The following is a 71,393-nucleotide window of genomic DNA, read 5'->3' on the forward strand; positions in this document are numbered from 1 at the left end:
GAGGGAAATCATGTTTTTATTCATAGTGCATTGACATGAAGCAGGGGACAATCTCTACAACAACTCCCTTTGCTTCAGCCACAGAAGGGACACACATCCTAAGACAACCACCCCAGGAACAGAGATATATTGAGATACTCTCCCATGTGAAACAGGTGCCTCCTTTAGTTTTGCTGGAGTAACACTAAAGCCTGATCTCAGTTGGAGCCTGTAGGATTTCTTTGAATAATAATGTAATAAGAACAATATAATAATGAACAATAATACTATGGGGGGGGGGGCTGGAAAATTTCATTGAAATCGGCTGGGAACTAAATTCTCCTCTTTCCAGCACTGAGATGAACATATTCAGAAATTGGTTAGCAGTTTATTCATGATTTTCCTCAGGGCGACCTTCACCTCCCTGTTTCTCAGAATATAGATGAGGGGGTTCAACATGGGGATCACCAACATATAGAACACGGAGGTTATTTTTTCCATGTCCGTGGAATAGGTGGACATAGGTTGGAAATATATAAAAAGGCCTGGGCCATATAACATGACCAATGCGGTTAAGTGGCAAGCACAGGTGGAGAAGGCTTTATGCCGGGCCTCGCAGAGCGGATCTGTAGGACGGTGGAGATGATATAGTCATAGGAAGGGAGGATGGTCATAAAGCTGTTCAGATTAAGGAAGCATGCAAGAGCAAACAGCACAATCTCAATGAGGCTGTAGTCAGAGCAGAAGAGCGCCAGCAGTGGGTCAGCATCACAGAAGTAATGATTGATGGAAGATGCCCAATAATGTCACTCATTGTGCTTGATGGAGACCACAGAATGTGACCCCAGACATCCGCTGTTAAAAGGGAATACAAGATAACCTGTAACTAATACCTAATTTAGGGAGCTAAAGGAATTAAAAGATTTCTCTCACCACCTACTGCAGCGGTGTTACTGGCTGGAAGTCTTTCAGCCAGAACCCCCCAGTCCAAGGCTCCTTTCATTTTACTACAGATAGTTTTTGATGTCAGACAAGAGAAAGGGAGGGATAGTAGCTTTCAGGTTTGTGTCTTTGCTTCTCATGGTTATTTCTTTTTTATAAGAATCATTTCCAGCTTTGGGGTTCTTGAGACAAATTCTGAGTGGAAGGAAACCCCAGAGGTTTGTCAACCCGTACATTTCTCGCTCACAACATTCTTCCTGCCCAAGAATGGTCTTTTCCCAAGGCAATGAAACTTGATTGTGTCATGGCTGAGGGCTCAATTTGCCTTTTGTTTCTAAGTAACTGCTTTGGCCCTGCTTTTGTGACCTCGGAACAACTCTGCACTTTACAGAGTACAATCTTTACAGTACTTTGCAGAGCAACAACTAATGTTGCTACCACAGACTTCTGCTCTCAATATTGAATTGAGCATTTATCTATAAAGCTGGAGATGACCCTTCAGAAAGGTTCTGTAGTGGCCTCTTCTCATGCCGTGTGCCTGCAGGCAACATTTTCCAAAGCATTCACTAGTTCAGTGAGCCTATGGACTCGTATGAAAATGTGGTTCTTACATGCTCTTTGCCTCTGTTTGCCCATCTCGGAATGGGAGTAACCCTACTCCCGTGTCTTTCAGTAGGGTTCATAAATGGTTGTAAGTCCTGCCATGGTCTTGTGGTGGGGCGCTGGAGCCACGAAGGGGAAGATTGGTTAAGTCAGCCTTGGAGAAATCCCAAGCAAATAGAAGAGGTTCCATATAAGAAGCGCTGCTCAGTCCATTCCAGCCCACTCCCTGGAATGATACCTGGATTTAGAAGCACAACATCGAAAGCGGGGTGGGTGGGATGAGGGGAGGGAAAGGGAGCTACCGACAGATTGACTGACAGACTGTAGCCCTGGCACAGGGTTAAAGAAGGGTCTGTGACTATGTGCAAGTAGCTGAGGGAAACAGGCAGATGGTGGAAAGCAGGCAATATGTAGTGGAATTTGATAGCGTCCCTTAATCTCAAAGTAGGGTATCAGGCAGGTCAGTGTCCCCCTCCTTTGCACCCCATTTGCAAATGAGGAGAGTGGCCGGTATCCAGACTGCATCACCTCCCTTAGATCAGGGAATGAACCTTCGGCTGCAGTTGGCCACTGAGGCAAGTCACAGAACTAATACCTGTCGGTCTGTCAGTGAAGCAGAGATCTCACAGGAGGGATATGGTGCCCAGAAGAGGTTGCTGCGGTGTGGGGCATAATGTGGGTTATGGTGCGATGGGTCCGGGGCAGAGGTGACAGTTACGAGGCATGGTCTGAGGAGGTGGAGAGTGAAATCCCAGAATGGTGCCAGGGAGCTCAGCCTCAGGTCGATTACAGGCCACCCTCAATGGAGCATCTCTGAACACCTACCGTGCAAGCTTTGTTCTAATTGTTTTCCCAACTTCCATCACACAGAGACCAAACTGCCAATATAAGCCTGCTGAAACTTATAATGACATAGATAGAATCTAACCCATAAAGAAATAATACATTTGTGTATCTACAGCTAGCAAGCAGATTAGCTGTATAGACAACACCACGCTCCTCCTTTGGTGGCATGAACTGTAAAGTGAACCCCTTATGGATGTACTTGCTGAGATGTTTGTAGAGATGGTTTCAGCGCTATTTTCCCCCACTTGGAGTGGAGGAGGATTATCAGACAGAAGATATTCTTGCTATATATTGCGGATGTTCCCCTTATGCATAAGTATATATATATATATATATATATATATACTGTCATGAGTGATTGGTACCTGTCTTTGTTGCATATACCTGTTAGATTTGTATTCTAGAATCATGAGAATAATTTCAGTAATCCCTGAAGCGTACCTATCTTCATAAACTATCATCTACATGAGGGACTGTGAAAGACTCATGACCTTCCTTTGTTAATTGGGGAATAGCTTGTTTTGCTTTATCCATATGGTTAGCAATTTCTATGAAGTGGGTCTCTTTATGAGTTAACCATGACTTTAACTGTAATCCTAGAGAAATACAGGAAATTATTTGGTTCCCTCTCAAAGTTTGTATACTTTGGAGACATACAGAAATTTGGATTTGTGAGAGGACACTCCAAGGTATACATTATTGGTATTGACTTTCATACCTCTTGAACGCCATGGCTCCAGCAGGAGATACTGAGGCCAGAGCTGCATCACTGGCTTCATCGACACTGCTGCCAAAAATGAAGCCAGGTTTGTTTGGCACATCTGGTGGAGACACATCAGATCAATGGGTGTGCAATTGCCCATCAATGTCTTAATCCCAGTACCTGCAAAGGATCAGTCCCAAGGCTGGTGAACAGTGATAACAGTGATACTGGCAAATAATCTAAGTTACATTGCGTCAATTCCAGAGCTCTCTCATTGACACAGCACAGTGAGCACAAGGTGCGGGCACTGCTGCACGTGAAACTAAGCTACATCAACTTGCGTTTCCATTACTTGAATCAATGTTCAGCGTGAGCATTGTCCGGCCCGAAGGGAGAGGCAGAACATACCATGGCCATTCACCAGGGTGCTCCCTAGCAGTGTGGGAAAACCTCTTTCAAGTTGCTTCAGCACACCAGACAGAGAGTGATTGACCCGTGTCTCTCCCATGTGAGTGCTCTGATCACTGGATTGAAGTCAACTTGGGACATAGCAGCATCACTGCCTCTTCCACTCCCATCCATTTTGCCAGGCTAGCCCTTCACTGGCTTTGCATTTACATTGGAGCAGAAGGATGCAGGAAAAGGCATGTGCCACTTCTGTTTGTGCCAAACCCTTCCTTCCTCCCTCCCCAAAGAACACTTTGGTCAAAGTTTTCAGTTTGTTAAATGTTTAGGGCATTTTCACATTTGGATCAGGTTGAGATGTTTTCTAAGCAGCTGTGAAGTAAAAAAAATCAGTTATGGGCACAGCTTTACCAATTTGGCACACGCAGTCTCTGGAGGCAAAAAATTGCCACACCTCTACCCTTGACAGTCTATCGTACATTCCAGCAGAGCTTGGTGCAAAAATGCAGAACAAACCTACTAAGGAGGTGTGAATGTTTACTGTCCAATTTTATTTCTCGGTTTAATTGACGTCTCAAAAGCTCACCCTTTCTGAGCTATTTTGTATTATGTTCTGTGCTGACTGTCACAGAGGATGCACACACACCATTTTCTCTTACAAATCATGCTCCTCTTTGTTTGTAGTTGAACTTCCTTACGATGAGTGAAGGATGTTCTGACTGAAATCATGTTTTTTTTTCATAGTACATGGACACAAACCAGAGGACAAATTCTGCAACAATTCTCTTTGCTTCAGCCATAGAAATCACACAGGTCATAATGAAACCACCCCAGAAACCAAGATATATTTATATACGCTCCCATGTGAAACAGGCGCCTCCTTCAATTTTTCTGCAGTAATACTAAAGCCTGACCTCATTTGGAGCCTGTAGGACTTTGAATAATAATGTAATAAGAATAACATAAGAATGAGCAATAATATTATGTGGTCCAGAAAAATGTCATTGCCATTGGCTGGGAATTAAATTCACCTGTTTCCACTGTCCATCACTCAACTTGCACCGGGATGAACAGATTCAGGAATTGGTTAGGAGTTTGTTCATGGCTTTCCTCAGAGCGTCCTTCACCTCCCTGTTCCTCAGGCTGTAGATGAGGGGGTTCAACATGGGGATCACCAGCGTGTAGAACACTGGGGCTACCTTGTCTGTGTCCATGGAATAGCTGGAATTGGGTCGGAAATATATAAAAAGGCCTGTGCCATATAATATGACCACTGCAGTCAAGTGGAAACTGCATGTAGAGAAGGCTTTGCGTCGGCCTTCGGCAGTGCGGATCCGCAGGATGGCCGAGCAGATATAGATATAAGAGAGAATTGTTACAGCGCTATTCAGATTAATGAAGCATGTAAGGGCAAACAGCACAATCTCATTGATGTGGGTGTCAGAGCAGGAGAGAGCCAATAGTGGAGGAATATCACAGAAGAAATGATTGATGATATTGGAGCTGCAGAAAGACAGCTGAAATGTCAGACACGTGTGTATCATTGCATCCACCAATCCCAGAACACACACCCCACCCAGCAGCTGGTTGCAGCGCTGCTTGGACATGGTGACCGTATAGAGCAGCGGGTTACAGATGGCTACATAACGGTCATAGGCCATCACAGCCAGCAAGAAACACTCACTATCTGCACAAAGAAGAAACAAATACATTTGCACAGCACAGGCACTGTGAGAAATACTTTTCCTCTTGGCTAAGAAATTCTGCAGCATTTTAGGGGCAATTGTCGAGGATAAGCAGAGATCACAGAAAGACAAATTGCGGAGGAAAAAGTACATGGGGGTGTAGAGTCGGGGGTCTGTCGTGATTAAGAAGATCATCCCCCCGTTGCACACCAGGGTGATAACATAAATCAGTAGGAACAACACAAACAGGGGAACCTGCAGCTCCGGACGATCTGTCAGTCCTGTGAGAATGAACTCAGTCACCACCGAGTGATTTCCCTCTGCCATCTCCTCTGAGCTGAGATCAGGCAGCTGCAATGTAGTGAAGAGGGTTGGGGATATTATCCCTTCTCTGTAACAAATTAAGAGAAAAAAATGGAGATCAGTTTGTTAATGGACACCAGTTCAGTATCAAGGAAGAACTTGGTCCACAGAATGAGATGCTCACAGCTGTCTATGTTTGGTGTCCCATACAATACACACACTGTACACATAAAAGGACACGCAGGTTAATCGTGCCCCACAGACAAACACTCTTCACTAATCTGAGCAGCGAACAGCGACTTGTGACTTGGTGAGAGTCAGCCCGAAAACCATTTTGGACTGAAAAGAACAGCTCGGGAAGGGGTGAGAATAAATGAGTTTCACTCTCTCTCACCTCCTTCGGCCAGGAGAGGTCTTTAGCTCGTTATGCCAGGTCGGGATAAAACTTGCTTGCTGTGTCTATGAAGCTTTCCTTTTGCATCAGAAATGGCTTTTCCGTTGATGTATATGAAAACCCTGAGAGATACTGGAAACCACCCGCCTTAGTGGCTATGTAATTGCTTAACTTGTTCTTTCTTTAACTCAAGGGGTAGCATCTGGATTGACATTTTGAGTGTTAGAGATCATGAATGAAATCATGGGATTTGAGTGTGATGGTGAGACAGGACAGCAGCACCTACCTGCTGAGAAGAAGGAAATGTGGTGAGGTTTCCACATCGACAGAAAGTGCCAATTTGGAGCGTTCCAGTTTTATACTGAGATCTGTGATCTCTGGGACATGGTCTCTGAAGTACGTGGGAACAACTGAGCTCAGACAGGCCCCGCACCTAATTAATGAGTTCAGTGAACCAAAGTCACCCTTGGTGCCACTCACACCCTGGGGATTAATTTGCTGCATTGTTTCCTCCTGTGCTATTAAATGGTGCACTTTCTATCTATTGCAGATTAATCACTGTGATAGTCTATGTCTTTCTCTGGCTATGACACTCCACGAAATAGGCCAGACTCGTTATGCTTGATGGAGACCACAGGATGTGACCATAGTTATCTGGGCATTTCTCTGTAAAGCTGGAAATGACCCTTCTGAAAGGGCCTCTTCCCATTCCATGTATCCGGAGGCAGCATTTTCCAAAGCATTCACTAATTCAGTAAACCTATAAGCTCATATGAAAATGTGGGTGTTAAATTCTTTCTGCCTCTGTTTGCCTATCTCTGAATGGGAGTAACACTACTCATGTGCCTTTTAGTCGGGTTTATACATGTTTGTAAATCTTGACATGGTAGAACACCTGAAGGGGAAGATTGGCTAAGGCAGCCTTGGAGAGGAGCCAGCCAATCAGAAGAGGGCTTATTGATCCAACCTGCAGGGAGAAGGCTTAGTGGAGCAGCCAATCAGGGCCAGGCTGGCCCATATAAGAGGGGCTGCTGAGCAGGAGGCTCCCTGGAATGCTGCCTGGATTGGTTGACAGGAGAGAAACACCACAGCCAAAGCAGGGGTGGGTGGGGAGAGGGGAGCAAAAGGGAGCTACAACCTGACTGACTGACAGACTGACACCCTGATACAGGGAGAAAGAAGGAGCTGAATCTATGGGGAAGTGGCTGAAGGAATCAGGGACATGTTGGAACAGGGGCAATAGGCAGCTGCCCATTAGAGGGTCCTTCAGTTCCAACCCATAGAAGGCAGGTTCAGATCTTTCCACCTTTACACCCCACTTGCAAATGTGGAGGGAGGCTGGTATCCAGACTGAGTTTTGCTCCTGAGGTCAGGGACAGAACCTTGGGCTGCAGTTGTGCCCTGAGGCAAGTGGCAGAACTAAGAACGCATGGTGCTGGCACTCCAGGCTGGCAGCTCTCCTGCCCAAGCCGGCCACTTTCCTGTGCCTAGTGCGGAGATCATGGACGAGGTCCACGATGTCCGCACTAGCCGTGGTGGGTGCCCGCCTCTTGTGGTCCCGGGCAAGCTCCCGGGAGCCGCCAGCCTGGTCCCGGGAAGAGGGGGAGGGCTGGGGGGCATTGGGTGGGTGGCTCGATCCGTGCCAGGTGCAGGGTCTGCTGGCTGGGTGCTGGCAGGCTTGCACCTGGCATGGGCACCGTAGCCAGCCCCGTGCCCCTTTAAGGGGTCCGGGGCCGGGAGGGGGGCAGTAGAGTTTCCCTGGTGTTGGCCAGAGTGGCCACCAGGGAAACCTGGGAAGGGCTATCCTCCCACTAGTTCGAATTAAGGGGCTACACACCCCTGAATTCAAACTAGCTAGTTTGAACTAGGCTTAATCCTCGTGGAATGAGGATTACCTAGTTCGAACTAAGCGCTCCGTTAGTTCGAATTAAATTCAAACTAGTGGAGCGCTAGTGTAGCGCCTATGAAAGTTAGTTCGAACTAACGTCCGTTAGTTTGAACTAACTTTGTATTGTAGACATACCCTTAGTTTTGTTGTTCCCTTGCCAGTCTATGGTACATACCAGCAGAGCTCAGAGTAAGAACGTAGAGCAAACCTGCCAAGGAGGTGTAAATATTACTGTCTGGTGTAATTGACATATGAAAAATTCACCCTTTCTGAGCTATATTGTGTTGTGTTCAGTGCAGACTGTCACAGAGGTGCGCACACACCATAGTCCCGCTTACAAATTATGCTCCTCTTTCTTTGTAGTTCCCTTAAGAGGAAGTGACAGATGTTGGGAGGGAAATCATGTTTTTCTTCATAGTGCATGGACACTAAGCGGGGGACAATATCTGCAACAACTCCTTTTACCTCAGCCACAGAAATGACACAAATCCTAAGAAACCACTCCAGGATCAAAGATATATTGAGATACTCTCCCATGTGAAACAGGTGCCTCCTTTAGTTTTGCTGGAGTAACACTAAAGCCTGATCTCAGTTGGAGCCTATAGAATTTCTTTGAATAATAATGTAATAAGAACAGTATAATAATGAACAATAATATTACGAGGGGTCTGGAAAATGTCATTGAAATGGGCTGGGAACTGAATTCTCCTCTTTCCAGCTCTGAGACGAACAGATTCAGCGATCTTCCCCTGTGTGGCTCTGGCCGCCCCACCATAAGGCCATTTCAGGAGTTACAACCATTTATGAAAGGCACATGAGTAGGGTTACTCGCATTCTGAGATGGGCAAGCAGAGGCGAAGAGAATGTAAGAACCATATTTTCATAAGAGTCCACAGACTCACTGAATTAGTGAATGCTTTGGACACGTGGCATGAGAAGATGCCACTTCATAACCTTTCAGAAGGCTCATTTCCAGCTTTACAGAGAAATGCCCAGTTCAAAACTGAGAGCAGAATTCCGTGGTAGTAACATTAGTTGTAAAATATAAGATTGTACCCTGTAAGGTTCTGAGTTGTTCCGAGGTCACAAAAGCAGGGCCAAAGCAGTTACTTAGAAACAAAAGGCAAATTGAGCCTTCGGCCAGGACTCAATCAAGTTTCATTGCCTGGGGAAAAGACCATTCTTGGATAGGAAGAATGTTGTGAGCGAGAAATGTACGTGTTGACAAACAAACCTCTGGGGTTTTCTGTCCACTCAGAATATGTCTCAAGAACCCCAAGCTGGAGATGATTCTTGTAAAAATGAAATGACCATGAGAAGCAAAGGCACAGACCTTAAAGCTACTGTCCCTCCTTTTCTCTTGTCTCACATCAAATACAATTTGTAGTAAAGTGAAAGTAGCCTTTGACTGGAGGGTTCTGGCTGAAAGGCTTCCAGCCAGTAACACCATATCAGTAGGTGGTGAGAGAAATCTTTGCTTTGAATTCCTTTAGCTCCTTAATTTAGGTATTAGTTACATGTTATCTTGTATTCCCTTTTAACCAATTCTCCGCCTTGTTATTTGTAATCACTTAAATATTTCTATAGTCAGCAAATGTGTTTTATTGTTTAATCGATGCCGGTGGATTTTTGTATTGAAACATTTTGGGAACCTCTACTTGAGATGAGGGTTTGCACAGGCCATTTTCTATTAATAAAAAGTCAAACTTTACATGAGCTGCTGTTGTCCGGGAGGCTGCTGGACAGTACCAGACACACATTCCATTCAGCATTGCTGGGCCCCGTGACCTAGAGGTTCGTGCTCTGTGCTGTTGGGTTGAAAAGCAGCAGGGGATTCTCTCATTCACGAAGCTGCCAGAGGCAGAGCCCAGAGATTTAGGTTTTCAGCCTCCTTCTTTACCCTCTTCTATCAGGGCTTTAGTCTGGCAGTCAGCCAGTACGTAGCTCCCATTCCCTCCCGACTTCACCCACCCCTGTGACCACAGGCAACATTCCAAGGGGGGCGTTCTGTTCAACGCCCTTTCTTATATCGGACAGCCTGGCCTTGATTGGCTGCTCCACTAAATCCTTCTTACTACAGAACGGCCCAATAAGCCCTTTTCTGATTGGCTGGGTCCTTTACAAGGTTGCCTTAACCAATCTTCACCTCATTGGCACAGGCGCCCCACCACAAAGCCATGTTGGACTTTACAACCATTTACTAACCCTATTGAAAGGCATGTGAGTAGGGTCACTCTCAGTTGCAGATGGCCAAACTGAGGCAGAATTTAAGACCCTAATTTTTCCACGAGTATTCAGCCTCACTGAACTGGTGAATGCTTTGGAAAAAGCTGCTTCCAAATGCATGGCATGGGAAGAGGCCACAACAAACCCTTTCAGAAGGGTCTTTTCCAGCTTTACAGGGAGATGCCAAATAAACAATGGAGAGCGGGTGTCTCCATCAAAGATTGAACCTATTGCGCATCTCCCATCTAACCTCCATGAATATATCTAGCTCTTTTTGGAAGCCTGTGAAAGCCCTAGACTCTACCACATCCCCTGGCAAGGAGTTCCACAGGTTGACTGTTTGCTGGGTAAAGAAAAACTTCCATTTTTTGTTTTGAACCTGCTGCCTATTCATTTCATTTGGTGACCCCTAGTTCTAATACTGTGAGAGAAGGTTATAAAATATCATAGTGATTTGTCTACAATATTGCAAAATTGCATCATTTAATAGCACAGAAGGAAAAAGTGCTGCAAATTAATCCCCAGGGCATGAGTGACACCAAGGGTGACTTGTTCACTGAGCTCATTAATTAGGTGTGGTGCCTCTCTCAGCAGTTATTCCTACTTCCTTCAGGGAGCATGTCCCATAGAACAGAGGTCCCCTGTAAGAATGGCTGCTGAGTCCATTGCATCACACTCCCTGGAATGATGCCTGGATTTAGGAGCACAACACCAAAGCAGGGTTAGGTAGCATGAAGGAGTGACAACCTGACTGACTGACTGACAGCCATGGCACAGGTCTACAGGAGGGGCTGTGGCTACATGGAAGTGGGTCAAGGAAACAGGGAAATGGTGGAAAAGGGGCAGTATGTAGCTGAATTCGATAGTGTCCCCTAATCTTAACCCAGGAGAGCAGGCAGGCCCATGTCCCCCTCCTTTGCACCCCAATTGCAAATGAGCAGGGTGGCTGGTAACCAGACTGCATCCTTACCCTGAGATCATGGACTCAATCTTGGGCTGCAGTTGGCCACTGAGACAAATTACGGGACTAATACCTCTTGGTCTGTCAGTAAAGAAGGGATATCAGAGAGGGTGCCCAGAAGAAGTCACTGTGGTCTGGGTCATAATGTGGGTTATAGTGCAATAGATCCAGGGCAGAAGTGACGGTGGCATGGCACGGTCTAAGGAGGGTGCGCTGGTGGAGAGAGAAATCCCAGAACAGTGCAGGGAGCTCAGCTTCAGGTCCATTACAGGTCATCCTCAATGTGGCATCTCTGAGCACCTTGCAAGCTTTGTTCTATTTGTTGTCCCAACTTCCATCAGAGAGAAACCAGACGTGGTGATTTCAGGTTGCACAGGAGGCCCATTGTTGAGCCTGGGACAAAGCCCTAAATTACAGATTTAGCGCTAGACACAGCTATAGCTCATAGGGAATGTTTCCTTGTTGTGGCAATACAAGAACAGTGGTGCACAACGTATGGGCGTAAGAGACTGGCACTACCACCCCTCATTTCATTTGGAACTAAAGGACACCAAATGAAATTAATGAGTAACGGGTTTAAAACTAATACAAGAAAGTTCTTCTTCACACAGCGCATACTCAACCTGTGGAACTCCTTGCCAAAGGAGGCTTTGAAGCCTAGGACTTTAACAGAGTTTAAAGAGAAGCTAGATAATTTCATGGAGTTTAGGTCCATAAAAGGGTATTAGCCAGGGGATAGAATTTGTGTCCCTGGCCTCTGTTTGTCAGAGGCTGGAGAAGGATGGCAGGAGACAAATCGCTTAATCATTGTCTTTGGTCCACCCTCTCTGGGGCACCTGGTGCTGGCCACTGTCAGCAGACAGGCTACTGGGCTAGATGGACCTTTGGTCTGACCCGATACGGCCATTCTTATGTTCTTATTCAATAGGACAATGCAACCTTGTTCAGATTCTCCATGTGTCTTTCGTAGTTTCCAGGACTCATGTCTGAAAAATTCCAGAGAACTTGGTGGATTATATCATTGATCTCAACTTATCGTCATATATGTTTTGTGATTATAGATCACATGTTATTTCTGTCCTACCTAGTTCTCTGGTCTGCTCTTAATTGGTTATTTTGGGTTTTTGTAAGTAATGATAGTTCTGCTAAATATGCGGGTATTCTTGGAAACCCCTATGCCATTGAAGGCTGCTTTCTCCAGATGAAAGGGCCCAAATAGATGTGCATTGACTTTGTTGTCTCAGTGAAAGGCCCCAGGCGGGTGTAGGCTAGTTTGGCTTTAGCTCAACATACAAGATGCGGCCTATAAGTCCCAACCTGCCAATATAAGCCTACTGAAACTTATTATAATATAGTTATAATCAAAACCATAAGGAAATAATACATTTGTGTTTCTACAGCGAGAAAGCTGGTTAGCCCTATAAGTAACACATCCCCCCACCTTTGATGGGGTGAACTATAAAGTAAACCCCATCTCTCTGGTACGGATTTAATTGCTCGGATATTTGTAAGGATGGTTTCAATGCCATTTTCCCCCAGTTGAAGTAGAGGAGGAATATCATACAGAAGATATTCTTGTTGTATGTCTCAGATGTGCCCTATATATATATATATATAGATACACACACACACACACACACACACACACACACACACACACACACACACACACACACACACACACACACACACACACACACACACACTATTTGCTACCTGTCCTTGTCTTTGCATATACCTGTTAGATTTATATTCTAAAATCATGAGAATATTCTCAATAATCCCTGATGCGTATCTATCTTCATAAACTTCCACATCAGGAACTTTGAAAGATTCATTACCTTCCTTTGTTAATTGGGGGAATAGCTTGTTTTGGTGTATCCATATCGTTAGAAATTTCTACCAAGTGGGTCTTTTCATGAGATAACCATGACTTTAAATGTAATCCTAGAGAAATGCAGGAAATTGTGTGGTTCCCTATCAAAGTTCAGATATTCTAGAGAAATACAGAATTTTCAATTTGTGACAGGTACCTATTTTGATATCTCTTTTGATTGGTTACCATACAAAATTGGCCATAGGTTACCGTAGGTAACCAGTCTTCCACTTGGTCAGCTTCACTATGCATGAGGATGATGATTACTGATTCCGTAACTTATCTTTCTGGAGTCCACATAGAACAGTGTTTGTATCAAATACAGATGTACTTAACCTCTATTTTCCGCTCTGCAATAACTTGGGGTTTTCCTTTGTCCTGTAAGTCTGAACACAGCTTATTTCCTTAGATCAGGGTGGCCAACCTAAACCTGAGAAGGATCCAGAATGTATCAACGCACACTGCAAAATAGCAACAGTTCTATGTCAACAGCCCTGATCATCTCCCCACTACCACTCAGTACATCCTGCCCACTGGCAGCCCCACTGCTCAGTGCCTCCTTCTCCTTTTCCTCCTGCCCACTGGGATCAGCTCTGTCTCAGTGGGAAACACTGGAGGGGGAGGCATATATGTAGCCGGCTCAGTGGAGAGGGTGGGAAGTGGCAGGATCCTAGGGGGAAAGGGCCTAGGGCAGAGCTAGAGGTTGAAAAGTGAGCACCCTATGGCCCAGTGGAAAGTTGGCACCTGAAGCTCCAGCCTTGGATTTAGTACCTATGCAAGGAGCTGCATATCAACTTCTGAAGAGCCACATGTGGCTTTAGAGCCACAGGTTGGCCATCCCTGGCTTAGGTATTATAGGCCTCCAGACTTACAAAACTTTGCTGAAGCTAATGTCTTACAGGATACAAGCCTGTAGCTTACTTGTATGACTGCTGCATGTAATGCAGAATAAAATGTAGGAGTGAACATAATGAAGCTGGAATACAAAAGCAGTAAATATAACAAAGGCAAATGAGCCCATTGGCTACAATATATAATGTTGCCACACACATTTTCCCAGAACAATGATGATCAGCAGATTATGAACTTAATGAAGTGAAAGAGGGACTGATTCACCAATCTTTTACACAAAGGTTTTACAGAATTCTTCCTCTATTGTCGTGCAAAGGAAACATTACAGTTTGAAGTATTTAGTATAACTTCTTCAATACCCTCTTTGAAGATACACTGCAAATTACATGCACAGCTATGAGATCATCCCCTATTTTAGTTACACCTAAAAAGGCCCGTCATGCCAATACAGTCTCACATGTCAGGCTCTTTCACAAGACTTCTTCCCTTTAAGCCGATTAGCTGCTTCATTAATTAAAAAGAACAGCCACAAACAAATAGGATGCAGAAGAAATTTTGTTTGTATAATGAATGGAACAATGAAAGAGCCTGGGTTTGAAGTAACTATCTTTCTGTGCTGTGAGCATCAACAAATGCTGCAATATCTTATCAATTCATTAATGTTGGCTATAGAAACTAAAATCACCCAGCCAAGGAATTGTGAGGCTCCACTCCCTTAGCCCTTTGGTACCAAACTTTAGATAGAGCTTTGACATCAGTGGCTCCAGAACCCATTGAATGTGCCACGAAAGGGCTGAATTTCTTTCAGACAAATAGTTTATTGTCTATTGCAATGAAGTTTTGGTTATCTTTGATAGAATGTCTTCGAAATTCTCCTGACAGCTTTATCCCAAAACTGTGTGTGTGTGTGTGTGTGTGTGTGTGTGTGTGTGTGTGTGTGTGTGTGTGTGTAAAAACTTTTTAGGTACTGGATTCAAAGTAGCCAAACTAAGGAGGCAGAGGTGCACTCGCTCTTTCTAATTTATTGGCCAATAGTCAGGGTGTTCCCCTGTGAGGTGGCACTTCCAGCTTCAGTCCCTCAGTCTGTCCAATGCTGGGCTCAGATATGAACGTGGGTTTCGTGCCTTTCCAGAAAGAATCCCAAACACGGAGCAAAATGAAATGCCTTTCTGGGTTGCTCTCAATACAGTTATGGGCACGGCTTTATCTCTTTTGCACTCACAGTCCCTGGAGGCAAAAAATTCCCACACCTCTACCCTTGCCAGTCTATTGTACATTCCAACAGAGCTCAGAGCAAGAACGCACAACAAAGCTGCCAAGAAGGTGTGAATGTACTGTCTGATTTTATCTCTCAGTTTGATTCACTCAGAAAAAGTTCTGAGCTATTTTGTGTTGTGTTCAGTGCAGGCTGTCACAGACGTGTGCAGACACCGTGCTCTGTTACAACTTATGCACCTCCTTGTTTGCAGTTCCCTTACAATGAAGTGAAGGATGTTCTGATGGAAATCATGTTTTTCTTCTTCATAGTGCATGGACACAAACCTGGGAACAATATCTCCAACAACTCCCTTTGCTTCAGCCATAGAAATCACGCAGGTCATAATGAAACCACCCCAGCAACAAAGATATATTGATATGCTCTCCCATGTGAAACAGGTGCCTCCTTTAGTTTTGATGGAGTCATAAAGCCAATACTCAATTGGATCCTGCAGGATTTCTAGGAATAACAATGTAATAAGGGCAATGTAACAATGAGAAACAATACACCGGGGGTCTGGAAAATGTCATAGAATCATAGAATCATAGGACTGGAAGGGACCTCAAGAGGTCATCGAGTCCAGCCCCCCCCCCCCCCAAGGCAGGACCAAGCTCCGTCTACACCATCCCTGACAGATGTCTATCTAACCTGTTCTTAAATATCTCCAGAGAGGGAGATTCCACCACCTCCCTTGGCAATTTATTCCAATATTTGACCACCCTGACAGTTAGGAATTTTTTCCTAATGTCCAATCTAAACCTCCCCTGCTGCACTTTAAGCCCATTACTCCTTGTCCTGTCCTCAGAAACCAAGAGGAACAAATTTTCGCCTTCCTCCTTGTGACACCCTTTTAGATATTTGAAAACCGCTATCATGTCCCCCCTTAATCTTCTTTTTTCCAAATTAAACAAGCCCAGTTCATGAAGCCTGGCTTCATAGGTCATGTTCTCTAAACCTTTAATCATTCTTGTCGCTCTTCTCTGTACCCTTTCCAATTTCTCCACATCTTTCTTGAAATGTGGTGCCCAGAACTGGACACAGTACTCCAGCTGAGGCCTAACTAGTGCAGAGTAGAGCGGTACAATGACTTCACGAGTTTTGCTTACAACACTGGGAATTGAATTCACCTCTTTCCACTGCCCATCACTCAACCTACACTTAGATGAAAAGATTCGTGAATTGCTTAGGAGTTTATTCCTGGCTTTCCTCAGGGCGACCTTCACCTCCCCGTTCCTCAGGCTGTAGATGAGCGGGTTCAACATGGGGATCACCAAAGTGTAGAACAGAGAGGCTACTTTGTCAATGTCCGTGCAATAGCTGGAGTTAGGTTGGAAATAGATGAAAAAGAGGGTGCTATATAATATGACCACTGTAGTCAAGTGGAAAGCGCAGGTGGAGAAGGCTTTGTGCCGGCCCTCAAAGTATGCCAGATAGCTCCACTCATTGTGCCTGATGGAGACAACAGGTTGTGACCCCAGACATCTGCTCTATATTGTTAATTGGGCATTTCCCTGTAAAGCTAGAAATGACCCTTCTGAAACTGTTTGTACTGGCCTCTTCTGATGCCTTGCATTTGGAAGCAGCATTTTCCAAAGCATTCACCAATTCAGTGAGTTTGTGGACGCATACGAAATTATGGGTCTCAAATTCTTCCTGCCTCAGTTTCCCCATCTCTGACTGGGAGTAACCCTATTGACATGGCCTTGTGGTGCATCTGCCACACAGTGGGAGTTTGGTTAAGGCAACTTTGGAGAGAACTCAGGCAATCAGAAGAGGGCTTATTGATCCAACCTTAGAGAGAGGGCTAAGTGGAGCAGCCAATCAGGGCCAGCCTGTCCTATATAAAAAAGGCAGGTGAGCAGAAAGGCCCTTGGAATGTTGCCTGAGGTCACAGGGATGGGTGGAGTCGGAAGGGAACAGGAGCTACAGACTGACTGACTGTCAGACTAAATCTCTGATGCATGGCAAAGAAGGGGTTGGAGAAATGCCTGAAGGAAACAGAGAGATGATGGAAAAGGAGCAGTCAGTTGCTACTCTGGGTTGTGACTGAGGGACCCTATAGACATCCTGCACCAAATCACAGCTGCCTAGGGATGTTATTAAATCTTTATCATTGGAGATATCTAAGTCCACGTAAGACATACACCTGTGAGGGATGCTCTAGATAGTGCTTGGTCCTTCCATGAATGCAAGGGACTGGACTTAGGGATGACGTCTCAAAATCCCTCCCACTTCTGCGGTTCTGTGACTGGCTAGTTCTCACTTCAGCTGAAGGCCAAAATCCTTTCAAACTCACCCATTTACCCATGACTTGGTTGTACCTTTGTTTTCCTTTCCTTCATCCACAAGGAGTTCAAAAGGACGGAAACAGAACCAGGTTAGAACCCTGAAATCAGCCTCAGCGTCAAACCTTTTCCCGTTTGCTCATCATGCCCATGTTACCCTCGGAGCTGCTGCCTGAGGGAGCTGAGGGTAAATTTGGCTCTGATGGCTTCCAGCATTGCTCCCCGTAGCATCTTTGATCCTAGGACAACAGTTGTACAGAGAACATGTAATTAATGTCGATGCCCCGTCTTTCTGGTGGATTTTGAGCACAGAGGACGAAAGACCCTGGTGGTGTGGAATGCTGTATCCCCCGCCGGGTCATTTCAATATTACAGGATAATGAGATGAATAGAGTCTACTTTATTGTTTGGCCACCTTCACCAGAGGAAGGCCAATCCTTTCAACAGAGTTAATTTGGAGTCTGTTGCAAACTAGCTTGGAATCAGACTGTCCCACATCTTACCCACTGTACCATGTATCAGAACCTTGTACATGAGATTTGGCTTCTGTTCTTATCAATGCTCCTCCCCAGTTGAGGAATTTTGGGCACATCCCTTAAACTCCTTTGACCTGAGTTCGATAGAATTGGAACACTGAATTCTATGAACTGAGCAGGTAGCTGTAAAGTGTTGCGAAAGCTGCAGATTATCAATACTGTGTGTGCCACTTGATTGCTTCACACTTTCAGTTCTGCACACATTGGATAATCTTTTCCCCACAGTTGCTTTCCCTCTTCAGCTGCAAATAATGCACAACTAAATCTTGGGCTCATCCTTTGGCAGGTTCATGAACAATAGAATCCCCTGCTCCTTTTCCACCTGACAACACAGAACACAAACTTCTAATTCACAGGGCCTAGTGATGCTGAATGGAATGCGTGTCCGGTACTGTCCAGCATCCTCCTGGACGACACCAGCTCCTACCAATTCTGTCCTTTTATTAACAGAAAATAGCCTGTGCAAATCCTCTTCTCAAGTAGAGGTTTCCAACCTGTTTCAATACAAAAATACACAGGCCTGGGTTAAATAATAAAACGCATTTCCTGACTCTTGAGAGCTATTTTTTTTCTAGAGATTTTAAGAGATTGCAAACAATGAAGCGGAGAATTAATTAAAAAGAAATAAAAAGTAAAATGCAACTAATACATAACTTAGAAAACTAAAGGAATTGAAACAAAAATTTCTCTCACCACCTACAGCTGCAATGTTACCGTCTGGATGCCTTTCACCAAGAACTCTCCAGTCCAAAAGTTCTTCCACTTTATGCAGAGTGTTTTTGATGTTGTGAGCAAAGAGAAAGAGAGGGATAGTACATTTCAGGTATTTGCCTTTGCTTCTTCTGGTTATTTCTCTTTTGCAAGAATCATCTCCAGCATGGGGTTTTTGAGACAAATTCTGAATGAACAGAAAACTCTGGCGGTTTGTCTGTCAAAATGTAGATTTCTCACTCATACCCTTCCGCCTTCCCAAGAATGATCTCTTCACCAGTCAATGAAACTTGATTGATCATACTGAGGGGAACAACTCAGTACCTTATAGAGTAGAATCTTATATTTTACATATATTGTTCCAACCCACATTTAACTACGACAACGATGGTCAGCGGATTATGGGTTTTATGTAGAGAAAGAGGGGTTGTGTCATCACTCTCTGAGAACAAGGATTTACACGTGTTCCTCTATTGTCATGAGAAGGAAAGACTGCGTAGAACGTAGAGCATTTGCTTAGAACTTTGTAATTTGTGTCTTAGTTCCTAGCTCCAGCAAAGACAGTTTATGTTACCATGAATCAGAAGGAACACATCAGATCAATGGGGCAGCAATGGCCCATCGACATCTATACCCAGCGCCCGCAGAGGATGTATTGCAAGGCTGGTGAACAGTGATACTGGCAGGTGATCTAAGTTACATTGGTTCAGTTCCATAACTCTCCCATTGACACAACACAGTGATCACAGGGTATGGGCACTGCTGCACGTCAAACTAAGCTACATCAACTTGCGATACCATAACTTGAATTAATGCACAGCGTGAGCATTGACCATCCCCTAGGAAGACCCAGGACACTACTGAGCTAGTCACCAGAGCACTCCCAGCAGTGTGGGAGACCCACTTTCAAGTTGCTTCAGCACAGCAGATAGAGGGAAATTGACCCTTGTCTCTCACATCCCACGATTGCTCTAGTCACTGAATAGAAGCCGGTAAGAATTCCTGCAGCATCACCCCACCTCTTTCACTCCTATCCAGTTTGCCAGGCTAGCCGCTCCTTGTCTTTGCATTTACATTGAAGCAGAAGGAAGCAGGAAAAATATTTGGGTCAGGTTGAGATGTTGATGTTTTCTAAGCAGCTGTGAACTAAAAAAAAATCAATTATGGACACAGCTTTATCTATTTGGCACACTCAGTTTCTGGAGTGAAAAAATTCCTACACCTCTACCCTTGCCAGTCTATGGTACATTCCAGCAGAGCTCAGAGTAAGAACGTAGAGCAAACCTGCTAAGACGGTGTGAATGTTACTATCTGGTTTTATCTCTGGGTGTAATTGACAGATGAAAAATTCACCCTTTCTGAGCTATTTTGTGTTGTGTTCAGAGCAGGCTGTCACAGAGGTGCGCACACACCGTGGTCCTTCTTACAAATTATGGTCCTCTTTCTTTGTAGTTCCCTTAAGAGGAAGTGACAGATGTTGGGAGGGAAATCATGTTTTTCTTCATAGTGCGTGGACACGAAGCAGAGGACAATATCTGCAACAACGCCCTTTACTTCAGCCACAGAAATGACACAAATCCTAAGAAACCACCCCAGGAACAAAGATATATTGAGATACTCTCCCATGTGAAACAGGTGCCTCCTTTAGTTTTGCTGGAGTAACACTAAAGCCTGATCTTAGTTGGAGCCTGTAGGATTTCTTTGAAGAATAATGTAATAAGAACAATATAACAATGAACAATAATACTATGAGGGATCTGTAAAAAGTCTTTGCAATAGGATGGGAATTGAATTCTCCTCTTTCCACTGCCAGTCACCCAACCAACACTGAGATGAACAGATTCAGAAATTGGTTAGGAGTTTATTCATGGTTTTCCTCAGGGTGACCTTTACCTCCTTATTCCTCAGGCTGTATATGAAAGGGTTCAACATGGGGATCACCATCATGTAGAACACTGAGGTTATTTTTCCCATGTCTGCAGAATAGGTGGACATAGGTCGTAAATATATAAAAAGGCCTGTGCCATATAAAATGACCACGGCCGTTAAGTGGCAAGCACAGGTGGAGAAGGTTTTGTGCCGGCCCTTGGCAGAGTGGATGTGCAGAACAGTGGAGAAGATACAGACATAGGAAAGGAGGATGGTCATAAAGCTGTTCAGATTAATGAAGCATGCAAGAGCAAACAGCACAATATCAATGAGGCTGTAGTCAGAGCAGGAAAGCGCCAGCAGTGGGGCAACATCACAGAAGTAATGGTTGATGACATTGGAGCGGCAGAATGACAGCTGAAACGTCAGACATGTCTGAATCATTGCATCCACCAATCCCACAATACACGCTCCAGCCACCAGCTGGCCACAATGCTGCTTGGACATGATGACCGTATAGAGCAGCGGGTTACAGATGGCCACATAACGGTCATACGCCATTACAGTCAGCAAGAGACACTCAACATCTGATAGTAAGATAGAGAAATATGTTTGCACAGCACAGTCAGTGTAAGAAATAGTTTTCCTTTTGGCTAAGAAATCCAGGATCATTTTAGGGGCTATTGTTGAAGAACAGCAGATATCACAGAAAAACAAAATCACGATGAAAAAGTACATGGGAGTGTGGAGTCGGGGGTCTGTCGAGAGTAACCAGATCATCCCCCCATTCCCCACCAGGGTGGTAACATAAATGAGTAGGAACAACAGTAACAGGGGGACCTGCAGCTGGGGATGATCTGTCAGTCCTGAGAGGATGAATTCTGTCACCACCGAGTGATTTCCCTCTCCCATCTCCTCTGTGTAGGCATCAGGCAGCAGACGGGCAGGTGGATGGTTCAGGGAAATAGCCCTTCTCTGTAACTAATTAAGGGAAGAAAACTGGGGATCAGTTTCTTAACGGACACCAGTTCAAGATCAAGTAAGAGCTTTGTCCACAGAGCCAGATGTTCACAGCTGGTTGTGTCAGGTGTCTCCTGCAATGCACACAATGTGCACATACAAGGACATGTAGATGAATTGTGCCTCACAGACAAACCCTCCTCTTCATTAATCTGAGCAGCAAACAGCGTCTCATGACTTGGTTTTGAGAGAATCAGGCAGAAAGTCATCTGAGGCTGAAGTGACAATTGCTCAGCTCAGGATGGGGTGAGGGTAAATGAGTTTCACGCTCTCTCCCCTTTGGGCACAGGGAGCTCTGTAGCTCAGCATGTCAGCTTGGAGAAAGACGTGGTTGCTGTGCTCAAGAAGCTTTTTGTTTTTCATCTGAAATGGCATTTCCATTGGTGTGTTCGAAAACCCTGAGAGATACTGGAAACCACCCGCCTGAGTGACTACGTAATTGCCTAAGCTGTTGTGTCTGTACCTCTGAGTGTAGGGTCTGGGCTGCAGCTTTCAGTGCTATAGATCATGAAGGAGGAACCTTGTGGTCACCATGGTGACTGTGGGCGTGTGACGATGATGCAGGACAACTGCACTTACCTGCTGAGAAGAGGGAGATGGGGTGGGGTTTCCCCATAGACAGAAAGTGCCTATTTTGAGGATTTGAGAAGTTTTATACTGAGATCTGATCCATGGGACATGCTCCCTGAAGTAAGTGGGAATAATTGTGCTGAGAGAGGCACCGTACCTAATTAATGAGCTCAGTGAACAAGTCACCCTTGGTGTCACTCATGCCCTGGGGATTAATTTCGTGCACTCTTGCCTTGTGTGCTCTTAAATGATGCAATTTCACAATTCTGGACATAAATCACTATCATATTTTATAACCTTCTCTCGCAGTATTAGAACTAGTGGTCACCACATGAAATGAATAGGCAGCAGGTTCACAATAAAAAAGGAAGTTTTTCTTCACTCAGCAAACAGTCAACCTTTGGACTCGTATGAAAATGTGGTTTGTACATCCTCCTTGCCTGTGTTTGCCCATCTTGAAATGGGAGTAACCCTACTCATGTGTCTTCCATTAGGGTTCATAAATGGTTGTAAGTCCTGCCATGGTCTTGTGGTGGGGCGCTGGAGCCACGCAGGGGAAGATTGGTTGAGTCAGCCTTGGAGAAATCCCAAGCAAATAGAAGAAGTTCCATATAAGAAGCGCTGCTCTGTCCATTCCAGCCCACTCCCTGGAATGATACCTGGATTTAGAAGCACAACAGCGAAAGTGGGGTGGGTGGGATCAGGGGAGGGAAAGGGAGCTACCGACGGATTGACTGACAGACTGTAGCCCTGGCACAGGGCTAAAGAAGGGTCTGTGACTATTTGCAAGTAGCTGAGGGAAACAGGCAGATGGTGGACACCAGGGAAAAGGTAGTAGAATTTGATAGCGTCCCTTAATCTCAACCTAGGGTGTCAGGCAGGTCAGTGTCCCCCTCCTTTGCACCCCACTTGCAAATGAGGAGACTGGCCGGTATCTAGACTGCATCACACCCCTGAGGTCAGGGAATGAACCTTGGGCTGCAGTTGGCCACTGAGGCAAGTCACAGGACTAATACCTGTCGGTCTGTCAGTGAAGCAGAGATCTCACAGGAGGGACATGGTGCCCAGAAGAGGTTGCTGCGGTGTGGGGCATAATGTGGGTTATGGTGCAATGGGTCCAGGGCACAGGTAACAGGTATGAGGCGTCGTCTGAGGAGGTGGAGAGTGAAATCCCAGAATGGTGCCAGGGAGCTCAGCCTCAGGTCCATTACAGGCCATCCTCAATGGAGCATCTCTGGACACCTACCGTGCAAGCTTTATTCTATTTGTTGTCCCAACTTCCATCACACAGAGACCTATGAAGTGGGTCTCTTTATGAGCTAACAATGACTTTAACATTAATCCTAGAGAAATACAGGGAATTGTTTGGGTCCCACTCAAAGTTCGGATACTTTGAAGAAATACAGAAATTTGTATTTGTGAGAGGACCCTCCAAGGTATACATATTGGTATTGACTTTCATACCTCTTGATTGGTTACCACCCAAAATAGGCCATAGGTTACCACTGGTAACCAGATTATTTCCCTTAGTCAGCCTCACCACAGATGAGGATGATGATTACTGATTCCGTAACTCATCTCCCTGGAATCCACATAGAACAGTGTTTGTATCAAACACAGATGTACTTAACCTCTATTTTCCATTCTTCAGTAACTTGGGGAGTTTCATTTTGCTGTAAGTCTGCACACAGCTTATTTGCTTAGATTTTATAGACCTACAGTACTTTGCTGAAGCTAAGGTCTTACAGGATACAACCCTGTAGGTTACTTGCATGACTGCTGCATCTAATGCAAAGCAGAATAAAATGTAGCAGTGAACATAATGAAGATGGAATACAAATGCAGTAAATATAACAAAGACAAACTAGCTCACTGGCTACAATATATAATGTTGCCATGCATGTTTTACCAGAACAATGATGATCAGGGAATTATGAGCTTTATGAAGAGAAAGGGGGACTATTTCACCACTCTTTTACACAAAGGTTTTACAGAATTCTATTGTCATGAGAAGGAAAGATTGACATTTGAAGTATTCAGTAGAACTTCTTGAATATTCTCTTTGAAGATGCGTTTCAGATTACATGCCCAGCCATGAGATCATCCCCCATTTTAGTTACACATAAAAAGACCCATCATGCCAATACAGTTTCACGTCAGGCTGTTTCAAAAGACTCCTTCCCATTTCATCCTGCTTCGTTAATTAAAAACAACAGCCACAAGCAAATAGGATGCAAAATAAATTTTGTATTTATAGTGAATGGAATAATGAGAGCCCTTAAGTTTGAAGTATCTATCTCCATTTGCTGTGAGCATTAACAAATACTGCAATATCTTATCCATTCATTAATGTTGGCTATAGAAGCTAAAATCACCCAGTCTGGGAGTTTTGAGGCTCTCTCTCTTAGCCCTTTGGTAGCAACCTATAAATAGGGCTTTGAAATTAATGGCTCCATAACTCAGTTTTCTCATGGTCAACATTCAGTGCAGCGAGCATTACACAAATTTGTCTAGAAAGGGCTGAATTTCTTTACAGACAAATAGTTTATTGTCCATTACAATGATGTATTGGTTAACTTTATCCTGTTCACAAACGTCTTAGAAATTCTCCTGACAGTTTTATCCAAAAACAATATGTTTGTGTGTATGGGGGGAGGGGGACATTTTAGGTACCAGATACAAAGCAGCCAAACTAAGGAGGCAAAGGTGCACTCGCCCTTCCTAATTTATTTGTGTTCCTCTGTGAGATGACGCATCCAGGTTTCATTTCCCTGTTTGTCCAACGCTGCACAGATGTTCACTTGGGTTCCCTGCCTTTCCAGAAAGAGTCCCAGCCACAGAGCAATGAGCTATTCCTGTCTGGGTCGCTCTCAGTCCCTCCTTTCAAAATTGTTCTACTGTGTAACACAACTGACAGACCCATTGGGACAGGGACAGGAAGTTGAGCAGCTCCCCCTCTAGGTGGGTGTCCCTGGTAACCAGTCAATACCATCATTCTCTGTGCCTGGCCCTGTGATTCTGCTAGGGGCTCTCAGGAGAGACTAAGTCCAGAGGCTCCAGCAGGAGAGACTAAGTCCAGAGCTGCACCACTGGCTTAATCGACACTGCTGCCAGAAATGAAGCTGGGTTTGTTTGGCACATCCGTGGAGGCAGATTACATCAATGGGTGTGCAATTGCCCATCAACGTCTTAACCCCAGCACTCGTAGACGATCAGTCCCAAGGCTGGTGAACAGTGATACTGGCAGGTAATTTAAGTTACATTGCGTCAATTCCATAGCTCTCTCATAAACAAACAGTGAGCACAAGGTGCGGGCACTGCTGCACATGAAACGAAGCTACATCAACTTGCGGTTCCATTACTTGAATCAACGTTCAGCGTGAGCATTGTCCGGCCCTAAGGAAGAGGCAGGACACAACATGTCTATTCACCAGGGCGCTCCCTAGCAGTGTGGAAAACCCACTTTCAAGTTGCTTCAGCACACCAGACAGGGGGATTGACCCGTGTCTCTCCCATGTGAGTGCTCTGATCACTGCACTGAAGTCAACCTGGGACACAGCAGCATCACTGCCTCTTCACCTCCCATCCTTTTTGCCAGGCTAGCCCTTCACTGGCTTTGCATTTACATTGGCGGAAAAGGAGGCAGGACAAGACATGTGCCACTTCTGTTCGTGCCAAACCCTTATTTCCTCCCCAAAGGACATTTTGGTCAAAGTTTTCAGTTTGTTAAATGTTTAGGGCATTTTCACATTTGGATCAGGTTGAGATGTTTTCTAAGGAGCTGTGAACGAAAAAAAATCAGTTATGGGCACAGCTTTGGCACTCTCAGTCTCTGGAGGCAAATAATTCCCACACCTCTACCCTTCAAAGTCTATCATACAATCCAACAGAGTTCAGTGCAAGAACGCAGAGCAAACTTACGAAGGAGGTGTGAATGTTTACTGTCCAGTTTTATCTCTCGGTTTAATTGACGTATCAGAAGTTCACCTTTTCTGAGCCATTTTCTGTTGTGTTCAGTGCAGATTGTCACAGAAGATGCACACACACTAGTTTATCTTACAAATTATTCTCCTCTTTGTTTGTAGTTAACATTCTTACGATGAAGTGAAGGATGTTCTGATGGAAATCATGTTTCTCTTCATAGTATATGGACACAAACTGGGGAGAAATTCTGCAACAACTCCTTTTGCTTTAGCCATAGAAATCACAGAGGTCATAATGAAACCACCCCAGAAGCCAAGATATATTGATATACTCTCCCATGTGAAACAGGTGCCTCCTTCAATTTTTCTGCAGTAATACTAAAGCCTGACCTCATTTGGAGCCTGTAGGAGTTGGAATAATTATATAGTAAGAACAACATAAGAATGAGCAATAATACTACAGGGTCTGGAAAAATGTCATTGCCATTGGCTGGGAATTGAATTCACCTGTTTCCACTGCCCATCACTCAACCTGCACTGGGATGAACAGATTCAGGAATTGGTTAGGAGTTTGTTCATGGCTTTTCTCAAGGCGTCCTTTACCTCCTTGTTCCTCAGGCTGTAGATGAGCGGGTTCAACATGGGGATCACCAGCGTGTAGAAAACTGAGGCTACCTTGTCCGTGTCCATGGAATAGCTGGAGTTAGGTCGGAAATATATAAAAAGGAGGGTGCCATATAATATGACCACTGCAGTCAAGTGGAAAGTGCAGGTGGAGAAGGCTTTGTGCCGGCCCTCGGCAGAGCGGATCCGCAGGATGGCGGAGAAGATATAGACATAGGAGAGGAGAATTGCTACAGCGCTATTCAGATTAATGAAGCAGGTAAAGGCAAATAGCACAATGTCATTGATGCGGGTGTCAGAGCAGGAGAGAGCCAATAGTTGAGGAATATCACAGAAGAAATGATTGATGATATTGGAGCTGCAGAAAGACAGCTGAAATGTCAGACACGTGTGTATCATTGCATCCACCAATCCCAGAACACACACCCCACCCAGCAGCTGGTTGCAGCACTGCTTGGACATGGTGACTGTATAGAGCAATGGGTTACAGATGGCCACATAACGGTCATAGGCCATCACAGCCAGCAAGAAACACTCAATATCGGCACAAAGAAGAAACAAATACATTTGCACAGCACAGGCACTGTGAGAAATACTTTTCCTCTTGGCTAAGAAATTATGCAGCATCTTAGGGGCAATTGTCGAGGAATAGCAGATATCACAGAAAGACAAATTACCAAGGAAAAAGTACATTGGGGTGTGGAGTCGGGGGTCTGTTGTGATTAACAAGATCATCCCCCCATTTCCCACCACAGTGATAACATAAATCAGTAGGAACAACACAAACAGGGGGATCTGCAGCTCTGGACGATCTGTCAGTCCTGAGAGAATGAACTCAGTCACCACCGAGTGATTTCCCTCTTCCATCTCCTCTGAGGTGAGGTCAGGCAGAGGTAGATGGGTTGGGGATATTATCCCTTCTCTGTAACAAATTAAGAGAAAAAATGGAGATAGTTTGTTAATGGACACCGGTTCAGTATTAAGGAAGAGCTCTGTTCACAGAGCGAGTTGCTCACAGCTGTTTAAGTTTGGTGTTCCATACAGTACACACACTGTACACATTAAAGGACACGCAGGTTAATTGTGCCCCACAGACAAACACTCTTCACTAATCTGAGCAGTCAACAGCGACTTGTGACTTTGTGGTGCGAGAATCTGCCGGAAAACCATTTTTGACAGAAGAGATAGCTTCTTAGCTCGGGAAGTGGTGAGAATAAATGCATTTCACTCTCTCTCACCTCCTTGGGCAAGGAGAGTTCTTTAGCTCCTCATGCCTGGTGCAGGTAAAACTTGCTTGCTGAGTCTATGAAGCTTTCGTTTTGCATCAGAAATGGCTTTTCCATTGGTGTATTTGAAAACCTTGAGAGATACTGGAAACTACCCGCCTCAGTGGCCACATAATTGCTTACCTTGTTCTTTCTTTAACTCAAGGGGTAGGATCTGGATTGACATTTTCAGTGTTAGAGATCATGAATGAAATCTTGGGATTTGAGTGTGATGTCGATACAGGACAGCAGCACCTACCTGCTGAGAAGCAAGAGATGTGGTGAGGTTTCCACAGCGACAGAAAGTGCCAATTTGGAGCGTTCCAGTTTTATACTGAGAGCTGTGATCTCTGGGACATGGTCTCTGAAGTAAGTGGGAATAACTGAGCTCAGAGAGGCCCCGCACCTAATTAATGAGCTCAGCGAACCAAAGTCACCCTTGGTGTCACTCACACCCTTAGGATTAATTTGCTGCATTCTTTCCTCCTGTGCTATTAAATGGTGCAATTTCTATCTATTGCAGACCAATCACTGTGATATTCTGTCCTTCTCTGGCTATGATACTCCACAAAATAGGCCGGACTCATTATGCTTCATGGAGACCACAGGATGTGACCAAAGACACTTGTTCTGTATAGTTATCTGGGCATTTCTCTGTAAAGCTGGAAATGACCTTTCTGAAAGAGTCCGTAGTGGCCTCTTCCCATTCCATGTATCCAGAGGCAGCTTTTCCAAAGCATTCACTAATTCAGTAAATCTATGGGCTCATATGAAAATGTGGGTGTTAAATTCTTTCTGCCTCTGTTTGCCCATCTCTGAATGGGAGTAACACTACTCATGTGCCTTTCAGTCGGGTTTATACATGTTTGTAAATCTTGACATGGTGGAGCACCTGAAGAGGAAGATTGGCTAAGGCAGCCTTGGAAAGAAGCCAGCCAATCAGAAGAGGGCTTATTGAGCCAAACTTCAGGGAGAAGGCTTAATGGAGCAGCCAATCAGAACCAGGCTGGCCCATATAAGGGCTGCTGAGCAGAAGGCTCCCTGGAACTCTTCCTGAATTGGTTGCCAGGAGAGAAACACCACAGCCAAAGCAGGGGTGGGTGTGGTGAGGGGAGCAAAAGGGAGCTACAGCCTGACTGACTGACAGACTGACACCCTGATACAGGGAGAAAGAAGGAGCTGAGTCTATGGGGAAGTGGGTGAAGGAATCAGGGACATGTTGGAACAGGGGCAATAGGCAGCTGCCCATTATAGGGTCCTTCAGTTCCAACCCATAGAAGGCAGGTTCGGATCCCTCCACCTTTATAGCCCTCTTGCAAATGTGGAGGGGGGCTGGTATCCAGACTGCATTTTGCTCCTGAGGTCAGGGACAGAACCTTGAGCTGTAGTTGGCCAATGAGGCATTTGTGCACTGAGGCAAGTGGCAGATCTAAGAACAGTCAGTTCCCCAGTATGGGGAGCTAACAGAGTGAGGCGCTGTGTCCAGAAGAGGTCGCTGTGGTTTGGGGAATAATGTAGATCATAATCTCATGGGTCCAAAGGTGAAGTAACGGTCGTGAGGCACCGTCTGTGCAAGTTGCCCTGGTGGAGGTGGCGGTCAGCCTTGCCTCTAGTACAGACCATCAGTGTAGGATCTCTCAGCACCTGTTCAGCTGTATTCTATTTACCATCACAACTTCCATCACAGAGAAAGGAAATGTCTTGATCCAAAGTTGCACAAGTGGTCTTTGGTAATGCTAGGAAGAAACTCCCAAATTACAGAGCAGTGAATCAGCACTTTATCTCTCAGAGCATTTTTCCTTCTTGTGGCAATAGAGGAACAGTGGCGGAAAAGCTATGCTGGTAAGAAAGTGTCAACCAGTCCATCATTCTGTACTGTAATGAAGCCTTTTTGGAGATTTACTGTGTATGTCTCATAAATGAGCTGAGGACGTAGTAGCCTTCCTCTGTAGCATGGGGTACAGGTCACAGCTGGAGGATTCTCTGCATCTTGGGGTCTTCAAAGTATTTGAAGGCTTCAATATCTGAGCTATAGGTGAGAGAATTATTCTAGGAGGGGGTGGGTGAGATTCTGTGGCCAGCACTGTGCAGGGGGTCAGACTAGATGGTCCCTTCTGACCTTAAAGTCTATGAGTCTATGAGAATACATGAGAACTTGTTGGGCTCCCTCTTTGAAGATACACTGCTAATTACATGCACAGCCATCAGATCATCCTACATTTTTGTTACACATTTAAAGGCCTGACTTGCTGAGATAATCTCACGTGTCAGACATTTTCAAAAGACTCCTTCACTTTCAGTCCATTAGCTGCTTCATAAATTAACGACAGCAGCTACAAGCAAACAGGATGCAAAAGAAATTTTTTCCCCATTTTGATAGTCTGTACCCTAGTTTTCACCCCTTTTGTAAGACCAGGATAAATTTTGTATAAAGCAACCTTGTGTGATATCATTTGATAGCCCATAATCCCTTGAACATCATTGTCCTGACACAGTGTGTGTAGCAGCACTGTGTGTACAGTTTCAATATTCTACTCTGTAACATTAGTGAGCTGTTGTGAGCGCAGAGAAGCAGGGCCAAGCATTTCCTCAGAGAGAAAAAGCAAATTGATACCTCCGCCAGGTGTCAAAAAAATCCAGTGAGTGCCAGGGATGGTGAGGGAAAGATTTATAATTCAAAAAGATCTGGAGAACCTGGAGAAATGGTCTGTGGTAAGTTGAATGAAATTCAAGAAGAACAAGATCATACTACTCCACTTAGGAAGGAGTAGAACTCCACAAAGCGAAGGCATGTCTACACTAACAAAAAGATGGACCTTCCAGAATTTGATCTTCTAGCCCTGGATTTTGCAGGTGTAGATTAGACCCCCCAAACTGAATGGTGACGGCAGCCCATGCCAGTGTCCTGTACTCCTCAGTCTATGAGGAGTAAGGGAAGCCGTTGGGAGTGTGTGCAGTATCCTAGGGTGTGTCTAGACTACACGGCTAGACACAAGGCATACCGGAGCAGTCGGCAAAGGCTTCCTTTGTCGATCATGCTGCATCTAGACTGTCCCATTGTGCCAGATCAGCTGATCGTTGGCCAGCACGGCTGCCATATTTATTTTAATGAAGCAGGGTTATTTAAACTAATTTACTGGGCTCACTCAATGGAGCCATGTGGTCTAGACACACCCTTACAGTGTAGATACTCCGGCAGCTTGGTTTGAGGGAGGCCAAATACAGCTGGGCATTGTACATACCTGGATTGCGTACCTTAAGTCAACCTGCCTGGTCTATTGTAGACCAGGCCAGAAAATGGGAAATGCCTACATAGGAAGCAGTCCTGCAGAAAAAAATTATTTTCGTTAAACTTGGGTGATATTGCAAGATGCAAATGTCTTAAATTGCAACAGGGAGGCTTAGGTTGGCTATTAAAAAAACTGTCATGGTGATCCACTGGAATAAATTGCCTAGGGTGATTGTAGAATCTCCATCACTAGAGATATTTAAGAGCTGTTTAGACAGACACCTGTCAGGATGGTCTAGATCAGTGGTTCCCAGCCTTCTCCAGATGGGGACCCATTTTGACAATTCAGGGATACTTGGTGACCCAAGGCAATTCAAGAACGAGGGAGGGGGAAATCTGGGGGGTGGAAGAGGGGTAAGTGCCATAACTAGCTAGTTTTGCACCTGAGGAAAGAAAATAAAATTATGCTCCCTCCTGTTTATTATATATTCATAGTAGTTATTTCATAGAAAAACTGAAGATACATTAATGATGTGGAAGAAAACATTGTCCTCACTCTGCATTTGTAAGCAACAGGTAGCCAGAGGCAGTTTTATTATGCGCTGCAGCAAGGGAAAAACTGGTTCGGATGGGGGGGGACTCCCTCTTCCGAGGCAGATCTTCAAATACAAACAATTATGAAACAGTTTATATACCATCCATTACATATAATAACAATAACAATTAGTCTCCTTCCCATTACAAACAGCAATGGTTAACAGTTATTTAGTTCCACCCAGATGCTCCTTATCTCAAGGTCCCTTCCAGAGTCAGCGTTCTATCCTTATCTCCGTATAGAGGCGAGAGGCAAAGGCAGCGTCTAATTACAGATCTCGCGTTGTCAGGCCACAGACTTAGCCTGACTCTTGCTCTCTTGTTATCAAGACCAAGATGGCTGCACACAAATTCCCTTAGTCCCTTTTCCTGCCTCCACAATGGTAAAATAACACTACTTTTATTTGAGTTGTGGCGGGGGAAAGACACTCATCCCCAAACCACCCTCCCACCCTGACTTAAACCCCACACTCAGAGACTGAAGGAGTCACACACAGTGGTTGGAGGGCCTGAGAGTCACACTCGGGCTGGAGGAGCTGGGAGTCTCACAGTCAGGGCAGAGTCCTGGTTGGCAAGCACAAGCCACGGGAACCTCGGCGGGGGTGGCGGGTGACCCTAGCCCCCCGCAGCTGCAAGCTGGCAAGAGCAGAGTTCTGCTTGGCCAATGCCAGCCACACGAACTCCAGCTGAGGCAGGGGGTCCTGCCCCCCCTGCAGTTGCAAGCCAGCTAGTTGTGGGAACCTCATTCAGGGCAGCAGGTGACACCCCTCCTCACACCTAGCGGCTGCAAGCCAGCCTGGACTCAGCCTGAGCCAGCCAACACCAGTCACGGTAACCTCAGTAGGGGCAACAAGTGACACCCCCCCCCCACAGCTGTAAGCCAGCCTGGACTCAGCCTGGGCCAGCCATCGCCAGCTGTGGAAACCCGGCCGGGGCAGCTGGAGACCTGTCAACTGAACACCTGGCTCCCCACCCCCACCTACCTGAGCTGGGTGCCGCTTCTTCTCTGTGTTCCCTAGAGTTCTAAGTTCTCCCCGCCCCCTCCCAGGTCCAGGGATATTTGCCTAGTCTGCTCTGAGTCACTGAAATGGTATTCAATTCAATTGATTGGTTTAACTGCCTGAAGGTTGTTATACCAATTAAGTTGACTACCAAGTCTGGTGAATGGCTCCTTAAGACTAAGCCAGCTGTGGTGATGACCAGCGGGAGAGCTTTTCAAATGTATGAATGGCTCCTTAAGAGGGCCATCTGAGGAGACACTTGGTGACCCTTTTGAAATGTATTCATGATCCATATTTGGGTCATAACCCATAAGTTGGGAAATCCTGGTCTAGATGGTGCTTGGTCCTGCCAGGAGTGCAAGGGACTGGACTTAGGGATGACGTCTTGAGGTCCCTTCCACTTCTATCATTCTGTGACTGGTTCATTTTCATATCAGTTGAAGGCCAAAATCCTTTCAAACGAACCTATTTGCCCATAACTTGGTGGTACTTTTGTTTTTGCTTCCTTCATCAACAAGTTGAGAAGGATGGAAGCAGAACCAGATGAGAACCGTGAATTCAGCATTGAAGTCAAACCTTTCCCCATTGGCTCATGATGCCAGTGTTACCATTGGAGCTACTGCCTGAGGGAGCTGAGGTTAAATTTGGTTTGGATAGCTTTGAGATTTGTTCTCTGGAGCATCTTTATTCCCAGGACAACAGCTTTGTACAGCACACATAATTAATGTTATTGCCACGTCTTTCCGTGTGGATATGGAGCACTCAGGACAATAGCACCAGATGGTGTGGAGCACTGTATCCCCCATCAGGCTGTTTTAATATGGGAGAAGAATGAGGTTCATAGAGTCTACCTGTCAACATGGAGCGTGGTGTTGCCCATTGCACAATTGTGTCTAGAAATGGTGAATTTCTTATAGACAAATAATTTACTGTCCAAAACAATGGAAGTGTGGTTCATCTCAAACAATTCACAACTGTGTTAGAAATTCTCCTGAGGGCTTTGTCCCAAAACCATATGTGTGTGTCAGGGGAAGAATTGTTGGTACTGATCACAAAGCTGCCCAAATAATGAGACAGAGGTGCATTCGCACTCTGTAATTTAATAGTCAGTTGCCAAAGTGCTCACCTGTGAGGTGTTACATCCATGGTCAAGTCTGTACTTGCCTTTCCAAAAAGAATCCCAGCCACAGAGCAATGAGCTAGTCAATGAGCTAGTCCTGTCTGGGTCATTCTCAGTCTCACCTTCCAAAGTGGTTCTACTGTGTAACACAAATCACAGAGCCATTGAACCAGGGACAGGAAGTCGAGCAGCTCCCCCTCTAGGTGGGTGCCCCTGTCAACCAGTCAATAGAACCATTCTCTCTTCCTGGCCCTGTGATTCTGCCCAGGGCTCTCACAAACGTCACGGCTCCAGCAGCAGAGACTGAGGCTGGAGCTGCACCGCTGCTTACATGGAAACTGCTGCCAGAAATGAAGCCAGGTTTGTTTGGCACGTCTGGTGGAGACATGTCAGATCAATGGGGCAGCAATTGCCCAGCGAGGTCTGTACCCGACGCCTGCAGAGGATCTGTCCCAAGGCTGGTGAACACTGATCCTGGCAGGTGCTCTAAATGACACTGGTTCAGCTCTATAACTCTCCTATTGACACAGCACGGTGTGCACAGGGTGTGGGCACCACTGCATATCAGACTGAGCTACATCAACTTTCAGTTGCATAACTGGAATCAATGTGCAGGATAAGTCTTGCCCAGCCCTGAGGAAGACCCAGGACATGACACAAACAGTCACCAGGACGCTCCCCAGCAGCGTGAGGCCCATTTTCAAATTTCTTCCACACACCAGACAGAGGGGGATTGACCCGTGACCCATGTGTCCCACATCCTACGTGAATGCTCTGATCACTGGATTGGAGCCCACCAGGCAAGCAGCAGAATCACTGCCTCTTCCACACCCATCCATTTTGTCAGTGTATCCCTTCACTGGCTTTGCATTTACATTGAAGCGGAAGGAGTCCGGAAAAGACATGTAGCATTTCTGGTCCTACCAAACCCTTGTTTCCTCCCCAAAGCACAATTTGCTCAATGTTTTCAGTTTGCAACATGTTTAGGGAACTTTCAGACTTGGATCAGGTTGAGACGTGTTCTAAGAAGCTGTGTACTAAAAAATCAGTTATGGGCACAGATGTATCTATGTGGCGCTTACAGTCCCTGGAGTCAAAAAATTGCCACATCTATACCCTTGCTAGTCCACAGTATATTCCAAGAGATCTCAGAGCAAGGATACAGAGCAAAACTGTCAAGGAGGTGTAAATATTTACTGTCCGATTTCATATCTCAGTTTAATTGATAGAGGAGAATTTCACCCTTTCTGTGCTATGTTGTATTGTGTTCAGTGCAGACTGTCACAGAGGATGCACACACCCTGTGCTCTCTCTTAGTTTTGTTGTTCCCTTAAGATGAAGTGATGGTCGTTGTGCGGGAAATCATGTTTTTCTTTATAGTGGATGGACACAGACCAGGTGACCGTCTCTACAACAACTCTATGCTTCAGTCATAGAAATCACACATGTCACAATGAAACCACTCCAGCAGCAAAGAAACCAACCCAGCTACAAAGAAGAGGGATATTTGCTGCCCCCTTCTTTCCAAATAGAAACAGTTCAATGGTTTAAAATGTAATGACATATATTTATATAGTATGCCATGTGAAACAGGTGCCTCTTTTAGTTTTGCTGGGGTAATACTAAACCCTGGTCTCAAACAGAGCCTACAAGAATGTCTTGAATAATAACCAGAGGGTTAGCCGTGTTAGTCTGAATCTGCAAAAGCGGCGAGGAGTCCTGTGGCACTTTATAGACTAACTGAAGTGTAGGAGCATAAGCTTTCATGGGCAAAGACCCATGCATCTGACGAAGTGGGTCTTTGCCCACGAAAGTTTATGCTCCTACACTTCAGTTAGTCTATAAGGTGCCACAGGACTTCTCGCCGCTTTTGAATAACAATATAATAAGAACAATATGACAATGAGCAATAATACAAGGGGCTTCTGCAAATGTCATTTCATTCAGCTGGAAATTGAATTCTCCTGTTTCCACTGCCCATCCCTGAACCTCCACTGTGATGAAGAGATTCAAGACTTGGTTAGGAGTTTATTCGTGGCTTTTCTCAGCGCGTCCTTCACCTCCCTGTTCCTCAGGCTGTAGATGAGGGGGTTCAACATGGGGATAACCAGCGTGTAAAAAACGGAGGTTATTTTGTCCGTTTCCATGGAATAGCTGGAAGAGGGTCGGAAATACATAAATAGGTCTGTGCCATACAATATGACCACAGTAGTCAAGTGAGAAGCGCAGGTGGAGAAGGCTTTGCGCCGGCCCTCGGCAGAGCGGGTCTGCAGGATGGTGGAGATGATCCAGACATAGGAGAGGAGTATTGTTACAGCACTATTTACATTAATGATGCACTCAAAGGCAAATATCACAATCTCATTGATATGAGTGTCAGAGGAGGAGAGCGCCAGCAGTGGGGGAATATCACAGAAGAAATGGTTAATGACATTGGAGTGGCAGAACAGCAGCCGGAATGTCAGACAGGTGTGTATCATTGAATCCACTAACCCCACAACACACACCCCAGCCACCAGCCTGTTGCAAAGCTGCGTGGACATGGTGACCGTATAGAGCAGCGGGTTACAGATGGCCACATAACGGTCATACGCCATCACAGCCAGCAAGAGGCACTGAGTATCTGCAAAAGAGATGAAGAAATACATTTGCAGCGCACAGGCAGTGTAGGAAATGCTTTTCCTCTCAGTGAAGAAATTCTGCAGCATCTCAGGGGCAATTGTGGAGGAATAGCAGAAATCACAGAAAGACAAACTCTGAAGGAAAAAGTACATGGGGGTGTGGAGTCGGGCATCAGTTGTGATTAACAAGATCATCCCCCCATTCCCTACCAGGGTGATAACATAAATCAGTAGGAACAACACAAACAGGGGGACCTGCAGCTCCGGACGATCTGTCAGTCCTGAGAGAATGAACTCAGTCGCCATCGAGCAATTTCCTACTTCCATCTCCTTGGAAAAGAGCTCACGCAGCTAATGGGATGTGGGCAGTTGGATGGCTTGGGGAAATTATCCCTTCTCTGTAAGAAATTAAGGGAAGAAAACTGGAGATCAGTTTCTTAATGGACACCAGTTCGGGATCAGGGAAGAGCTTAGGCAACACAACCAGATGTTCACAGCTGGTGATGTCAGGTTTCCCATACAATGCACACACTGTACACATGCTAGGACATGCAGGTGAATCATACCCCACAGACAAACACTCCTCTTCAGTAATCTGATCAGCGACTTGTGACTATGTTGTAAGAGAATCAGGTGGAAAACCATCTCGGACTAAAAAGGCGATTGCTTAGCTCACGAAGGGGTGACAGTAAATGCGTTTCACTCTCTCTCCCCTCTTTGGGCAAGGAGAGCTCTGTAATTCGGCATCTCGGGTGAGGGTAAAACTTGCTTATGCATCTTTTTTTGCATCTGAAATGACATTTCCACTGGTCTGTATGAAGACTCTGAGAGAAAATGAAAACTATCCTCCTTAATGACTATGTAATTGCCTAATCGCCTAATGTTTGTGTCTCTACCTCACAAGGGTTGAAGCTTTCAGTGTTTGAAACCATGTATGAAAAATCATCTGATCACCATGTGGTCTCTCTGAAAGTGACAGCCATATAGGACAACAGCACCTACCTGGTGAGAAGAAGGAGATGTGGTCGGATTGTCCCATCGACAGAAATTGCCTATTTTCAGGGTTTGCGAAGTTTTATACTGAGATCTGATCCATGGGACACACTCCCTGGAGTAAGTGGGAATAACTGAGCTCAGAGAGGCACCACACCTAATTAATGAGGTCAGTGAACCAAAGTCTCCCCTGGAGACTAATTTAGTGCACTCTTTCATCCTGTGCTCTTAAGTGATGCAGGTTCTATCTATCGCAGACCAATCCCTGGGATATTTCATTACTTTCTCTCACTACATATTCCCCAAAATATGCCTGGTAGCTTCACTCACAGGGCTTGATGGAGACAACAGGATGTGACCTGAGATATCTGCTATACGTTGTTAATTGGGTATTTCCCTGTAAAGCTGGACCCTTCTAAAAAAGTATGTAGTGGCCTCTTCCTGTTCCATGTGCCTGGAAGCAGCATTTTCCAAAGCATTCACCATTTCATTGAGTCTATTGGCTCATATGAAATTATGGGTCTTAAATTCTTTCTGCCTCTGTTTGCCCATCTCTGAATGGGAGTAATCCTACTCATGTGCCTTTTAATAGGATTGGTCTATGTTTGTAAATCCTGACATGGTCTTTGAGTGGGGTACCTGAGCCACACAGGCAAAGATTGGCTAAGGCAGCCTTGTAGAGAAGCCAGCCAATCAGAAGAGGGCTTATTGAACCAACCTGCAGGGAGAAGGCTTAGTGGAGCAGCCAATCAGGGCCTGGCCGGACCATATAAGAAGGGATGCTGAGCAGAAGGCTTCCTGGAATGCTGCCTGGATTGGTTGCCGGGAGAGAAACACCACAACCAAAGCAAGGATGGGTGGGGTGAGGGGAGAGAAAGGGAGCTATAGCTTGACTGACTGACAGACTGACACCCTGATACAGGGAGAAAGAAGGAGCTGAATCTATGGGGAAGTGGCTGAAGGAATCAGGGACATGTGAGAATGGGGCAACTGGATCCCTCAGTTCCAACCCATTAGAAGGCAGGTTTGGATCCCTCCACCTGTACACCCCTCTTGCAAATGAGGACAGTGGCTGGTATCCAGACTGCATTTTGCTCCTGAGATCAGGGACTGAACCTCGGACTGCAGTTGGCCACTAAGGCAAGTGGCAGGACTAAGAACGGTCGGTTCCCCTGTAGGGGCAGGGATAACAGCGTGAGGCGCTGTGTCCAGAAGAGGTTGCTGCCATCTGGGGAATAATGTAGGTGATAGTCACAAATTCCATCACAGAGAAAGGAAATGTCTTGATTCAAAGTAGTACAAGAGGCCTGTGGATGCTCTAGGAACAAAGCCCAAAATTACAGAATGCTAGATCAGTGCTCTACCTTCTTGAGCAGTTTTCCTTCTTGTGGCAATAGAGGAACAGTGGCAGAAAAGCTATTCTGGTAAGAAAGTGGCAACCAGTCCCTCATTCTGTACTGAATTGAAGCCTTTTTGATATTTACTGAATATGTCTCATGAATCAGCTGAGGATGTAGTAGTTTCTACTACAGACATTTGAAGAATGCAAGGGAACTTGTTGGGATCCCTCTTTGAAGATACACTGCCAATTACATGCACAGCCAAAACAACCTATATAGGTGCAGATCAACCTATATTTTAGTTACCCATACAAAGCCCTCTATCAAAAGATTCCTTCACTTTCCGTCCTTTAGCTGCTTCATAAAATAAAGACAGCAGCCACAAGCAAATAGGATGGAAAATAAATGTTTTTCCCATCATGACAGTTTATACCCTTGTTCTCATCCCTTCTGAAAGACCACGATAAATGTTGTAGAAATCACATTTTGTGAGGTATCATTTGAAAGCCCATAATCCACTGACTTAGGGTAACGTCTAGACTGCATGCCTCTGTCACCAGAGGCATGTAGATAAGGCTACCAGGCATAGGAAAATGAAGTGGCAATTTAAATAATCGCCACTTCATTTAAATTTACATGGCTGTCGCCGCTTCATTTAAATTTACATGGCTGCCATGCTGAGCCGACAAACAGCTGATTAGCTGTTTGTCGGCTCAGTGCGGTAGTCTGGACGCGCGGGTGTCGACATCAAAGGCATTTGTCGACCACCCAGGTATACCTCATCCCAGGAGGCATACCTGGATGGTCAACAAATGCCTTTGATGTCACTCTCTCTCCCGTCTTTGGGCAAGGAGAGCTGTGTAGCTCGACATGTCGGGCTCGTCTACACTGGCCCCTTTTCCGGAAGGGGCATGTTAATTTCAGCTATCGTAGTAGGGAAATCCGCGGGGGATTTAAATATCCCCCGCGGCATTTAAATAAAAATGTCCGCCGCTTTTTTCCGGCGTTTAGAAAAGCCGGAAAAGAGCGTCTACACTGGCCCCGATCCTCCGGAAAAAGCGCCCTTTTCCGGAGGCTCTTATTCAAAGTAGGAATAAGAGCCTCCGGAAAAGGGCGCTTTTTCCGGAGGATCGGGGCCAGTGTAGACGCTCTTTTCCGACTTTTCTAAACGCCGGAAAAAAGCGGCGGACATTTTTATTTAAATGCCGCGGGGGATATTTAAATCCCCCGCGGATTTCCCTACTACGATAGCTGAAATTAACATGCCCCTTCCGGAAAAGGGGCCAGTGTAGACGTAGCCGTCGTGTGGCGGTAAAACTTGCTTATGAAGCTTTTTTTGCATCTGAAATGACATTTCCATTGGTCTGTAGAAGACTCTGAGAGAAACTGGAAAACACCTGCCTCAGTGACTATGTAATTGCCTAATCCCCTAATGTGTTGTTTCTGTACCTCAGAGGGGTTGAAACTTTCGGTGCTTGAGACCGTGAATGAAAAATCTTCTGATCATCATGTGGTCTCTCTGAAAGTGACAGTGATGCAGGACAACAGCACCTGCCTGCTGAGAGGAAGGAGATGTGGTTGTGTTGTCACATCGACAGAAATTGCCTGTTTTCAGGGTTTGAGAAGTTTTATACTGAGATCTGATCCATGGAACACACTCCCTGGAGTAAGTGGGAATAACTGAGTTCAGAGAGACATCATGCCTAATTAATGAGTTCAGTGAACCAAAGTCTCCCCTGAGGATTAATTTCCTACACTCTTTCCTCCTCTTCTCCAATTAGTTGAGAAGGACGGAAGCAGAACAAGGTGAGAACCCTAAAATCAGTATCGGAGTCAAACCTTTCCCCAATTTGTGATCATACCAGTGCTAGAATTGGAGCTGCTGCCTGAGCGAGCTGAGATTAAATTTGGCTTTCATGGCTTTCAGGTTTCCTCCCTGGAGCACCGTTTTTCCTAGGACAACAGTTTTGTACAGCACATGTAATTAATGTTTTTGTCGCATTTTTCCTTGTGGATATGGAGCACACAGGACAAGAGCACCAGACAGTGTGGAGCACTGTATCCCCCATTAAGTCCTTTTAATATTGGACAAGAAGGAGGTAAAGAGTTCTCTTATCAACATTGAGTGACCATTATATAATTGTGTCTAGAAATGGTGAATTTCTTATCAACAAAGAATTTATTGTCCATAACAATGAAATTGTACTTTACTTCAAACAATTCACAACTGTGTTAGAAATTCTCCTGATGTAGTGGTGCACTTGTGCTTTGTAATTTAATAGCCAGTTGTCACAGTGGTCACCTGTGAGTTGGGAGATCCATGTTCAATGCTCCTATCTGTCCAATGCTGGGCTCAGATGTGCACTTGGATTTCCTGCCTTTCCAGACAGAATCCCAACCACGGAGCAATGAGCTTTTCCTGTCTGCATTGCTCTCAGTCTCTCCTTCCAAATTTGTTATCTTGCGTAATACAAATTTCAGACCTATTGGAACAGGGACAGGAAGTTGAGCAGCTCCCCCTCTAGGTGGGTGCCCCGGCAATCAGTCAATAAAATCATTCTCTCTGTCTGGCCCTGTGATTCAGGAACGCCATGGCTCCAGCAGCAGAGACTGAGGCCAGAGCTCCACCACTGGCTACATGGACACTGCTACCAGAAATGAAGCCGGGTTTGTTTGGCACGTCTGGTGAAGACACATCAGATCAATGAGGCAGCAATTGCCCAGCGAGGTCTGTACCCAGCACACTCAGAGGATCTGTCCCAAGGCTGACGAACACTGATACTGACAGGTGATCGAATTACATGGGTTCAGTTTCATAACTCTCCCATAGAGACAGCACGGTGAGCATAGGGTGCAGGAACCACTGCATGTCAAACTAAGCTACATCAACTTGCAGTAGCACTTGAATTAACGTACAGCATGAGCATTGCCCAGCAATAAGGAAGCTCCAGGACACAACACAGCTAGTCAGCAGGGCACCCCCCAGCAGTGTGGGAGACCTACTTTCCAATTGCTGCAACACACCAGACACAGGGGGATTGACCCGTGTCTGCCACATCCCACATGAGTTCTCTGGTTACTGGACTGAAGCTTAGAAGCATTGAGATGAACATTTTCTGAGCAGCCATGAAGTAAAAATTCAGTTAAAGTCACAGTTTAGTCCATTTCACACTCACAGTCCCCGGATCCATATAATTCCCCAAATCCCTACCCTTCACATTCTGAAACACACCCCAAGAGAACAGAGGGTAAGAACGCACAGTTAACCTGTCAATATCTAGCATCTGATTTTATTTCTGTGTTTAATGTCTGTTATAGAGAAACTTCACCCTTTCTGTTCTATTTTACATTCTGTTCAGTTGAGCCCATCACAGCGGACGCAGATACACCGTGTTCTCTCTTACACACTCTTATTTGTTTTGTTGTTCCCTTAAGATGAAGTGACAGACGTGAGGAAAAGCATGTTTTTTCTCATAGTGCATGAACCCAAAACAGGTGACAATCTCTGCAATAACTTGCTTTGCCTCAGCCATAGACTTCACAGAGGTCATAATTAAACCAAGTCAGCTACAAAGAAGTGGGACATGTGAAGTCCCCTTCTTCTTTCCAAATGCAAACATCTCATGGTGTAAAAGGTACTTACATATAACTATTTATTCATACATGTGGAACAGGAGTAATAGCAAAATAGAGCCCTAATTTAAGGTAGGACCTGCAGACCTTATTGGTATGTAAACAATTTACTAATAAGAATAACATAATAATGAATAATAATACCACAGGGTCTGCAAAATGACCTGATCTGGATTCACTTCCTTCCGCTCCCTATGACTCAACCTGTGCTGAGATGAAAAGATTCAAGACTTTCTTAGGAGTTTATTCATGGCTTTGTGCAAGGCGTCCTTCACCTCCCTGTTCCTCAGGCTGTAGATGAGGGGGTTCAACATGGGGATCACCAGCGTGTAAAACACTGAGGCCACTTTGTCGGAGTCCATAGAATAGCTGGAGGTGGGTCGGAAATAGATGAAAAAGAGGGTGCCATATAATATGACCACCACAGTCAAGTGGAAAGCGCAGGTGGAGAAAGCTTTGTGCCGGCCCTCTGCAGAGCGGATCCGCAGGATGGTGGAGAAGATATAGACATAGGAGAGGAGAATGGCCACAGCACTATTCAGAGTAATGAGGCATGTGAAGAAAAAGAGCATAATGTCATTGATGCGTGTGTCAGAGCAGGAGAGCATCAACAGTGAGGGAGCATCACAGAAAAAATTATTAATGATATTGGAGCGGCAGAATGACAGCCGCAATGTCAGAATTGTGTGTATTATTGATTCCACCAATACCACAAGATACATCCCAGCTACCAGCTGGTTACAACGCTGTCTGGACATGGTGACGGTATAGAGCAGCGGGTTACAGATGGCCACGTAACGGTCATACGCCATCACAGCCAGCAAGAGACATTCAAGATCTGCAAAAACGATGAAGAAATACATTTGCACAGCACAGGCATTGTAAGAGATGCTTTTCCTCTCCGCTAAGAAATTCTGCAACATTTTAGGAGAAATTATTGTGGAATAGCAGAGATCACAGAAAGACAAATTACTAAGGAAAAAGTACATGGGGGTGTGGAGTCGGGGGTCAATTGTAATTAACAAGATCATCCCCCCATTCCCCACCATTGTGATAACATAAATCAGGAGGAACACCCAAAACAGGGGAAGCTGCAGCTCCGGACGATCTGTCAGTCCTGAGAGAATGAACTCAGTCACCACCGAGTGATTTCCCTCTTCCATCTCGTCTGAGCTGAGATCAGGCAGCTACGGAGTTGTTGGCAGATGAATGGCTCAGGGAAATTATCCCTTCTCTGTAACAAATTAAGGAAAGAAAAATGGATGTTAATATCTTAATGGGCACCAGTTCAGGATCAAGGAATAGATAGATGGTAACACAAAAACACTCCTCTTCACTAATCCGAGTAGCAAACACCAACTTGTGACTTTGTTGTGGGAGAATCAAGCTGAAAGTCATCTCAGACTGAAGAGACAATTGCTTAACTCAGGAAAGTGAGAGTAAATGAGTTTCACTCTCTCACCCCTACTTGGGCAAGGATACATCAATAGCTCAGCATGACGGTTGGTGATAAAACTTGCTTATGAAGCATCTTAAATCGCATTTCCATTGGTGTGTATGAGAACCCTGAGAGATACTGGAAACCTCTTGCCTCAGTGACTCCGTAAGTGCCTAATTTGTCTTTATCTGAAAGGGTAGGATCTGGATGGAGGCCTTTAGTGCTGGAGACCATGAATGAAAAACCTTGTGGTCATCATGTGGTCTCTCTGAACGTGACTGTGATGCAGGACAGTACACTTACCTGCTGAGAAGAAAGAGATATGGTGCAGTCTCCCCGTCGACAGAAATTGCCTATTTTCAGGATTCAAGAAGTTTTATACTGAGATCTGTTCCATGGGACCTGTTCCCTGAAGTAAGTGGGAATAACTGCACTCTGAGGGGCACCCACCTAATTAATGAGCTCAGTGAACCAAAGTTTCTCCTGGTGTAACTCATGCCTTGGGGATTAATTTGCTGCACTCTTTCCTTCTGTATTATCCAATGATGCAATTTCTCTCTATTGAAGACCAGTCACTATGATCTTCTATGTCCTTCTCTCACTACGGACTTCCCAAAATAGGCCAGATTGGTTCACTCATTGTGCTTGGTGGAGACAACAGGATGTGACCCCTGACATCGGTTCTGTATTGTTAATTGGGCATTTCTCTGTAAAGCTGGATATAACCCAGCTGAAAGGGTCTGTAATGGCCTCTTCTCATTCCATGCGTTTGGAAGCAGCATTTTCCAAGGCATTCACCAATTCACTGAGCCTATGGACTCTAATGAAAATGTGGGACTTTAATTCTTTCTGCCTCTGTTTGCCCATCTCTGAATAGGAGTGACCCTACTCATGTGCCTTTCAATAGGGTTCACAAATGTTTGGAAATCTTGATATGGCCTTTTGATGGGTTGCCTGAGCCACACAGTGGGAGATTGGTTAAGGCAGCCTTGGAGAGAACCTCGCCAATTAGAAGAGGGCTTGTCGACCCAACCTGTAGGGAGAAGGCTTAGTGGAGCAGCCAGTCGGGTGGACTGGACAATATAAGAAGGGGTACTGAGCAGAAGGCTCCCTGGAATTCTGACTGGATGGTTTGCCTGAAGAGGAGCACTACAGCCAAAGCAGGGGTGGGTGCGGTCGGGGGAGCTAAACGGAGCCACAGCCTGACTGACTGACAGACTGAAGCCGTGACGCAGGAATAAATAAGGGGCTAAGCATATGGGAAATGGCTCAAGGAAACAGGGATATTTTGGAAAAGGGGCAGTGAGTAGCTGACGTCTATAGGATCCCTCAGTTGCAACCCAGAGTAGCACGCAGGCCTGCTTCCTCCCACCTTTTCATCCCACTTGCAAATGAGGTGGCTGGCTGGTTTCCAATCTATCTAGTATCCATAATGCCTCTGTGGTCAGGACTGAACCTTGGTTTGCATTTGGCCACTGAGGTAAGTGGCAGGATTAAGAGGTTGGTCCTGCAGAGAGGCTGAAATAACAGAGCGCAGCATTGTGCCCTGAAGAGATTGCTGCCATCTGGAGAATAATGTGGGTTAAAGTGTGGTTGGTCCGAAGTGGGGAGGGTGCACTGATGCAGAGAAAGTGCCATCAAGATCAGCCTCAGTTTCATTACCTGTCGACATGATCGAGATCAGTGTAGCGTCTTTGAGCACCTTGCAAACTTTATTCTATTTAGTGTCCCAACTTAAATCACGGAAAAAATGGACGTCTTGATTCAAGGTCACACAAGAGGTCTATAGTTGAGCTAGGAACAAAGCCCAAAATTACAGAGTGCTAGATCCACTTATCTACCTTATAACTTGTAGGTTACTTGCATCTGCTGCATCTAATGCAATGCAGTATAAAATGTAACAATGAATATAATGAAGCTGCATACAGTAGCACTAAATATAACAAAGGCAAACTAGCCTACCAGCTACAACATATAGGCTACGTCTACACTGGCAAGATTTTGTGCAAATACTTTTAATGAAGAGTCTTTGCGTTAAAGTATTTGCGCAAGAGAGCAGAGAGCATCTACACTGGCATGTGCTTTTGCACAAGAGATGTGCTTTTGTGCAAAAGCATCCGTGCCAGTGTAGACTCTCTCTTGCGTAAGAAAGCTTTGATGGCCATTTTAGCCATTGGGCTTTCTTGCACAAGAAATCCATGTTGCCTGTCTACACTGGCCTCTTGCGCAAGAACAGTTGCACAAGAGAGCTTTTTCCTGAGCGGGAGCATCATAGTTCTGGCGCAAGAAGCACTGATGTCATACAGTAGAATGTCAGTGTTCTTGCACAAGAACTCCCCGGCAGTGTAGACAGGCAGCATGTTTTTGCACAAAAGCGCCTGCTTTTGCGCAAAATCATGCCAATGTAGACACAGCCATAATGTTACCACACACATTTTATCAGAACAATGATGATCAGCAGCTTATGAGTTTGTGTTGCCAAGAGGCAATGGTGCTTTTCTTAAAGGATTCGGAGGCAATAAGCACATAGATTGTGAAGGCTTAAAGACTTTATTAAGCAAATCTCAGAATAAAATACAATGCTTATGTCCCTTCTGCTGCCGGGAACCCCCTGAAGAAGGACAGTGGATGGACCCCAATGGCCGGTACGTAGCACCTCCCATGGCTTCGGTCTATGCCGAGGATCTGATGTTAGGAATATCCCCTACATTTATATAATGTTGTATCTACATTACTCACAGCTGTTGTTTTGAGAACCTGGCAAGATTGTTGATACATTGGATATTTTCACAGGTCAAATAATTAGCTGTAGCAGGTGGCAGACATTCAGCATAACTATGTGATCATCCCAAACACTCCCGTACTCCCACACTAGGTGGATGGCCTTGGGACCCGTCCCGACATGGAAGTTAGGACAATCAAAACAACAAACATTTTGTGGTTGTGACGGTTTCACTCTCCTCCCATGCTTTATGAAATTGACTTGTGGACACAAATATGCATAACTCAAAGATGCTTTGGATAAAATACCTCATGCATCCCATCAGTTTTAATGTCTTGATCTTCTGGATTTGCGTATCTTATTTTGGTGCATGTATCACTCTTGTAAGTAAAGTTGGAGCTATGGGGTATGGAATGGTTTGTGGTTTTACATGTGCAAATGAAAGCCATCAAAGGTTTCCCTCAATGTCAGGGTGATCAGCTATAAACAGCTCTTTTGTCCTTTAAGTCTTAAAAGTGACTAGTCTTGGGAAGTCATGTGACCTTCTCATCTGGTAGAGGCTGACCAGGTAATTTTCCATGGACTGGGAGAATATAAAACTGAGAATTACTGCTTGAAAGAAAGGCTATTTAAGAGGCAAAGTTTTTCAGTTATTTGTCTTTGTCTGGCAAGTTACTCCTAAAAGAATGAACCAAACACCTTAGGGGGAAAAAAGGTCTTCACTGGTTTGCAGGCTTAGGTGGAATAAAAAACATTTTGCAATAAGTTTGAATTATGTGTTGAAACTAGCTATGTGTTTATTGTTATTTTAAATTTGTAATCTACTTTTCTCTTCCTGTTTTCACTTGCAGTCATTTACGTCCTACTGCTTGTACTTAATAACATCACTTTTATTTACTATCAAGCTCTGTGTAAAAAATTTGCTATCTGGGAGAGCAATGAATGTGTCCATTCTTCCTTTCATTGTTAAAGGGGGCTTCCCTAAATAATTCATTTTCAGTTCTGATCCCCTTTTGGTAGCTGGGACCAAAACTGCATTTTCCTTGGAACTGAAGAGTTTCAGTGTCCGCATTGCTTCTCAGGGGTTGGTGGTCTCAGCTCTGTGCCTTGGCTGCAGACCAGGGGCGCATCTATACAGCAGGGCTAAACTCGAAATAAGCTATGCAACTTGAGCTACGCTAATTGAGTAGCTGTCTACACAGCACTTATTTTGAGATAAAGCACTCTTCCCTCGACTTTCCTTACTCCTTCTACAATGAGGGTTACAGTAGTTGGAGTAAGCAGTCATCCAGCTCGACATTGTTTCGACATTATGTCAAAATAACTGTGTGTATGTAGTCATGGACTATGTTATTTCAGAATAACATTAGTAATTCCGAAATAACGCAGCTGTGTAGACATAGCCCAGGTGATCTGGCCCAACGGGACAGGGTGGTGAGAAGCCCCAGAAAGCAAGAAGGGGAGTGTCAGTGGCTGTCTCAGCACCCCAGCAAGGCCCTACGTGGTATCTTCTGCCATCGCACCCCATCACAGAGTTGCTCACAGGTGGAATGTTGATAAAGGGCATACAAGAACCTACAAATGATAATGGTCCTTGTTATAAGGCAGGCAAATATGATTACTCCCTTTCAGGGGTGGGCAAAGGGAGAGAGAATTAAAGATCCATACTTTCATACGGGTCCATTGGCACCCTGAATTAGAGATGGTTTTTCAAAATTCTGTTTCCATATAATTGGAATGAGAAATGCACCTACATATTATACACACTGACAGATGTTTTATACTTTAAAAAATTCCTGCTTTCTTAAAGGGTACCTGTAAGTGTACATCAGGGAATGTGAAAAGTAAAAATAAAGTTACTTACCCACATAGTTATTATTTCATTGTCTATCTATAGTGAATGGAGAGAGCCTGGGTTTGTACAATCTCTCTCTCTTTACTGTGCACATCATCAAATATTGAAACATCTTATCAATTCATTAATGTTGCCCATAAAATCTAAAATCACCGAGTCTAGGAGTTATGAGTCCATTGGTACCAACTTATAGATAGAGCCTTGAAATCAATGGCTACGTAACCCAGTCTTTGAATTTTCAGTTTTCAGTGTGGTGACCATTACACACACATGGGTCTGGAAAGGGCCGAATTTCTTATTTCTTTATAATAAAACAAAATCTTTGGATCACTTGAAACTATTCACAAAATGTTAGAAAGTGTACTTGTAGCTTTGTTCCAAAACCATAAAACAGGACTATGGAGCACTTGAAAGACTAACAAGATGGTTTATTAGGCGATGAGCTTTTGTGGGCCAGACCCACTTCCTCAGTGGATCTGGCCCATGAAAGCTCATCACCTAATAAACCATCTTGTTAGTCTTTCAAGTGCTCCATAGTCCTGTTTTTTGTTCCAGCTACACCAGACTAACACGGCTACATTTCTATCACTATTCCAAAACCATGTGTGTGTGTCAGGGGAAGGATTTAGGCACCAGTGACAAAGCAGCCAAGACAAGGCAGCAGTGGTGCACTCACCCTTTGCAATTTATTGGCCCATAGTCAGGCTGTTCACTTGTGAGGTGAGACATCCACGTTCAATCCCCCTGTCTGCCCAGTGCTGGGCACAGATGTGCACTTGGGTTTCCTGCCTCTCCAGAAAGAATCCCAGCCACAGAGCAATGAGCTGTTCCAGTCTGGGTCTCTCTCAATCTCTCTTTCCAAAGTGGTTCTACGGTGTAACACAAATGACAGACCCATTGGAAGTTGAGCAGCTTCCCCTCTCGGTGGGTGCCCCTGGCAACCAGTCAGTAAAATCATTCTCTCTGTCTGGCCCTGTGATTCTGCCCAGGGCTCCAGCTGGAGAGACTGAGGTCAGAGCTGCACCACTGGCTACATGGACACTGCTGCCAGAAATGAAGCCGGGTTTGTCTGGCACGTCTGGTAGAGACACCTCAGATCAATGGGGCAGCAATTGCCCATTGACGTCTGTACCCAGTGTCCACTGAGGAACACTGATTCTGGCAGGTGATCTAAGTGACATTGGTTCAGTTCCATAACTCTCCCATTGACACAGCACGGTGTGGACAGGGTGCAGGCACTACTACACGTCAAACTAAGCTACCTCAATTTGTAGTACCATAACTTAAATCAACTTTCATTGTGAGCATTGACCAGTGCTAAGGAAGACGCAGGACACGACACAGCCAATCACCACAATGCTCCTCAGCAGTGAGGGAGATCCACTTTCAAATTGCTTCAACACACCAGATAGAGGGGGATTGACCCATGTCTCCCACGTGAGTGCTGATCACTGGATAGAAGCCTACAAGGGAGGCACCAGCAGTATCACCACCTCTTCCACTCCCATCCATTTTGCCAGGCTAGCCCTTCGCTGGCTTTGCGGTTACATTGAAGCCCAAGGAAGAAGGAAAAGACATGTGCCATTTCTGGTCATGTGAAAAGTTTCCTTCCTCCCAAAAGGACATTTCAGACATGGTTTTCAGTTTTCTCATCCTTTTGGGGAATTTCCAGACTTTGATTGGGTTCAGATGAATGTTTTGTATGAAGCAGTGACCTAAAAAAAATCACTTATTGGTGCAGCTCCATCCATTTTGTGCTCCCAGTCCCCAGAGCCCTACAATTCCCCATACCCCTACACTTCCCAGTCTATAGCACATCCCAAGAGAACTAAGAGCAAGAACACACAGCTAACCTGCTGAGGAGGGGTCTGATTTTACTTCTGCATTTAATTTAGATTGTAGAGAAAGCTCACACTTTTGCATTGTGTTCAGCGCTGTCTGTCACAGTGTGCACACACACAGTGTGCTTTCTCTTTGACACCAGGCTCTTATTTGTTTTGTTGTTCTCCTCACAGGAAGTGAAGGGTGTTGTGATGGAAACAATGTTTTTCCTCGTAGTGCATAGACATAAACCAGGTGAGAATCTGTTTCTGCAACAACTCCCTTTGCTTCAGCCATAGAAATCACACACATCATAAGGAAACCAAGCCAGCTACAAAGAAGAGAGACATTTGATGCCCCCCACTCTTCTTTCCACAGACAAACATCTCTATGATTTCAAAGCTAGTGACATATATTTATGTACTCACTCATGTGGAAAAGCTGACTCCTTTAATGTTGCTGGAGTAATAGCATAATAGAGCCAGATCTCAGATAGGGTCCGCAGGACTTATTGGTATGTAAACAAATTAACAAAAAACAATATAGCATGGAACAATAATACCATAAGGGTCTAGAAAATGTGATTGCAATGGCCTGGAATTAAATTCATGAGTTTCTACTCCCTATCTCTCAACCTGCACGGAGATGAACAAATTCAAGACTTTCTTATGAATTTGTTCATGGTTTTGTGCAAGGCGTCCTTCACCTCCCTGTTCCTCAGGCTGTAGATGAGGGGGTTCAACATGGGGATCACCAGCATGTAGAACACCGTGGCCACTTTGTCTGTGTCCATGGAATAGCTGGAGGTGGGTCGGAAATAGATGAAAAGGAGGGTGCCATATGTCATGACCACTGCAATCAAGTGGAAGGTGCAGGTAGAGAAGACTTTATGTCGGCCCTCGGCAGAGCGGATCCGCAGGATGGTGGAGAAGATACAGACATAGGAGAGGAGGATGGTCACAAAGCTGCCCAGATTAACTAAACACGTGAAGGCAAACATCACAATCTCACCGATGCGGATGTCAGAGCAGGAAAGTGCCAGCAATGTGGGCATATCACAGAAGAAATTATTAATGACATTGGAATGGCAGAATGATAGCTGAAATGTCAGACTTACGATTATCATTGATTCCACCAACACCACAAGATACACCCCTGCCACTAGCAGGTTACAGCGCTGTCTGGACATTGTAACCATGTAGAGCAGCGGGTTACAGATGGCTACATAACGATCATATGCCATCACACCCAGCAAGAGGCATTCACTGTCTTGAGAAAAGGTACTGAAATACATTTGCACAGCACATGCAATGTAAGAAAAGTTTTTTCTCTCAGCTAAGAAATTCTGCAGCATCTTAGGGGCTATTACTGTGGAACAGCAGATATCACAGAAAGACAAATTCCTGAGGAAAAAGTACATGGGGGTATGGAGTTGGGAGTCAATCATGATTAACAAGATCATCCCCCCGTTCCCCACCAGGTTGGTAACATAAATCAGCAGGATCATCCAAAATAGGGGGACCTGGAGCTCCGGACGATCTGTCAGTCCTGAGAGAATGAACTCAGTCACCACTGAGTGATTTCCCTCTTCCATCTCCTCTGAGCAGAAATTGGGCAGCTACAGAGATGTGGGCAGCTAGATGGCTCAAGCAACATGTCCTTTCTCACTAACAAATGAAGTGAAGAAAAATGGAAATCCGCTTGGCAATAGGCACCTGTATAATATCAGGTATGGGCTTAGTGTCCAGAGCCAGATGTTCACAGCTGCTCATTCCAGGTGTTCCATACAGTGCGCACCCTGCACAGAGACAAGTATATGCAGGTTAATCATGCCACCCACACACAAATACTCCTGATCACTAATCCAAGCAGCAAACAGTGACTTGTGACTCTGCTGTGAGAGAATCAGGGTGTGTCTAGACTATAGGGTTTTGTCGACAAAAGTGGACTTTTGTCGACAAAACTATACCTGCGTCCACACTACCGCTGAGTTCTGTCGACATAACGTCGACAGAACTCAGCAGTTTTGTCGACGCTGGTAAACCTCATTTTACGAGGCATAACGCCTTCTGTCGACAGAGTTTCTGTCGACAGAAGGTGTTATTGTATGTAAACTGTCCTTTGCGTCTACTCTACCATGTCGACAAAGCAGCTTGCTTTGTCGACAGAACTCAATGTAGTCTAGACGCTCTTTGTCGACAGAAGTTTTGTCGACAGTATCTGTCGACAAAACTTCTGTCGACAGAAGCCTGTAGTCTAGACGTACCCTCAGGGTGAAACCATCTCAGTGTGATGAAATTATTGCTTAGCTTACGATGGGGTGAGAGTAAATGAGTGACAATCTTTTCATCCTCTTTGGGAAAGGGGAGCTCTCTGTTTTGGGATGTGTGTTTCGGGAAAAGCTTGTGTGCTCTGCTAATTAAGCTTTTTTGCCTGTAAAATGGCATTTACATGATTCTATATGGAAATCCTAAGAAACAATGGAAACATATCCTTCCGAGACTATGTAGTTGCCTACCTTTTCCAATTATGTAGTTTGTTTCTATAGCCCAAGGTGGGCTGAGGCTTTTAGTGCTGTTGGTCATGAATTCAGTATCTGCTGTTCACTATGGTGTTCAAAAGGGTGAGTAACTGTGATGCAGGACAACAGCATGTACCTGCTGAGAAGAGAGAGATGTGGTGTTTCCCCATCCACAAAATGCACCAATTTTGAGTGTTCAGGAAGTTTTATGGTCAGATCTGTGATCCATGAGACATGCTCCCTGAAGTAACCAGGAATAACTAATCTCAAGAGGCACAACACCTAATGAAGCTTCTGAGTGAAGAAAAGTTACTCTTGGTATGACTCTTACTCTGGGAATTAATTTAGCACGTTCTTTCCTTCTATGTTACTAAATGATGTAATTTCTATCAGAGTTACACAGTAAAACAGGGCGTATATTTCATCTTCCTGTGTTCATAGTTCAACCCTGGGACTGTGTCGAGCTGAGCAGCAAAGGCTTTGTTTGTGGACTCTGAAAGCTTTTGGCTGAACACACAATAGATCCCCTCAGAAATACCTCAGAGGTGCCTCAGTTACCACAGCCCATTAATGTCTGCCATGGGCCATGCTCCCCAGCTGAACTCCGTCCCCACGATGCATGATGGACTCTCCTCTTGCTGAACTGGCCTGGACCATCACCAGAGCCCCACAGCCACAGTTTGACGGAGGGGGCGGGGAAAGAGTTTGGTGGAAAATGAAAATTTCCATGGAAAAGATAATTTCATGAAATAAATTTGCTGAATTAACAGAATGAGAAATGGAGCTGAAGCTCACTAATTATATTACACGGGTCTGTATAAAAAACTTGAGACATACTGAAAACCACTGACATTTTCTCGGACATTCCTAGGTTCAGAATCACCTCATTGTCCCAACAGGTGGAATGTGAAACGTGTACAATATATTGGAGATCTCCTGATCTATCTATCGATCTATCTACTATCGATCTATCGATCTTTCTATAGATCTATCGATCTATCGATCGATCTATCATAGACTATGATATTCTTTGTCTTCCTCTTGCTATGTTACTCCCCATAATAGAATAGATAGGTTCACTGATTTTACTTGATGGAGGACACATGGTGACCAGAGAAACTCAGCACTTGATCACAAACATCTAGTCTCCATTGTTAGTTGGGTTCTTCCCTGTAAAGTGGAAATGAACCTGTTGAAATACTCTGTCCGGAGGCAGTGTTTTCTAAAGCGTTCACTAATTCATACAGTCATAGAAGCCCAGGGCTGGAAGAGATCTCAGGAGGTCATCAAGTTCAGCCCCCTGCCCAAAGCAGAACCAACCCCAACTCAATCATCCCAGCCCAGGTTTGTCAAGCTCAGACTTAAAAATGTCTGGGGATGGAGATTCCACCTCCTCCGTAGGGAACCCATCCCAGTGTTTCACCATCCCCAAAAGGAAATAGAGTTTCCTAATATCCAACCGAGACCTCCCCCACTGCAACTTGAGATCATTGCTCCTCATCCTGCCATCTGCCACCACTGCGAACAGCCTCTTACCATCCTCCTTGACACCCCCTTTGAGTGAAAAGGCTTCTATCAAATCCCCCCTCACTCTTCTCTTCCATAGGCCAATCAAGCCCAAATCCCTCAGCCTCTCCTCCTAGGTCATGTGCTCTAGCCTCCTAAGCATTTCTGTTGCCCTCTGCTGGACTTTCTCCAATGCATCCACATCTTTTCTGTAATGGCGGGGGTGGGCAGAATTAGATGTAATACTCCAAACGTGGCCTCACCAGTGTCGAATAAAGGGGAATAATAATTTTTCTAGATCTGCTGGAAATGCTCTTCTTAATGCACCCTAATATGTAATTAACCTTCCTGGCTACAAGGGCACACTGTTGACTCATATCCAGCTTCTCATCCACTGTAATTCCCTGTTCCTTTTATGCTGAACTGCTCCTTAGCCAGTCGGTCCCCAGCCTGTAACAATGCTTGGGTTACTTCTGTCCCAAGTTCAGGACTCTACACTTGTCCTTGTTGAGCCTCATCAGATTGCTTTTGGCCCAATCCTCCAATTTAGCTAGCTCACTTTGGATCCTATCCCCATCCTCCAACTTATCTACCTCTACCCCAGTTTAGTGTTATCCGCAAATTTGCTGAGGGTGTAATCCATTCACTCATCAAGGTAATTGATAATGGTGTTGAACAAAACCGGCTCTAGAACCGATCCTTGGGATGCTCCATTTGAAACTGACCTCCAGCCAGACATTGAGCTGTTGATCACTGCCTGTTGGCCCAACAATCTGGCCAATCTTCTATCCACCTTCCAGTCCATTTATCTAATCCAGACTTCCTTAACTTGCTGGCAAGACTATTATGTGAGACTGTATCAAAAGCCTTGCTAAAGTAAAGGTATATCACATCCACTGACTTTCCCATGTCCACAGAGCCAGTTACCTCATCATAGAAGCTAATCAGATTGGTAAGGCATGATTTGCCCTTGGTGAATCCATGTTGACTATTCCTGATTACATTTCATACTTTCAGTTCTGCACCTGGTGTGTAAACTTTTCTGCACAGTTTCTTTTCCTCTTTCCCAGCAATTAACTTGCACCTAAAACTCTGGGCTCTACCTCTGGCAGCTTTTTAACCTGACAACACAGAGTACTAAGCACTAGGCGATAGTGCCTAGTGATGCTGAATGGAATGTGTGTCTGGTACTGTCTAGCCCCCGATGGACTACGTCACTTCATGTATTGGCTCTCCTTTTAGACAATGGCATGTGCAAGACTTCTTCCCAAGTAGAGATTCCCAAATATTTCAATACAAAAAAGTGTGCCTCAATTAAACAATAAAACACATTTACTGACTACAGAACAAAGTAAGCAGAGAATTGGCTACAAAGAAATAAAAGGTAAAATACAACTCATGCCTAACTTAACAAGGGTACAGAGAAGAGCGACAAGAATGATTAAAGGTTTAGAGAACATGACCTATGAAGCCAGGCTTCATGAACTGGGCTTGTTTAGTTTGGAAAAAAGAAGATTAAGGGGGGACATGATAGCGGTTTTCAAATATCTAAAAGGGTGTCACAAGGAGGAAGAAGAAAATTTGTTCCTCTTGGTTACTGAGGACAGGACAAGGAGACAAGGGCTTAAAGTGCAGCAGGGGAGGTTTAGATTGGACATTAGGAAAAAATTCCTAACTGTCAGGGTGGTCAAATATTGGAATAAATTGCCAAGGGAGGTGGTGGAATCTCCCTCTCTGGAGATATTTAAGAACAGGTTAGATAGACATCTGTCAGGGATGGTGTAGACGGAGCTTGGTCCTGCCTTGAGGGCGGGGTGCTGGACTCGATGACCTCTTGCGGTCCCTTCCAGTCCTATTATTCTATGATTCTAAGGTATAGGATTTCAAAGCAAAGATTTCTCTCACCCCCGGCAGCTGCAGTGTTATTGGCAGGACCCTCCAGTTTAATGCTTCCTTCACTTTACTCCAGATTGTTTTTGATGTTGTGAGCAGAGAGAAAAGGAGGGATAGTAGCTTTCAGGTATTTGCCTTTGCTTCTCATGGTCATTTCACTTTTGTAAGAATCGTCTCCAGTTTGAGGTTCTGGAGACAACATCCAAGTGGACAGAAAACCCCAGCTCTTTGTTTCTCAAAAAGTAGATTTCTCACTCACACCCTTCTTCCTGGTCAAGAATGGCCTCTTCACCAGGCGAGACGTGATTTAACTTGGCTGACCCCTGGCTGACACATCACTTTTGCCTTTTGTTTCTAATGAACTGCTTTATTCCTGCTTTTCTAAACTCAGAACAGAGCAATACATTATACAGTACAATGTTAGAATTTTACATATGTTGTCACACACATTTTACCTGAACAACAATGATCAGCAGATTATGAGCTTTTATGTAAAGAAAGAGGGGCTGTATTTACACAACTGTTCCTGTATTGTCACAAGACAAATTCTCCAGTAGGCAGAGTATTAGCATAGAACTTTGTAGTTTGGGGCTTAGGTTTAGTCCCTGGCTTTACTGCAGTCCTCTTGTGTGGCCTTGAAGCAGGATATTAACTTTATCTGTGCCTCATCTCATCATTTGTGAAATGGAGATAATATTGTGCCATCCAACATGGAAGTTGCTAACACATTTGGTTATTTTTTTTATTGTGTATTTATAATGAATGGAATGAGAGAGCCTGGCTTTGAACTATCCATCTTCCTTTAATGTGAGCATCAGGAAATACTGGAGCATCTTACCAATTCATTAATGTTACTTATAGAAGCTAAGATCACCCAGTCTAGGAGTTATGAGCCTCCACTCCCATAAACATTTGGTAACAACCTAGCTATAAGGCCTTGAAATAAATGGCTCCATAACTCAGTCTTCTCATTGGTGTTGAATGTAAAATCCTTCCATCCTTCTCAAAGGACATTTTGGTCAATGTTTGCCATTCCCTAAGCATTTAGGGATTTTTCAGACTTGGATCAGGTTGCAATGAATATTTCCTAAGCAACTACGAACTAAAACATCAATTATGGGCACAGTTTCCTCCATTTCTCCTTCACAGTCCCTGGAGCAATACAATTCCCTAAATCCCAACCCTTGGCTATCTATAATACATCCCAAGAGAATTAAGAGCAAGAACGCATAGCAAAACTGCTGATGAAATGGAAATAGCTAGTGTCTGATTTTACCTTTCTGTTTAATTTATGTTGTAAAGAAAATTCACGCTTTTTGTGCTACTTTATATTCAGATCAGTTCAGATGATCAGAGGATACACACCATGTTCTCTTTTAGACAACATGGTCCTCTTCATTTCATTGGTCCCTTAAGATGAAGTGAAGGACATTGTGATAGAAATGATGTTTTTCCTCTTAGTGCAAGGACTCAAACCAGACAACAATTTCTGCAACTACACCATTTGCTTCAGCCACAGTAATCATGCACATCAAAAGGAATCCAAGCAGGTACAAAGAAACAACTCTGCTACAAAGAGAGATATTTGTTACTCCTACTTCCCCTTCATTGCAAATACAAACTGATCCATGGATTCAAAGCAAATGACATATATTTATATACTCACACATGTGAAACAGTTGCTTCCTTTAATTTTGCTAGAGTAATAGCATAAAAACCTCTGATTTCACTTGGGGCCTGTAGGCCTTCTTGAAATACAAACAAACAAATAATAATATCCATGTAATAATGAACAATACAAGCATGAGCACTGCAAAATAACATTGAAATAGGGTGGGAATTGAATTCACCTGTTTCTGCTCCCCATCACTCAGCCTTCATTGAAATGAACAGATTCAGTAATTGGCTAGGCATTTATTCATTGCTTTTATCAGGGCATCCTTCACTTCCCTATTTCTCAGGCTGTAGATGAGGGGGTTCAACATGGGGATCACCAGTGTGTAGAACACTGAGGCTATTTTGTCTGTGCCCATGGAATCGCTGGAGGTGGGTTGGAAACACATAAAAAGGAGTGTGCCGTGAAACAGGATGACGGCAATCAGGTGACAAGTGCAGGTGGAGAAGGCTTTGCGCCGGCCCTCGGCAGAGCGGATCTGCAGGATGGTGGAGATGATGAAGACATAGGAGAGGAGGATGGTCACACTGGTGATCACTACTGTGTAGCAAGTCGAAGCAAACATCACAATCTCAGTGATGCGGGTGTCAGAGCAGGAGAGTGCCATCAAAGAAGGGATTTCACAAGAGAAATGCCTGATAATGTTGGAGCGGCAGAATGACAGCCGAAATGTACAACAGGTGAGCATCAATGCATCCACCAATGCCACAGAATATACCCCAGATACCAGCTGGTTACAACGCTGCCTAGACATGACGACAGTATAGAGCAGGGGGTTACAGATGGCCACATAACGGTCGTACGCCATCACAGCCAGCAAGAGACTCTCAATATCTGCACAAACAAGAAAGAAATACATTTGCACAGCACAAGCAGTGTAGGAAATGCTTTTCTTCTCAGCCAAGAAATTCTGCAGCATCTTAGGGGCTATTACAGTGGAACAGCAGAAATCACAAAAGGACAAATTCCCGAGGAAAAAGTACATGGGGGTGTGGAGTCGGGGGTCAATTGTGATTAACAAGATCATCCCCCCATTACAGATCAGGGTGATAACATAAATCAGTAGGAACATCCCAAACAGAGGGACCTGCAGTTCCAGACGATCTGTCAGTCCTGAGAGAATGAACTCAGTCACCACCGAGTGATTTCCCTCTTCCATCTCCTCTGAGTCGAGATCAGGCAGCTACAATGAAATTGGCAGGAAGATGGCTCAGGTGACATGTCCTTTCACCCTAACAAATTAAGGGAAGAAAAATGCAGATCAGTTTCTGAATGCGCACCTGTATAAAACTAGGGATGGGCTTAGTGTACAGAGCTAGATGTTCACAGCTGCTCATTCCAGTTGTTCCATACAATGCACACACAGTACACATACAAGGACACACAGGATATTCGTGACACACACACAAACACTCCTTTTCATTAATCCGAACAGCAAACTGACTTGTGACTCTGCTGAGAGAGAATCAGGGTGGAAACATTCCTTAGCTGCACGGGGTGAAAGTAGATGAGTGTCAATCTTTCCACCCTCTTTGGGCAAGGGGAGCTCTGTGGCTCAGCTTGTGTGTTTGGGGAAAGGCTTGTGTGCTCTGCTAATTAAGCTTTTTTGCCTGTGAAATGGCATTTACATGATTCTATGTGGAAATCCTGAGAAATAATGGAAACACAGGCTTCAGGGACTATGTAGTTGCCTTTTTTTCCCAATTATGTGTTGTGTTTCTATAGCTCAGGTTGGGCGGTGACTTTTGGTGCTGTTAGTCATGAATTCAATACCTGCTGTTCACTATGGAGTCTGTAGGTGTGTGTGCCTGCGATGCAAAACAACAGCACGTACCTGCTGAGAAGAGAGATGTGGTGTTTCTCCATCAAGAGAAAGTTCCAATTTTGAATGTTCAGGAAGTTTTATAGCCAGATCCATGGGACATGCTCCCTGAAGTAACCAGGAATAACTGATCTCAAGAGGCACAACACCTAATTAAGCTACTGAGTGAAGCAAAGTTACTGTTGGTGTGACTTATACTCTGGGAATTAATGTGGTGTGCTCTTTCCTCCTGTGTTACTGAATGGTGCAATTTCTACCTGAGTTACACGGGGCGTATAGTTCAGCTTCCTGTTTTCAAAGTTCAACCCTGGGACTATGTTGAGCTGAGAAACAAAGGCTTCATTTGTAGCAGCTGAAAGCTTGGCTGAAAACACAGCCCAATATTTTCTGCCATGAGCAAGGTTGAACGGCACTGGAACATCACCAGAGTCCTAAAGCCACAGTTTGGGAGGGGAGAGTTTGGTAGTTTGATGGAAAGATGAACATTTCCATGGAAAAGATAATGTCATGGAAAATTCCATAAAAATCTTTTCAAGAAACTTTTCCACCAGCTTTAGCAGTAGTTTTGCTAAAGGAACAGAATGTGAAATGGAGCTGAAGCTCACTAATTATATTACACGGGTCTATATAACAAGCCTGAGACATGCTGGAAACCACTGACATCTTCTCAGACATTTCTAGGTTCAGAATCGCCTCATTGTCCCCAACAGGTGGAATGCGAAACCTGTATGATATATTGGAGGCCTCTCTCTCTTTCTCTCTCTCTCTATCAATCCATCACAGACTATGATATTCTTTGTCTTTCTCTTGCTATGTCAATCCAAAAAATAGAACACATAGGTTCACTGATTTTACTTGATGGACGACACATGGTAACCAGAGAAATTCAGCACGTGATCACAAACATCTAGTCTCCATTGTTCATTGGGTGCTTCTCGGTAAAGTGGAAATGAACCTGTTGAAATGCTCTGTCCGGAGGCAGTGTTTTCTAAAGCGTTCACTAATTCATAGAGTCATAGAAACACAGGGCTGGAAGAGATCTCAGGAGGTCATCAAGTTCAGCCCCCTATCCAAAGCAGGACCAACCCCAACTCAATCATCCCAGCCAGGGCTTTGTCAAGCTCAGACTTAAAAATGTCTGGGGATGGAGATTCCACCTCCTCCCTAGGGAACCCATCCCAGTGTTTCACCATCCCCAAAAGGAAATAGAGTTTCCTAATATCCAACCTCGACATCCCTCACTGCAACTTGAGATCATTGCTCCTCATCCTGCCATCTGCCACTACTGAGAACAGCCTCTCGCCATCTTCCTTGAAACCCCCCTTTGGGTAGTGAAAGGCTTCTATCAAATCCCCCCTCACTCTTCTCTTCCATAGACTAATCAAGTCCAAATCCCTCAGCCTCTCCTCCTAGGTCATGTGCTCCAGCCTCCTGAGCATTTCTGTTGCCCCCTGCTGGACTTTCTCCAATGCATCCACATCTTTTCTGTAATGGCGGGAGTGGGCAGAATTAGATGTAATACTCCAAACATGGCCTCACCAGTGTCGAATAAAGGGGAATAATCATTCCTCTAGATCTTCTGGAAATGCTCCTCTTAATGCACCCTAATATATCATTAACCTTCTTGGCTATGATGGTACACTGTTGACTCATATCCAACTTCTCATCCACTGTAATCCCCAGGTTCTTTTCTGCCAAACTGCTACTTAGCCAGTCGGTCCCCAGCCTGTAACAGTTCTTGGGATTCTTCCGTCCCACGTGCAGGAGTCTACACTTGTCCTTTTTGAGTCTCATCAGATTGCTTTTGGCCCAATCCTCCAATTTAGCTAGGTCACTCTGGATCATTTCCCTACCCTCCAACATATCCCAACCCTCCTACAGTGTGTCTAGATTACATGTCTCCATCGATGGAGCCATGTACAGTAGTTTACTTGATATAGTCAATGAAGCGGGGATTTAAATAATAGGGCTTTATTCTGGAGGATCGCGCCAGTCTGGACGCTCTTTTCCAGCTTTTCCCCAAGCCGGAAAAAAAGCAGCGGCCATGTTTATTTAAATCCCGCGGGGGATATTTAAATCCCCCGTGGATTTCCCTATTCCAAAGTTCGAAATTAGCATGCCTATTCCGAAGAAGGGGCCAGTCTAGACGTAGCCCACTTCTTTACGTACCAGGTTACCACCCTCTGTTGCCTAGTTACCACCCCTCACCTTACGGAAAGGGGGCTTACTTACTATCTTTCATGCTGTCAATTTCGACCTGGTCCTGAACCTAGGTCGGTATGTGCATTAGTTTTTAGAGAGTCTTTGTACCAAGACATTTCTTATTAAGATGTTCTGTTACTCCACTTTTGCTTACAGTCTGAACCCAGTGCCTCCCTGTATCCTTCCATGTTCTACCTAACTTACACAATCACACAATTATCAGTAGGGCCTCTTTCTTGGCTCCTGTGTTACTGAACCAAAGTCTTGCTCACTAGATTGCAGGCCTGTTGCTGTTTTCATGTTACAGGCCTCTGTTTAGGCCTCCTGACTCCATGTTACTGACTCTCAACTTACTACAAAGGCAAAATTGAGCAGATACCAGCCACTCTCCTCATTTGCAAGTGGCATGCAAACGAGGGGGGAACCAGGCCTGCCTGCTTCTCTGGATTGTGACTCAGTTAACCTATAAATGTCAGCCACAAACTGACCTTTTTCCAACATCTTCCAGTTGCCTTGAGCCACTTCCTCATAGTCTCAGCCCCTTCTTTATCCCTGTCTCAAGGCTTCAGTCTTTCTTATGTGGGCCAGCCTGGCCCTGATTGGCTGTTGCACTAAGCCTTCCCCCTACAGGTTGGCTCAGTAAGACCTGTTCTGATTGGCTGGGTTATCTCTAAGGCTGCTTTAACCGATGAGGCTCGGGCACCCCCACCACAAGGCCATATCGAGATTTACAAATATTCATGAAGCCTACTGAAATGCACATAAGCAGGGTTACTCCCATTCCAGGATGGGCAAACAGAGGCAGAAAGAATTTAGGACCCACCATTTCTTTTTAGCCCATAGGCTCACTGAATTAGTGGATGCTTTGGAAAATGCTGCTGGCAAACATGTGGAATATGAAGAGGCCACTATAGGTCCTCTCAACTTTACAGAAAAATGCCCAATTAAAAATAGAGAGCAGGTGAGTGAGACTGTTTGGCCTTTTTGCGAGAGTGACGTAGCTAGAGAAGGACATAGACCATCATAGTGAATGGTCTGCAACAGATAGAAATTGCATAATTTAAGAACACAAGAGGAAAGAGTGCTGCCAATTAATCCCCAGGTCATGAGTTACACCAAGGGTGACTTTGGATCACTGATCTCTCTAATTAGGTGCTGTGCATCTCCGAGCTCAGTTATTCCCACTTACTTTAGAGACTATGTCCCAGAGAGCACAGATCTCTGTATAAAACTTATTGAGCCCTCAAAAGAGGCACTTTCTTTCGATGGGGAAACCCCACCACATCTCTTCCTCAGCAGGTAGGTGCTGCTGTCCTGTATCACCGGCACACTCGGACAGACCCCACAGTGACCAGAAGATTTTTCATTCACGGTCTCCAGCATTAAAAGCCTCTGTTCGGATCCCATCCTTTGAGCTAAAGACACAACACATTAGGCAATTACATAGTCACTGAGGTGGGTGGTTTCCAGTGTCTCTTACGGTTTTCATAGAGACATTTAAATCGCGGCTTCATTTGCCTTTGCCAAAACAACAAATCTACATGGCTCCGTTGACGGAGCCATGTAGTTTAGACATACCCTTACTGTCACCCCTTCCTGAGCTAAGCAATCCGAGATGGTGTTTAGCCTGATTCTCTCACAAGAAACTCACAAGTCACTTTTTGTTGCTCAGATTATTGAAGAGGAGTGGGACACCATTAACCTGGTGTCCTTGTATGCGTACAATGTGTGCAGTGAATGGGACACCCGACATGACCAACTGTGAACATCTGGCTCTGTGGACTAAGCTCTTCTTTGATCCTGAATTGGTGTCCATTAAGAAATTGATCTCCAGTTTTCTTCCCTTAATTTGTTACAGAGAAGGGATAATTTCCCCAAGCCATCCACCTCCTCACATTACTATAGCTGCCTGATCTCAGATCAGAGGAGATGGAAGAGGGAAATCACTCCGTGGTGACTGAATTCATTCTCTCAGGACTGACAGATCGTCCAGAGCTGCAGATTCCCCTGTTTGTGTTGTTCCTACTGATTTATGTTACCACTCTGATGTGGAACGGGGGGATGATCTTGTTAATCATGAATGACCACCGACTTCACACCCCCATGTACTTTTTCCTTTGTAATTTGTCCTTCTGTGATCTCTGCTATTCCTCAACTGTTGCCCCTAAGATGCTGCAGAATTTCTTAGCGAAGAGGAAAAGCATTTCTCGCACTGCCTGTGCTGTGCAAATGTATTTCTCTGTCTCTCTTACAGATATTGAGTGTCTCTTGCTGGCTGTGATGGCATATGACCGTTATGTGGCCATCTGTAACCCGCTGCTCTATACGGTCACCATGTCCCGACAGCTTTGTAGCCAGCTGGTGGCTGGGGTGTGTGCCATGGGTCTGGTGGATTCAATGATACACACGTGTCTGACATTTCGGCTGTCATTCTGCCACTCAAATATCATCAGTCATTTTTTCTGTGACATCCCCCCACTACTGGCGCTCTCCTGCTCTGACATACGCATCAATGAGATTGTGATGTTTGCCTGCACATGCATCATTATAGTCAGCAGTGTTGTGATTGTCCTTCTCTCCTATGTCTATATCATTCCCACCATCCTGCAGATCCGCTCTGCCGAGGGCCAGCACAAAGCCTTCTCCACCTGCGCTTGCCACTTGACAGCAGTGGTCATATTTTATGGCACCCTCCTTTTTATATATTTGCGACCCACTTCCAGCTATTCCATGGACACAGACAAAATAGCTTCAGTTTTTTACTCGCTGGTGATCCCCCTGTTGAACCCCCTCATCTACAGCCTAAGGAACAGGGAGGTGAAAGATGCTCTGAGAAAAGCCAGGAATAAACTCCTGACCCATGCTTGAATCAGTTCATCTGTTTGTGTGTCTGTGTGTAAAAAGGTGAACTCATTTCCAAGCCCATAACAATGTCATGTTGCAAAACTCATGGTGGTTTTGTTCATGGTTATATTGTTCTTATTATTAATTTGTATATATTCCAATAAGTCCTGTAGGCCCTAACTGAGATCAGGGCTGTATTATACTATTACTCCAGCAACGTTAAAGGAGGTACCTGGTTCACATGTGTGAGTAATAAATATATGTCATTTGCTTTGAAACCATGGAGCTATTTGTATTTCCTGCTGGGTTGGTTTCTTGGTTCATGGGTTGATTTCATTATGATGTGTGTGATTTCTATGGCTGAACCCAAGGAGGGTTTTGCAGAGATTATCCCCTAGTTTTGTGTCCAGGTACCATGAGGAACAACATGATTCTTCTCACAATGTCCTTCACTTAAGGGAACAACATAACAAATAGGAGTGTGGTTTGTAATAGAGAGCACGAGGTGTGTGTGTATATCTGTGACAGTCTGCACTAAATGGAATACAAAATAGCATAGAAAGTGTGAGTTTTCTCTACAACTTAAAGTAAATGCAGAGATAAAAACAGACACTAGGTATTTGCATCTTATCAGCAGGTTTGCTTTGTGTCTTGCGCTTCTCTTGGAATGTATTACAGAATCTGAGGTGTAGGGATTTGGGGAATTCTATGGCTCAGAGGACTGTGGGTGAGAAATTCATGAATCTGCATCAACAACTGATGTTTTAAATTCACGGCTGCTTAGAAAATGTTCATCTCAATGAAATCTAAGTCTGAAAATTCCGTAAACATTTGGCAAATTGTAAACATTGACCAAAAGTAAACATTTTACATGTCCAGAAATGGCAAATGTCTTTTCTTTCCTTGTTATGTTTCAATGTAAACTCTACGCCAGTGAAGGGCTAGACTGGCAAATTGGAGTATGTAGTCAACCTGTGGAACTCGTTGCCAGAGGAGGCTGTGAAGACTAGGACTATAATAGAGTTTAAAGAGAAGCTAGATAGTCTTTTATGAACCTAACCTCCATGAAATTATTAGCCAGGGGATAAAATGGTGTCCTTGGCCTCTGTTTATCAGAGGCTGGAGAGGGATGGCAGGAGACAAATCGCTTGATCATTGTCTTTGGTACACCCTCTCTGGGGCACCTGGGGACTGTCAGCAGACAGGCTACTGAGCTAGATGCACCTTTGGTCTGACTCAGTACGGCCGTTCTTATGGATGGGAGAGGAAGAGGGGGTGATGATGCTGCGTCCCTTATCGGCTTCAATCCAGTGATCAGAGCACTCGCATGCAATGTGGCAGACACGGGTCAATCCCCCTCTGTCTGGTGTGTTGAAGCAATTTGAAATTGGGCTTCTCACACTGCTGGGGAGCACCCTGGTGACTGGCCGTGTCATGTCGTGGTCTTCCTCACGGCTCGGCAATGCTCACACTGTTATGAATAATAAAATATCTGTCCACTAGAAATTTCTAGACACATTTGTATAATGGTCGCCACAGTGAAAGTTGACTATGGGAAGACTGGGTTATGGAGCCATTGATTTCAGGGCCCTTTGTATAGTCCTTTGATCACAAAGGGCTAAGGGAGTGGAGTGTCATAATCCCTACACTGGCTGATCTTAAATTCCATAGGCAACATTAACGAACTGATAACAAGCTCCACTCTTTGCTGATAATCACAATAAAGACAGATAGATACTTCAAACCCAAACTCTCTCATTATTCTACACACAATAAATACACAATGAAGTAACAACCGTATGGGTCAGCAACTTGATTTTCACTTTCCATGTTCCATGATGAAAAAATTAAAGATATCCTTTAAGAGGGTTGGGATTTTTTGAAATATGAAACATTGGCCTCTGTGTTCAATATGTAGTTGCATTTGTCATTCCAGTTATATGGAAGCAATATTTTTACAAGCCTTCACTAATTCAGGGAGGCTATAGTCCAGAATGAAAATATGGCTCTTTAATTCTCTCTGCCCACCTCTAAATGGAAATAATCATACAGCACTTACAAACTTTAATGAACTTTGCCATAACGCAGGTAAGTCCCCATATACATACTGCCTCTAAGCACCTCAAAATCATTATTGTTTTGTCAGAACTTCCGTGTTAGGTACTGCTTTATTATCTCCATTTCAGAAATGATGAGCTGAGGCACAGAGAAAGTTAATGACCTGTTTCAAGGCCACACAAGAAGTCTGCATTAAAGCCAGGAACTAAGCCCAAAGCTATAGGTTCTATGCTAATGCTCTACCTTCTGGACAGTCTTTCCTTTTCATAACAATAGAGAAATAATTAAGTAAAATCTTTATGTAAAAGAATGACTATACAGCCCCACTTTCTCTTCAGAAAGCTCATAATCTGCTGATCATCATCGTTCTGGTTAAAAATGTATGGCAGCATTATATGGAATATTAAAACACTTTATTGTATAAAGTACTGAGCTGAAAGTAAGAGTAAGAGATCCTCCGGAAAAGGGCTTTATTCCGGAGGATCGTGCCAGTCTAGACGCTTTTTTCCGGCTTTTCCCCAAGCCGGAAAAAAAGCGGCGGACATGTTTATTTAAATCCGCGGGGGATATTTAAATCCCCCACGGATTTCCCTATTCTGACTTACCTGCTTTGCATCACTTTTCTGGAATTTGGGGCCAGTGTAGACGTAGCCTAGCAGACACAACACTAGAACCTGTGACCTAGAGATTAGTGCTCTGTGTTGAAAAGCAGCTGGGGATTCTTTTGTCAGGAAGCTACCATAGGTAGATCCCAGTGACTGAAGTGTGAGTTATTTGAAGGTGAAGCAGACAAGAAACTGTGAAGAAATTTTACACAATAGGCGCAGAACTGAAAGTGTGAAAGAGTTGCAGTAGCACATAGTATTAATAATATATAGCTTTCAAAGCACTATACAGCTGTCTGTTAATTTCATATAATCCACTGTCCTAATAGAGTTCCTCAGATTAAGGGATTAGTCCAAAATAGCTAGTTGGGGAGCAGCTATGTTGAGAACAGGTCCCACATTTTATGCACAACGATACACTAGGTATGTTGTTAGTCTGATTCTGAGCTAGGCTGCAACAGACTCCAGATTAACTCTGCTGAAAGGATTGGCCTTCCTCTGGTGAAAGCAGCCAACCAAAAAAGTGGACTCGGTTGACCTCATTTTTGTCCCATATTCAAATGCCCTGATGTGGGTTACAGTGCTCTACACCATCTGGAGATCTTGTCCTCTGTGCTTGATATCCACAAGGAAAGATGTGGCAACAACATTAATGGCATGTCCTCTGCACAACTGTTGTCCTGGGAGCAAAGATGCTCCAGGGAGCAAAGCTGAGAGCAATCAAAGGCAAATTTAACCTCAGCTCCCTCAGGCAGCGGCTCCAAGGGTAACAAGGATATGATGAGCAAACTGGGAAAGGTTTGACTCTGAAGCTGATTTTAGGTTTCTCACTTGGTTCTGCTTCCATCCTTCTGAACTCATTGAAGATGATGGAAGGAAAAACAAAGATGTACCACCCAATTCATGGGCAAATGGAATAGTCTGAAAGGTTTTTGCCCCTCAATTGAAACAAGAATGGGCCAGTCACAGAATCAGAGAACTGGGAATGGTTTGAGGTAAATAAGATGAAATTCAAGAAGGACAAATGCAAAGTACCTCACTTAGGGTGCGTCTAGACACCTTAGCTACGTCTAGACTGGCATGAATTACCGAAAATGCTTTTAACAGAAAAGTTTTCCGTTAAAAGCATTTTCGGAAAAGCACGTCTAGATTGGCAGGATGCTTTTCCGGAAAAGCACTTTTTGCAGAAAAGCGTCCGTGGCCAATCTAGACGCGCTTTTCCACAAAAAAGCCCCGATCGCCATTTTCGCGATCGGGGCTTTTTTGTGGAAAACAGAACTATGCTGTTTACACTGGCCCTTTTGGGCAAAAGTCTTTCAGAAAAAGACTTTTGCCTGAATGGGAGCAGCATAGTTTTTCCGGAAAAGAACTGATGATTTTACATGAGATTGTCAGTGCTTTTGCGGAAATTCAAGCGACCAGTGTAGACAGTTGGCAAGTTTTTCCGGAAAAGCTGCTGATTTTCTGGAAAAACTTGCCAGTCTAGACACAGCCCTTGTGTCGGAATAAGCTACTCAATTTGCACTATGCAAATTGCATAGCTTATTCCAAGTCTAAGTCAAAAGAGCTTATTTTGAAATTTGGCACGGTCTAATAGTGAGTGCTTTTAAAGATGTGGCATTGCTATTTCAGGATACTTCTGGTAACCCGAAATAAAAATGCAGTATAGACGTACCCTTACTCCTTGTACAATGAGGGTTACAGGAGTTGGAGTAAGAAGTCCTTCAGCTTGACCATTTTTTGACATTATTTTGAAATAACTGCCTGCTGTGTAGATGCGGACTAAGTTATTTCGAAATAACACTGGTTATTTTGAAATAATGTTGCTGTATAGACATATCCTTAGAAAGGAATAATCAGTTACACACATATAAAATGGGAAATGGCGGCCTACGAAGGAGTACTGCAGAAAGGGACCTATACATCATAGAGGACAACAAGCTAAATATGAGTTAACAGTGTGACTCTGCTGGAAAAAAAAGCCCAAACATGATTCTGGGATGTATTTACAGCAGTGTTCTAAGTAAGACATGAGAAGTAATTCCTCCACTCTGCTCTGGGCTGAATAGGCCTCAACTACAGTGTTGTGTCCATTTCTGGTAGCACTCCAATTCAGGATGAATTCAGGATGAATTGGAGATGGTCCAGGGAAGAGCAGCAATAATTATTAAATGTCCAGAAAACACAGTTTCACTGGTATCACTCCAGAGGAATGCTAATAATGCCAGCAGAGTTCATCTGGAGCCTGTTGTAAACTAGCTCAGAATCAGACCATTCCACAACCAGGGGCAGCCCATGGCTATAGGCCGACTTGGCCGTCGCCTAGGGCATCGCCTTCAACAGCGCCCCATGATGACGTCACCCCACTGACGGCCCATCGATGGCCGTGCAGGCGGGGATGCAGATTGCGCGTTCCGCCTGGGGCACCAGCTGCCTCAGCCTGGCTTGGGCCACTCCTGCCCATAACATACCCACTGAATCACGTACCAGACCCTTGAGAATAAGATTTGGATTCAGCTCTCAAAACCACACCTCATTCCAGGAGGAGTAACAGTTAATTCGAACTAAGGCAGTTACTTCGGGCTAGTGGAATTTCAAAATGGCAACCGGATGGGAACATGCAAACAAAGCCCGGGATATTTAAATCCTGGGCTTCATTTGCAATTTCGAATGCCTACATTAGCCTCCCTAGTGCGAACTAGGAGGCTAGTGTAGACAGACCCCCAACTGAGCAATTCTATGCAAATCCCTTAAAACCCTTCTATGTGAGGAACTCTACTAGGACAATGAATAATATGAAATGATCAGGCAGCTGTAAAGTGCTTTGAGAGCTATAGATTATAAATGCTGTGTGTGCCACTGTGACTTTCACACTTTCCGTTCTGTACTTATTATGTAAACTTTGTTCCGCTGTTCCTTTTCCTCATTACCTGGAAATAACTCACACCTCACCTCTAGGCCTAGTGATGCAGAATGGACTATGTGCCTTGGACTGTCCAGCATCTCCCTGGACAACACCAGCTCATATAAAGTCTGTCATTTTATTAATATAGCATGGCATGTGCTCCTCTCAAGTAGATTCTTAAATATTTCAATACAAGACTACACAGGCGTCCATTAAACAATAACACAGATTTACTGACTACAGAAATATTTTAAAGTGATTGCAAATAATGAGGCACAGAATTGGATACAAAGGAATACAAGGTAAAATGCAACTAACTACTAAATCAACAGGCTAAAGGAATTCAGAGCAAAGATTTCTCTCACTACCTACTGCTGCAACACCAGTTGAATGCCTTTCAACCAGCACTCTCTAGTCCAATGTTACAGTCCAAATCCTTTACTCCAGATTGTTTTTGATGTTGTGAGCATAGAGATAGGAAGGGATAGTACATTTCAGGTATGTGCGTTTGCTTCTCATGGTCATTTCTCTTTTGCAAGAAACATCTTCAGCTTGAGGTTCTTAAGACAATGTCTGAATGGAAAGAAAACTCTAGCTGCCTGTTAGTCAAAATGTAGATTTCTCACTCAAACCCTTCTTCTTCACCAGGCGATATATCATTGAACCTGGTTGACCCCTGGCCGAGGCACCAATTTGATATTTGACTCTAAGAAAACGCTTTGTCCCTGCTTTTCTGAAGTCACAACAGCTCAATTCATTTTACAGTAGAATCTTACAATTTTATATAGAATGTTGCTACACACAGTTTACCAGAACAATGATGATCAGCAGATTATGAGCTTTCTTCAGAGAAAGAGAAGCTGTGTCACAACTCTTTTACACAATGGTTTTACACAACTGTTTCTCTATTGGCATGAGAAGCATTATCTAGTAGGTAGAGCATTACCTTAGAACTCTATAATTTGGGGCTTAGTTCCTGGCTTTACTGCAGACCTCTTGTCTGACCTTGAAGCAAGACATGAACTTTCTCTGTGCCTCAGCTCATCATTTCTGAAATGGAGATAATATCATGCTACCTAAAATGGAAGTTATGACAATCAAAACAAAGTTTTTCAGGTGCTCAGAGGTAGACTGTTGAAGAGGTGTATATAAGGACCTACAAATTTTAATAAATTTTGTACATGGCAGGCAAGTATGAGTACTCAAATTCAGAGGTGGGCACAGAGAGAATTAAAGATCCATATTTTCATACTGGTCCACAGACACCCTGA

At 44.5% G+C, this 71,393-nt stretch overlaps 8 protein-coding genes across 8 annotated transcripts; 1 reads left to right on the plus strand and 7 right to left on the minus strand.

Annotated features, from left to right (window-relative positions):
- Positions 1-4,554: 4,554 nt before the first annotated feature.
- LOC102443445 (olfactory receptor 5AR1-like) lies at positions 4,555-5,490 on the minus strand. The gene has a single exon (XM_075926081.2). It carries the CDS (start codon positions 5,488-5,490, stop codon positions 4,555-4,557), a length of 936 nt encoding a protein of 311 aa, XP_075782196.2.
- A 14,805-nt stretch (positions 5,491-20,295) lies between these two features.
- Positions 20,296-20,883, minus strand: LOC142829336 (olfactory receptor 5AS1-like). The gene has a single exon (XM_075928825.2). It carries the CDS (start codon positions 20,881-20,883, stop codon positions 20,296-20,298), a length of 588 nt encoding a protein of 195 aa, XP_075784940.2.
- A 5,504-nt stretch (positions 20,884-26,387) lies between these two features.
- LOC102463933 (olfactory receptor 5AR1-like) lies at positions 26,388-27,326 on the minus strand. Its single transcript, XM_006133537.4, has one exon. It carries the CDS (start codon positions 27,324-27,326, stop codon positions 26,388-26,390), a length of 939 nt encoding a protein of 312 aa, XP_006133599.3.
- An 8,351-nt stretch (positions 27,327-35,677) lies between these two features.
- Positions 35,678-36,616, minus strand: LOC102463680 (olfactory receptor 8U9-like). Its single transcript, XM_006133536.5, has one exon. It carries the CDS (start codon positions 36,614-36,616, stop codon positions 35,678-35,680), a length of 939 nt encoding a protein of 312 aa, XP_006133598.3.
- Positions 36,617-42,479: 5,863 nt separating this feature from the next.
- LOC102463423 (olfactory receptor 5J3-like) lies at positions 42,480-43,427 on the minus strand. Its single transcript, XM_006133535.3, has one exon. The coding sequence runs from the start codon at positions 43,416-43,418 to the stop codon at positions 42,480-42,482; it is 939 nt and encodes a 312-aa protein (XP_006133597.2). The 5' UTR covers positions 43,419-43,427.
- A 7,319-nt stretch (positions 43,428-50,746) lies between these two features.
- On the minus strand, positions 50,747-51,685 carry LOC142829337 (olfactory receptor 5AR1-like). Its single transcript, XM_089778851.1, has one exon. The coding sequence runs from the start codon at positions 51,683-51,685 to the stop codon at positions 50,747-50,749; it is 939 nt and encodes a 312-aa protein (XP_089634977.1).
- A 6,221-nt stretch (positions 51,686-57,906) lies between these two features.
- Positions 57,907-58,845, minus strand: LOC142829338 (olfactory receptor 8U9-like). Its single transcript, XM_075928826.2, has one exon. It carries the CDS (start codon positions 58,843-58,845, stop codon positions 57,907-57,909), a length of 939 nt encoding a protein of 312 aa, XP_075784941.2.
- Positions 58,846-63,251: 4,406 nt separating this feature from the next.
- On the plus strand, positions 63,252-64,578 carry LOC102462706 (olfactory receptor 5AR1-like). Its single transcript, XM_089778234.1, has 2 exons — positions 63,252-63,259; positions 63,630-64,578. Exons 1-2 carry the CDS (start codon positions 63,252-63,254, stop codon positions 64,576-64,578), a joined length of 957 nt encoding a protein of 318 aa, XP_089634360.1.
- Positions 64,579-71,393: the final 6,815 nt, after the last annotated feature.

The sequence above is a fragment of the Pelodiscus sinensis genome, chromosome 5 (genome assembly GCF_052426305.1).
Source record: "Pelodiscus sinensis isolate ZL-2025 chromosome 5, ASM5242630v1, whole genome shotgun sequence".
In the NCBI taxonomy this organism is placed as follows: domain Eukaryota; kingdom Metazoa; phylum Chordata; order Testudines; family Trionychidae; genus Pelodiscus; species Pelodiscus sinensis.

Bases quoted from the DNA above. Each gene is read 5' to 3' on its own strand.
- LOC142829338 (XM_075928826.2), bottom strand. From the start codon at position 58,845: ATGGAAGAGGGAAATCACTCGGTGGTGACTGAGTTCATTCTCTCAGGA.
- LOC142829336 (XM_075928825.2), bottom strand. From the start codon at position 20,883: ATGGCGTATGACCGTTATGTGGCCATCTGTAACCCGCTGCTCTATACG.
- LOC102463680 (XM_006133536.5), bottom strand. From the start codon at position 36,616: ATGGAAGTAGGAAATTGCTCGATGGCGACTGAGTTCATTCTCTCAGGA.
- LOC102463933 (XM_006133537.4), bottom strand. From the start codon at position 27,326: ATGGAAGAGGGAAATCACTCGGTGGTGACTGAGTTCATTCTCTCAGGA.
- LOC102463423 (XM_006133535.3), bottom strand. From the start codon at position 43,418: ATGGAAGAGGGAAATCACTCGGTGGTGACTGAGTTCATTCTCTCAGGA.
- LOC102443445 (XM_075926081.2), bottom strand. From the start codon at position 5,490: ATGGCAGAGGGAAATCACTCGGTGGTGACTGAGTTCATTCTCACAGGA.
- LOC142829337 (XM_089778851.1), bottom strand. From the start codon at position 51,685: ATGGAAGAGGGAAATCACTCAGTGGTGACTGAGTTCATTCTCTCAGGA.